The sequence below is a fragment of the Aquarana catesbeiana genome, linkage group LG06, assembly GCF_042186555.1.
Source record: "Aquarana catesbeiana isolate 2022-GZ linkage group LG06, ASM4218655v1, whole genome shotgun sequence".
NCBI lineage: Eukaryota > Metazoa > Chordata > Amphibia > Anura > Ranidae > Aquarana > Aquarana catesbeiana.
Window position 1 is genome coordinate 384318673 of NC_133329.1, and position 72089 is coordinate 384390761.

General features: G+C 46.2%; 2 protein-coding genes across 4 annotated transcripts in view; one reads left to right on the plus strand and one right to left on the minus strand.

The window, feature by feature from the left end:
- Positions 1-1467: 1467 nt before the first annotated feature.
- LOC141147143 (peroxisomal N(1)-acetyl-spermine/spermidine oxidase-like) lies at positions 1468-44134 on the minus strand. Of its 3 annotated transcripts, XM_073634273.1 has the most exons (5): positions 43986-44110; positions 26484-26604; positions 15827-17039; positions 6033-6216; positions 1468-1729 (listed from the first exon to the last, which is right to left on the minus strand). In XM_073634273.1, the coding sequence occupies exons 2-5, from the start codon at positions 26560-26562 to the stop codon at positions 1592-1594; spliced, it is 1614 nt and encodes a 537-aa protein (XP_073490374.1). In that variant the 5' UTR covers positions 26563-26604; positions 43986-44110; the 3' UTR covers positions 1468-1591. The 3 variants fall into 3 exon arrangements, with proteins under 3 accessions (XP_073490374.1, XP_073490375.1, XP_073490376.1); XM_073634274.1 differs by lacking the exon at positions 26484-26604 and having other exon boundaries at positions 43986-44134; XM_073634275.1 differs by lacking the exons at positions 26484-26604; positions 43986-44110 and adding an exon at positions 26309-26456.
- Positions 44135-56743: 12609 nt separating this feature from the next.
- CHPF (chondroitin polymerizing factor) overlaps positions 56744-72089 on the plus strand; it is a 57228-nt gene continuing 41882 nt past the window's right edge. Inside the window, exon 1 of the mRNA XM_073634276.1 lies at positions 56744-58763. Within this exon, the coding sequence (XP_073490377.1) occupies positions 58471-58763 (293 nt within the window). The 5' untranslated portion in view covers positions 56744-58470. The remainder of the gene's footprint in view (positions 58764-72089) is intronic.

Below are 72089 nucleotides of genomic sequence, written 5' to 3' on the forward strand. Positions count from 1 at the left end.
ATAGCAACAGCTGTGCTAGCCCCTCTGCTGTATATTCACAGAAGCCTTTGTATTCTGTGTACGAGTTCAAATAATACAAAGAGCTCTGTGATTGGGCAGGGGGGAGGGGAGGGGCGAGCACAGTGGCTGCATGTGGCTCTCTAGCTGAGATTAGAAGGTCTAGCATCAGAGTACCGGAAGGATAGCGATAGCTATCCTCCTGATACTCAGTAAAAATAAATTGTAAATTAATTAGATAAGTCCGCAAGGTGGTGTGCACCTCATATGACTTAAACACTACTAATCTAGCACATTGCACAAAGTGGCTGAATTTCTAGAGCTTAGCTTAAAGTGTAAACCCTCTCCTATACCCGGTGAAGTGAATAGCCTCAGATGATATACAGGGGTGAAACAAATCTCCCTACTTAAGTTTTACATGTATATCTGCAGTCTTTCCCTTTCTACATTCTTTAGAAAGTGCACATCATGCTACAAATCTTTGTTAGGGTACTTTCACACTGACGTGGGTGGGCACTGGCGGTAAAGCGGCGCTATATTTAGCGCCGATTTACCAGCGCTATTCGACAGCTAGCAGGGCGGTTTTAACCCCCGCTAGCGGGTGAAAAAGGGTTAAAACCGCCTACAAAGCACCGCTGCAGCAGCGGCGCTGCAGCAGCGCTTTGCCGGCAGGTTTCCAGCACTGCCCCATTGTTTTCAATGGGAAGGGGCACTTTAGGAGCGGTAAATACACCGCTCCTACAGCTCTCCAAAGATGCGGATTGCAGGACTTTTTTGACTGCCCTGCAAGCGCACCGCTCCAGTGTGTAAGCCCTCGGGGCTTTCACATTGAAGTTAATTGAGCGGCTGCAAAGTGCCTCAATGTGAAAGCAGCCTTACTGTTTCAGCAGTGGGTGTGGAGTCTGAGCATACACTGTGTGAGAGCTGATTGGAAGAAAGGAACCCCCCACCCCCTTCCTCCACATAGGCAGAGGAACGAAGAAACATGCAGAGCTGTACTGTAAAGAGTTCCCTCCCCAACACAAATTTTCAGCTACTTTTATCACCTGTGTCGGAGAGCGTGTCAGAAGTTATCACGCTGATAACAGAGGAATGGAGCAGCAGAAAGACACGGGACTTAGAGCTTTGGAGAGAGATAAGTAAACACTACAGATATATGTGCCCAGGTCAGATTTCATGAATGGGGTTTACAACCACTTTATTACAGCTTAGCTTGGGTGCTGACGACATCATTCATATCTATTGATACCAGTTTTACAGTCCTTCAACTCCACCTTTTATATATTAAATAAAATAAAATAGTTTAAATTCGCTTAGTAACTCAAGGGTCTATTCACAGAGTCCCCAAAAGACCAAGAAACGGTCAGACCATTTAACTCTCCATCACCCACCAAAACTTGAAATATCCAGTCTGGGTGGACAGACCTGACTAGCAACCTGTAAAGGAAATTAATATACAGAGGATAAAAATAGTTAAAATTGCATTTTTAATACAAATCAATGAAAGAATATGTTGAAGTCACAGGTTCCCTTTGAAGCACATCTGGAGGAACATGGTGTGGTCTTCTTGGGAATATCTTGGTTGCAGGGTTAATTACAGACGGGGGCTGGCCTTGAATTCATACAGCTGTAAAAGCCGATTGGCTTCCCGCACCCCGGTCATGTAGGCACCATGGGTAGTTGTGTAGAAGTTTGGGTGCGTGGCCTCTCCTGCAAAGAGTACCTGTAGAGGCTGCATGAAGGGACACAAAAAGAGCAGTCAGGAGCAAGCTTTGTGAAAGACTAACATTGGCCCAGACTAAAAATAGGAGGTGGACCCGTCTGACGCAATGATTTTTTTTTCTTTCAACCAGTTACACACAATTTGCACTGACAATATTAGCGCTTATTCACATCTAGTCCATTAAGCTGCATTGATCTGTATTGATTAGCACACGCAAATGAAAAACACAGAAAATACTATTGCTATTCACGTGGCCAGCTCACACCAAAGCATTGCGTTTGTGTGCGATGAGAAAAAAAAATTACTTATTGCATCAATGCATTGCAACACACTGCTTCGCAAAGAATTACATGGAAGTTTGAAAAAAAAAGCAAAAAATAAAAAAGTAAAAGCTGCAATATTTTACCAAATTGCTCTGTAGCACATGACAGTACGCGTTCGCGCGCACATGTGTTATAAGCACAATCCTGATCCTGTGAATACAATTCCTTTCCCAGGGCGGTTGCGCTCATTCCTCCAATGTATCTATGGAGGGAGCCATGGTTGTCACCCAGAGTGGGCTACAACTATGCCTGCCATCGATCATCTGCATTGCATGGGGATGGGGAGATTAGTCGTTTACAGAAGGAAGAGAACACTTCAGCTCACAGGAAGTGAGGACACTGCATTTTTGGTAGGATCAATGGGTATTTTCTGTATTTGCTGAAATTTTTTTTTAGCCTAAAAACAGAATATGAATGCAGCCACGGCATCTAAAGACTAATAAGCTGCAATAAGTTACATTTTTGTTCTTGTGTTTAGTTCTTCTGAGGCATAATGGACCTCGGCTGCCTATGGTGTCACCTAATGGCCATTCAAAATATTCATTATACTGTATGTAATGCTGCAGAAGACTGTTATAGACACTGATGACTTATTTGGGGAAATTGTCACAGTCACTAGATGTGCTGCAGGCGAGGGTGGAAAGAGACTGGGGACATGTTACAGGAGACTTATAGTGATCACTGCTATTAAAGCCCGAAAACAAACCAGCGTTCCCACTGCTGATTGCACAGGCTGCAAACATCAAAGGGTTGCATTTGGGCATTGAGCCACTTTTGGGCACCAGTACTTTAACGATTCTCCCTCTGGAAGTTTTACCCCCTCCCCCCTCCCCCTTTCCTGACCAGGCCACTTTTTGCGATACAGCACTGCTTTATTTTAACTGATATTTGTGTGATCGTGCAACGCTGTACCCAGATTAGTTGTATGTCCTTTTTTTTTCCCACAAATAGAGCTTTCTTTTGGTGGTAATTTGATCACATCCGGTATTGCGCTTTTAAAAAAAAATGACAGATAATTTTGAAAAAAAAACAAAAACAAAAAAAACAATATTTTTTACTTTCTGCTGTAAAAACATATCCAATAAAAAAAAGAAAAAAATTAAAATGTCTTCATAAATTTAAGCCACTATGTATGTATATATATATATATATATATATATATATATATATATATATATACATATATACATATATACATATGTATATTTGGTATAAAAAAATTTCAATAAGCATATATTGATTGGTTTGCGCAAAAGTTATAGCGTCTACAAATTATGCGATATATGCTTTTTTTTTATTTGCTTATACTAGTAATGGCGGTGATCAGCAAATCATAAAGGGACTGCGATATTGCAGCAGACAGTCTGACACTAACTGACACTTTTAGGGAACCAGAGACACTAATACAGTGATCAGTGCTAAAAATATACACTGTCACTGTACTAATGACATTGGCTGGGAAGGGGTTAAACATATAGGGCGATCAAAGGGTTAACTGTGTGCCTAGCCAGTGCAGAATATTGCCTCGTTTCCACTGAGTGGAGCGGTTCGGCTCGGTACAGTTTGGAAGGGTTAGAATGGTACGGCCTATTCAGGTGAGCGTTTCCACTGCAAGTCGGACTGCCAGGGGCCATACGGGGTTTAGAAAAAATGCCTTTTTTCTGTCCACCAATCAGTGGAATGTATCGTGTGATGCCAGCAGCCTCCAGTTAGTACCTTACCATTTTCTATGGCCTCACATCTGAAGCAGGACCATGAATGGTGCGGTATGGTTCGGTTGTATGGGCCGCTTTCATAATGGAAACACTCAAAATAGCGTACTGTACCGAACCAACCCGAACCGATCCGCTCAGTGGAAACAAGGCATATGTGTTCTGTTTTTACTAAAGCCGGGTACAAATTACACTACTGCAGGTTGCATGAAAAAAAAAACTAACAGCTCCTGTCAGAGCCGTGCGAGGTTAGTACAGCGATCTCCCCAGCTGAGCTGTTGTGTCCTGACAGGGGGACAGCTCCCCGCAAGAACACTTTGATCAGCGCTCTCTGCCACTGGCTGTGAGCGCTGATCAGGAGTCAGTCGGATGCTGGTTTTCCAGCATACACTGCAGACCAACTGACAGAACGACATACACAAGAGCCGAATGTCGTTTTTTTTTTTTTTCATAACCGGACAAGGTCTCCCAACATTCGGCTCGTGTGTACAGGGCTTTAGGGATCTGATGGATTTTATTTTCTGCATTGCAGGGAAAGAAAATCCATCAGATCCCCGCTGACAGAACAGAGCTCTGCCTTGTTTACATAGGCAGAGCTCTGTTCTGGGTCTCTCCTCGTCGATCAGTGGATGCAGGAGAAGCGCCATGCCAAGTGATGCGATTGGCAAGTGGTTAAAGTATATCTAAAGTCCACATTTTTTTTTTTGTTTTGATGGTGTAGGGAAGAGTTAGAACCCCTGTCATATCTGTCCCCATAAGGGAAATTCAGCCTCTATATTTGTCCTGTTGACTGCTGTCACCAGGACCTAAGGTGAAATCCCAAATTTAGAGCGGACACCAGAACTGGAATACAGGCATACCCCCCTTTAAGTACACTCCCTTTACATACACTCGCGTGTAAGGACATAACCATGAGTGTATGTAAAGTGGCTCTCAAGCTAAAGCTGCAGCTGAGTAATCCGTGCACGGATAGTTCAGATTCCCTGCTACTTGGGAACACACTCCCTGACCCCTTCACTATAGTCCCTGACCCCCCTCTACAGCCCCTGACACCCCCACTACAGACCCTGACACCCCCACTACAGCCCCTGACCCCCTCTACAGCCCCTGACACCCCCACTACAGACCCTGACACCCCCACTACAGACCCTGACCCCCTCTACAGCCCCTGACACCCCCTCTACAGCCCCTGACACCCCCACTACAGCCCCTGACCCCCTCTACAGCCCCTGACACCCCCTCTACAGCCCCTGACACCCCACTACAGACCCTGACACCCCACTACAGACCCTGACACCCCCTCTACAGCCCCTGTCACCCCCACTACAGCCCCTGACACCCCCACTACAGTCCCTGACCCCCCACTACAGCCCCTGACACCCCCACTACAGTCCCTGACCCCCCTTTACAGCCCCTGACACCCCCACTACAGCCCCTGACCCCCTCTACAGCCCCTGACACCCCCTCTACAGCCCCTGACACCCCACTACAGACCCTGACACCCCCTCTACAGCCCCTGTCACCCCCACTACAGCCCCTGACACCCCCACTACAGTCCCTGACCCCCCTTTACAGCCCCTGACGCCCCCACTACAGACCCTGACACCCCCACTACAGACCCTGACACCCCCACTACAGTCCCTGACCCCCCTCTACAGCCTCTGTCACCCCCACTACATCCCCTGACACCCCCACTACAGTCCATGACCCCCCACTACAGCCCCTGACACCCCCACTACAGCCCCTGACACCCCCACTACAGTCCCTGACCCCCCCTCTACAGCACCTGACCCCCCACTACAGACCCTGACACCCCCACTACAGACCCTGACACCCCCACTACAGTCCCTGACCCCCCCACTACAGTCCCTGACCCCCCCGCTACAGCACCTGACCCCCCACTACAAACCCTGACACCCCCACTACAGACCCTGACACCCCCACTACAGACCCTGACCCCCCTTTACAGCCCCTGACACCCTCACTACAGACCCTGACCCCCCCACTACAGCCCCTGACCCCCCTTTACAGCCCCTGACCTCCCCCACTACAACCCCTGACACCCCAGAAGTGAAAAAAGGTATTGCTTCACGTTAAGTACATTTTCGTTTTACATACATGCTCTGGTCCCATTGCGTACTTAAAAGTGAGGTATGCCTGTAGAGTAGAAATCTTCCAATGCAGACACTTGTCCTGTCTAAGGAGGGGGCTTTGGAGAGATTTCAAACTTTAAAAGCACAAAGCGGAGTGGTGAAAATAACCCCGGCCGATACCTACCCGCAGCCCCTTTCTGTGGTAGGTGGACGGAAGCGGCTCTGCCAGTGCTGTCTGCTCCTTCACGGCATCCACTCCAATGGGCACATTGGTATAGGAGCCCCGGACATACGGATTACTGTGCCAGGTGGACCTCAGCACCCCTCGCAGCTCTGGCACTGGCCAGCCAGTAAATTGCTTCAATAGCCTAAAGTGAGAAAAGGGGAGAGAGGGAGAGAGAGAGGGAGAGGGAGAGAGGGAGAGGGAGAGAGGGAGAGGGAGAGGGAGAGGGAGAGGGAGAGGGAGAGAGGGAGAGGGAGAGGGAGAGGGAGAGGGAGAGGGAGAGAGGGAGAGGGAGAGGGAGAGGGAGAGGGAGAGGGAGAGGGAGAGGGAGAGGGAGAGGGAGAGAGAGAGAGAAAACAGATCACACACATTAAATACTTCTGGGAAACAATTTCCATGAATACAAAGAGAGCATTAATGATTCAGTTAGTGCTAAGATGGAAACTCTTGTGAATCACTTACTGCAGTTAAATGAGAGGGTGGGGGGGAGAAGATACTATAATGGGGGCTATATATAGCCCAATCGCTGGTGATTCCCCAGATCAGCATTCCCAAGATAACAGCTGAAAAAAAAAAACAATATAGCCACAAACAGTAGGAAGCAATGGACGTGTGACATAACTTGTGGCTTATAATAGCTCTCTAGCTAAGTGGCGCGGAGACAGGCGAAATAGAACGCAATGGATGCAGGATGCATTTCCGATACATCCCACGCAATACTAGAGGACAGGCAGTTCTCTGCCAGAGCTGCCCAAGAATGCATTAAAGCGGAACTAAAGTCTGCACTAAATGTAAGCTAATTTCCAGCATCCCGCTGTCCTATGACATCTAATGCATAAAGCTGCCAATTCCTTACCCAACAGAGCTCTAGGGTGCCTTCAGTCTCCAGCACCCATGCAAAGCCAATCTGGGTGGCAGGCGGAAATCTGTCAAAGGGGAATCAATTTTAAGGTAGAGATACTGATTGGCTGGAGGTGTCTGAATTTAAAGGAGAAGTTCACCTTTTGGAGCATGTTACATTTTCCACCTGTTTTTAGGGTGGAACATGTAACATGTTCCCAATGCATGTTCCCAAAGGTAAGAATAGGGGGGGGGTGGGGGATATTGCAGCAGTTATCATAACGGATAGAATGCATTAAGATAAAAAACCTTGAGGCTTTAGAACCACTTTAAACTATTTGCATATTTCTGACAAGTAAAAGGCCTCCTTCACAGGGGCGATTACCTGCATGCACTGGATTCTTACGGCTGGGATGACAGGTGCATGCTAACAGCCGCTCAGTCTGTACAATGTAATGACAGGTTGAAGGGAGCTGTAGCTGTTTGCATGCAGCTGTGCACTAAGGCCCCTTTCACACTGAGGCGGTGGGGGCGTCAGCGGTAAAACGGCGCTATTTTTAGTGCCGCTTTACTGTCGTTTTAAGAGGCGGTATTCGGCCGCTAGCGGAGCATTTTTAACCCCCGCTGGCGGCTGAAAAAGGGTTAAAACCGCCCGCAAAGCGTCGCTACAGCGGCGCTATGCCGGCAGTTTAGCCGCGCTGCCCCACTGATTTCAATGGGCAGGAGCGGTGAAGGAGCAGTGAATAAACCGCTCCTTCACCGCTCCAAAGATGCTGTTTGCAGGAGTTTTTTTTTCTCTCCTGCCAGCGCACCGCTTCAGTGTGAAAGCCCTCGGGCTTTCACACTGGAGACACAGCAGCGGCAGTTTTAGGTCGGTTTGCAGGCACTATTTTTAGCGCAATATCGCCTGCAAACCGCCCCAGTGTGAAAGGGGCCTTTAGTAGTTACATGAAGTTGGGAACAGATGAGCAACCCTGGATGCAGAAAGATGGTTCCATACTCAGAGATCCACCGCTGGTACATGCAAACAGTGACGGCTCCTCTCAGCCTGTCATTACTTTGTACCAGCTGACTGGCTGCCGCTGTTAGCATACACCTGTCATCCCAGCTGCAAGTATCCGCTGACTCTTGCAGCTGGAATCCGGTGTATGCAGGAAATCGCCCGTGTGAAGGAGGCCAAAGAAGTTGCAGACAAGTCACCCCTGACCTCTCTAGCTTTTTTTAAATCTCCTCTTACCTTTTAGGCTAAGTTGTCTTTCATAAACATACATGCCTACTATTTTGCTGCTGGTCACTTAGTCCCACACTGACAATTTCCTTTCTTATGCGGGTAGCACCCTCTGGTGTGCTAGAATAGATTAGATGTTAGTGTAGGAAAATTTGGCCTGGCTTAGAGCCAGGCTTGTTTGAATCTGGGTCAGCGTTGAGTGACTCAGGGAGGCTGGATGACTCAGCAGGCAGCATCTTTGATAACTTCCCCTGCACTCTAGAACCTTGGAGAAGCTTCCAGAAGTAAAGAGTGGAGTTTAGGAGGAGCTGCCTGGAGTATTGATGAGGGCCCCAGCCAAACCCCAGTAAGTGGGTTGGCAGGGGGCGGGTACCTCATAAATACTCATGGGTCAGGCCAGCAAAAAGCAGTTGGGTGGGAGAAGGAGTGGTGAGAACGCTGTCGGTGGCCCTTGAGGATGCCCCCTGGTTTGGGGTGGTGACCTCGGGCCTGGGGCTTAAGTACTGGAAGGGATCCTCTACAACACACAGATGATATCCTTCCTGGAGGCACAGGAGCAAGGAGAGGACAGCAGGAGCAGGTTAGTACTTTCAGGAGTTCTCTAGAGAAGTCAGCTGGGTGGGCTGGTGAGTGAGCAGTCTGGGAGGACTGAGGAGAAGTAGCTGGGGGGCTTTTTAAAGGGGTCGCTGCAGCCAGGCGGGCTGGCAGAGCCTGAAGAGGTGGTGCTGGGATCGGTAGTCACAAGAATGTAATGTTGGAAACTGACTTTTGTGGCTGCACACTTTAAGGGGGCCTCAGTTTCCTGCCTGCAAAGGGCTATTGCTTAAAAATCTGTGCTTTTTTCAGATTAACCATCAGTGTGCCAGCTGAGGTTCTGCAAGCAAGCTACTACTGGAGGAAGAGAGGGAGTGTATATCGACTGTATACAGGAAGGTTGTCCCTGAAGTTGTCTGAAGTCAAGTGGGCATCCAATAATACCCCTACTCCCCATCCAAGTTTTATCCCCTCAATAAAATACAAAAAAATAAAGTGCTGGACTGTTTTCTGACACTGGGAGACTGTGGAAATTCTGTGTGCCTGGCTATGCAGGGTGGGGGATCCCAGTTCACTTGCAGCTCCTACGTGGGGTACACTACATGTGATCTGGGAGCTGGATGTCCCTCCCTGGCTCTTGCAGCCGGCCTCTGATGATACGCCTGTGCCACAGGCGTGTCATCAGGGGTGGAGCTGGAAAAACAAGAAGAGAACAGCCATTAAAAAAATAATAATTCAGCCGATCAGGAAAGAAAAGCTAATGTCAATTTATCAAAGGAGGCAAACTCCAAACTGTCACACACTGCAGTTGTACACATCCAGCTTCTGAAGGAAAAGTTGATATTTTTCACAGAGTTTCACAGCTGCTATCTAGGGATTGCTAGAGAGCTGTGGTGAATTAAAGTCTCTATACACAGCTGTTGTTAGATGGGATAGCAAAAGGAACAAGAAGGCAGAATGCTGATCATCTTTATACCTAAACACATAGTTAAAGTGTATGTAAAACCCAACAATGATCATATCTTTATTTGTTTTTTTTTTTTTTTTTTTTGTTAAATAAACCATTGAAAGCTTTATAAAAAAAAAAAAAAACTGCATTTAAGTACCAGCTACAGTGGATATAAAAAGTCTACACACCCCTGTTAAAATGTCAGGTTTCTGTGATGTAAAAAAATGAGACAAAGATAAATAATTTCAGAATTTTTTCCACCTTTAATGTAACCTATAAACTGTACAACTCAATTGAAAAACTGAAATCTTTTAGGGAGGGGAAGTAAAAATAAAAAACTAAAATAATGTGGTTGCATAAGTGTGCACACCCTCTTATAACTGGGGTCGTAGCTGTGTTCAGAATTAAGCAATCACATTCAAACTGATGTTAAATAGGAGTCAGTACACACCTGCCATCATTTAGAGTGATTAACCCCTAATAAAGTTCAGCTGTTCTAGTAGATCTTTCCTGACTTTTTCTTAGTCGCATCCTATAGCAAAAGCCAAGGCCCACATAGAGCTTCCAAAGCATCAGAGGGATCTCATTGTTAAAAGGTATCAGTCATGGAGAAGGATACAAAAGAATTTCCAAGGCATTAGATATACCATGGAACACGGTGAAGACTGTCATCGTCAAGTGGAGAAAATATGGCACAACAGTGACATTACCAAGAACTGGACGTCCCTCCAAACCTGATGAAAAAGACAAGAAGAAAACTGGTCAGGGAGGCTGCCAAGAGGCCTACAGCAACATTAAAGGAGCTGCAGGAATATATGGCAAGTACTGGCTGTGTGGTACATGTAACAACCATCTCCCATATTCTTCATATGCCTGGGCTATGGGGTAGAGTGGCAAGACGGAAGCCTTTTCTTATCAAGAAAAACACCCAAGCCCGGCTAAATTTAGCAAAAACACATCCAAAGTCTCCCAAAACCATGTGGGAAAAATATGTTATGGTCTGATGAAACCAAGGTTGAACTTTTTTGGCTATAATTCCAAAAGATAGGTTTGGAGCAAAAACAACACTGCACATCACCAAAAGAACACCATACCCACCGTGAAGCATGGTGGTGGCAGCATGCTTTGGGGCTTTTTTTCTTCAGCTGGAACAGGGGCCTTAGTCAAGGTAGAGGGAATTATGAACCTTTCCAAATAACAGTCAATATTGGCACAAAGCCTTCAGGATTCTGCAAGAAAGCTGAACATGAAGGGGGAACTTCATATTTCAGCATTAGAATGACCCAAAACATACATCCAAATCAACAAAGGAATGGCTTCACCAGAAGAAGATTCAAGTTTTGGAATGGCCCAGCCAGAGCCCAGACCTAAATCCGATTGAAAATCTGTGGGGTGATCTGAAGAGGTCTGAGCACAGGAGATGCCCTCGCAATCTGAAAGATTTGGAATGTTTTTGCAAAGAAGAGTGGGCAAATATTGACAAGACAAGATGTGCCATGCTGATAGACTCATACCCCAAAAGACTGAGTGCTGTAATAAAATCAAAGGTGCTTCAACAGAGTATTAGTGTAAGGGTGTGCACACTTATTCAACCATATTATTTTAGTTTTTAATTTTTACTTCCCTCCAACTAAAAGATTTCAGTTTGTTATTCAACTGAGTTGTACAGTTTATAGGTCACATTAAAGGTGGAATAAAATCTGAAATGATTTATTTTTGTCTCATTTTTTTTTTTACATCACAGAAACCTGACATTTTAACAGGGGTGTGTAGACTTTTCATATCCACTGTATATAATTATACTCTTGGCAGAAAAGGTGTTAAAAACTCACAATTGAATATAAATAATGTACAGCGCACTATATCAATAAAAACACAACCTGAAGACTTTGCTTAAAAATTTGTGAATCAGTACTGCTTGGACCTTGAAGAAGGGGACATACCCCGAAAGCTTGTCCTGAAAAATTGTATGTTAGTGCAAATAAAAAAAGTATCACGGACAGTACTCAATTTTCTCTGTCACTTTGTTGACAAAATAGGCTGGGAGGGACTTCCAGGTGACGTCACAACGGTCACATCCTGTACCGGGCAGAACTTCCGGGTGATGTCATATCCTGGGTTCGGAGCACACACAGGATTTAAGCAGAGCAGCACTTCCTCATTGTTAAAGCGATCTCACTATTATGTACATGTAGGTGCAGTGATTTCAATTATTTATTAACACTGAGAGTGTTCCTATCATTTCCTTTATGAGTACCATCGGGCCAACCCAGACAAGAGGTCACAGCTGGATAAAGATCAATAAGGAATACCAAGTGGAGCAGTCCAGACCCATATCTAGGGTGTCACAGGCACATTTAGACCCATTTGTTATACAAAGCATCATTGGTTTCTGGTGAGTGCGGTGTGGAGGTGTTCAGCACGAAGTGGCAGTGGGAGAGTACTTTTGTGAAAACAGTAATTGTATGGACTTTGGATGTCCCATCCACTATTAGTTTTATAATGAAGTGGCACCGAGCATGAGCACCAATACTGGACTTTGCATATGATTTATTGGACTTATTATTCATTCACTATTTGTATTATTACTTATTGGTTGTGTGTTCATGATATAGTGTGCTGTACATTATTTAATAACCATTGAAAGAACTTACATACAGTATATCTGCTCAATAAGTATAAAAAAAAATGTGAGTTCTCAAGAAGTCTATTTTGTCCTCCTAGTTGTTATCTTGTGACTACAAAATGATTCATCTCTATGCTGAGAAGAGGATATGGGATGGGTTTGAGTAGTCTAGCAAAAGAAAACCGGGCAGGGCTGACACCACTTATGCCGCGTACACACGATCGGAATTTTCGTCGGAAAAACCTTGGATGGTTTTTCCAACGGAATTCCGCTCAAGCTTGGCTTGCATACACAGGGTCACACAAAAGTTCTCTGAACTTTCGACCGTCAAGAACGTGGTGAGTACAACACTACGACGGCACTAGAAAATGTACAATGTACACATAGGCTTTTACAAGAGCTTAGAAGCTGCTGCGGTTAAGGGAGGTTCAACCTCAACGTGGAAGAATCACGTTTAGGATAGGAACGTTCTGCTGCATTTTGCTGCATTTTGCTGCATTTTGCTGCATTTTTCAGTTTCCTGCAGCCGGAGGTCAACCTAGTCTGTGTGCACAGAGCCCTTAGACCAGGGGTCAGCAACCCTTTTCCACTTAAAGTGGAGTTCCGCGTAAAAAAAAAAAAAAAAAAATTGAAAAGTCAGCAGCTACAAATACTGCAGCTGCTGACTTTTAATAATCAGGACACTTACCTGTCCCAGGGTCCAGAGATGTGGGGGATCGAAGCCCTGCTTGTTTCCCCCTCTGCTCGGCGGCGCCGGCATGGTAACTGTGGGCACCCACTGCGCATGCACGCGCCGTGACTGGCCGCGCAATCATCTGGGACCTGTGACGTGTCCCAGATGATTGCCTAGAGGGAGGGGGGAGAGGTGATCTTCCTTCCGGCGCCGAGGGTGAGCCAGAAGGAAGTGGGGGCTGGAACCTTCTTAAAAGAGGGTATCCGCTCCCCCCAAAAAAAATTACATGCCAAATGTGGCATGTCAGGGGGTCATCTTCTCTTAAAGCAGAAGTTCCATTTTTGGGTGGAAGTCTGCTTTAAGTGCCGGATTCAATGTATTTGAATACACGGAGGGCTGCATTCACCTACTAATAAACGCAGATAATAAAAATCCTAACACAGTAATATTAACAGTACAGGTTTTAAGGTGCTTAACTAATACAAAGCCAGTTCACTCTGAGGGAGTATGTGGCTGGGGATTTCGATTTTACTGCCCCCCTCCCCATCCTGGCACCCAAGGGTGGCTGACGACAGCCCTGCTAGCCAGAATGGTCTGGAGATGGGGTTCCTGTCCCTAGGGAAACTGAGGTTCCTGCCCTTAGGGGAGATGAGGGCCCGTCCCCAGGGGAGATGGGGTCCCTGTCCCAAGGGGAGAAGGAGTCCCTGTCCCCAGGAGTGATGGGGTCCCTGTCCCCAGGGGAGATGGGGTTTCTGTCCCCAGGGGTGATGGGGTCCATGTCCCCAGGGGTGATGGGGTCCATGTCCCCAGGGGTGATGGGGTCCATGTCACCAAGTGAGAAGGGGTCCCTGTCCCCAAGTGAGACGGGGTCCCTGTCCCCAGGGGTGATGGGGTTCCTGTCCCCAGGAGAGAAGGGGTCCCTGTCCCTAGGGGTGATGGGTTCCCCAATAGGGTCCCCTCCTATTGCAGCGTCCACTGTACCCCCATAGGAGTATCCTCTGTCCCGTGCACCCCCCACTGTAGTGTCATCTGTCCCCTGCACCCCCCTACTGTAGCATCCTCTGTCCCCTGCACCCCCCCACTGTAAGGTCCTTTTCCCCTGCCCCCCCCCGTAGCGTTCTCTGTCCCCTGCACCCCCCCAACCCCACTGTAGGGTCCTCTGTCCCCTGCACCCCCCCCAACTGTAGGGTCCTCTGTCCCCTGCACACCCCCTCCCCCACACTGCAGTGTTCTCTGTCCCCTGCACCCCCCACTGTAGTGTCCCCCCTGCCCCACCCCACCCTGCTGAACAGCATTAAATAGGGGTGGCCAAGTGGGAGGATCCTAAAGGACAATAAATACCGGAAGTGTGTTATATATGGAGTTCAGGGATGCTCAATGTACAGAGTTCAGAGCTAAGGGGCACAATTTGTACAGAGTGCAGGATTTAGGAGTGTGTGTGCAGGGTTCCAGCTGAAAAAGAAAGTCCTGGGTGTGAGGGCCACATGAAATTGCTTGGCAGCCGCATTTGGCTTACAGGCCGGAGGTTTGACATGTGCTATGTAGGATTAAAAGCCTGTTAGCTTTTTTTCACTATTTTTTTGCAGTCTGTGCCCTATTTTTGAGATTCAGCTTCACTTCCTGTCCCAGAAACAGAACAGGACATCAGAGGAAATGTCTATTCGGTGATGAAAAGTTTGGGATTTCCCATCTCTTTCTGTCTTAGTGACAAGGTTCATCAGGACAAAAAGAGAGGATGCAGGGACACAGACTGCAATAAAAAAAAATGCTTGCTTATCCAATCCCAACCATATACTTTAAAGTATAACAATCCTGAATACAACTTGACAGCAATCCCACCAGAAGTAATGTGTGAAGCCTTCTGAATATGATTGTATTGGATTTTATAACACTAAGATTAAAGGTTGAGGGTGAAGACTGAAAGGGTGCAGAGCAGGGGTCTCCAAACTTCATAAAGAAGAGCCAGTTCATTGTTCTTTGGACTTTAGGGGGGCTGGACTGTGACCAGTGGTAGTCGAAAATGCCCCAGCATCAGTGATAGTAACAATTACTTAGCCTTGGGAGTAAAAAATTTACATAGCAACTGTGGAGGAATAGTACCCCATCGCTGATGTTAAAGCGGGGGTCCACCTATCTATCGTTTTTTTTTTTTTGGAGTTCATTCACAAACTTTTGTTCTCATGATTATCTACTCACATGTTCTGTGTAATAAGTCCGCCTGTGTCCGATTTCGTTGTAAAGAATAACTTATAAAATTCACTGAAGGCGGTTTCCATCTTCATTGTGGGCATTTGAAGCCCACAAGCATGTATTTCCTGGATGCAGTGAATGCTGTGCTCCCAGCATTCACCAAGATGTTGTGCAATGCATGCTGGGAAGCCTGAGACTAGCTCCCAGGGGACTGTGGGAGGTCTGGGAGAGGCTAGAAACACGCCTACTCCCATGGCAGGAAAACCAGGAAGTGCTAAGAAGATTAGAAAAAAAAGGTAATTACGGCGATTTAAATTTTTTTACACAGCATGTCAGCATCTAGGCAAGGAAGAGAATGCATAGAGATAATGTTCAAAATTTGGGTGGAACCCTGAAGGAAAAGCACCCTATCATTGGTGACTGTGGGAGGTACAGTGCCCCATCACTGGTATCAGTGGGAGGAATAGTACCCCTTCATTGGTGTCAAAGGAGAAATGATGTCCCATTGTTGGAGTCAATGGAAGTGGGAGGAATTTTATGCCACTGTTGGTATCAGTGGAAGGAGTAGTGCCTCATTGTTTGTGTCAGTAGGAGAAATAATGTCTTGTATCAGTGGGAGGAATGGTGCCCCAAGGGCTGGATAAAGGCTAGCAAAGGGCTGCATCTGGCCCGCAGGCCGCTGTTTTGAGACCACTGGTGTAGAGTGTCTACTCACCTGGTACATACATCCCCCACCTCCTTTTCAGGTAAGCTCTCCATGTGCTCCGCAGCTAGTCCAGTGATCCAGCCGCACAGTGTGCTCCTGTGCATAGGGACACAGTCAAACCCCACAATCTTTTCGTACCACTGTGAACGCCAGGAATGTTTTTGAAGTGATTCAGAATATCCCTCTGAGCTTTCAGGACCCTGCTTCCAAACGAACTGTATTCCTGCACAGTCTTCTGGCCAAAAAGGTTCAGAGAACTCTAGGAAAATCTTGGCTACGGTGCCAAATCCCATACGCTCAATGGCTTCTAGTTTGCCTTTTGGTAATGGTGGGTCAAAAAAGGTGGATGCCCTTTCCTTCAAGCAGCCGAGGGACACTGTGACAATCACATGATCTGCTGGAAACTCCTCACCATCTTCACAAAGAACCTTGACAGGATACTTAGCTGTTCTGGTGGCTGGGGTTGGAGATCCTTCCCATTGAATGCATCGAACTGGTTTATGGCAGCGTAGGCTATTAGGTGGTAATTTGTCTATCAAAATATCCAGCAAGGCTTGGTAGCCTTTGCTGTTCAAAGAATTGAAAAAAGGTCCTTCTAATGCAGTGTAGAAGCCAAGCTGGCTCAAAGAGAATTCATACATGGAGTTACAAGCCTCATCAATACATTCGGCCCTCTTACACCATTCATAAACTCCATCTGAGCTCTCGGCTCTGGAAACACTGGATAAGGCATATTCATGATCTAGATACTTCCCAACCGACCACGACTCACATTCAGGTTTAAAGTCCTGCTGGATAATCTTGGACATCAGGTCACCAAAAAAACAAGTGACTTTCTCAACCTGGGGTGATGGCAGCAGCTTTCCTTCTTCTGTGAAAAAGTAATCCTGAGGGGTAACCGATGTTGGCTGGCAGGTCACCATGTTGAAGCCATCATCTGCCAGCAACCGATTCTCCTTGGCCATTTGATAAAGTGGATTTTCCTTCTGACCATGGATCCACGTGGCCCCTAGCTCCAGTGCTGCTGCCCCGAAAGGTTTATGGGTCAAAGCTCTCCCGCCTGCGCGGTCTAAAGCTTCCAGAACAACCAAGTTGTTTATGCCATGCTTGACCAAGATGCTGGCAGCACCGAGTCCTGCAAATCCAGCACCAACTATAACCACTTGGGGGGAGTGGTTGCCTTGACTTTCTGAGTCCATGAAAGTAAGAGACTCCAGGGGGCCTAGGAAAAACACATTTGTTATATCACAAGATGTTTAAAATTCTGTTGTTAGTTTTTAAACAATAAGGTGTGTGACTATTCCAGTTGAAGGATACCTGTATGTCAAAGGTTGTCACTGCTGACCTCTGCTTTTAGAAATAATTCCCGGGTTGAAATGCTGTTTCAAGGGATTTGGGACTTTCAAAGTCACGGATTCAGAAAAAGTATGCAGATTAGTTCTGACTTTCTTGATCTGTAAGCTTGTATGAGGTTGTGTCTTAAAATATTGAAGCCAGAGACAGCCAAGCAACTAGCCATTTCAGGTCAGCAATGGCACCCACCATTTTTTAAAGCTGAACTCTGGGCAATTTTTTTCCCCAGGCAGTGGCGCTGTGCCTGCTCTGCATGGGTTAACTACTCATTTTGTCAAGGGGCGACCAGAAAGCTGCATACTCACCCGATCCTCCGCTCCAGCGGCAAATATCACTCCTCCATGATCCAGCGGTGGCCTGTTCCTGACGTCTGCACGATATATGGGTGTGATGACATAAGGAACAGTTCACCGCACAAAACTGTAGTGGGGGCAGAAGCCACAGGGACCGGACTTGTGCGGGGAGGATCAAATGTTAAATAGGAAGTAAACCCTGATGGGTTTACTTCCTCTTTGTTTCCCTGCAAAGATAAAGCATAATGGGCTACTATGCATTGCATAGTAGCCCATTATGTGTCACTTACCTGACACAGGAGCCTGCGACGTCACCGCTGTCCCCTCTGCTAAGGAGCGTCCGTCTTCTTTCCGGGTATCGTGGCTCTGGCGCTGTGATTGGCCGGAGCCGCGATAACGTCACTCACACACATGCACAAGGGAGCATATCGCCGTTAGCAGTGGCATGCTCAGTGCGTCGTAGACAGCCGTGCCTGTCTTTTTGCAAATATCTCCTAAACCGTGTAGGTCAAAGTGGTCTGTTAGGGTTTACAACCACTTTAAGCAAGTATATCTCCGCTTTCCAATCCCCCGTGGTCTCCAAACTATGGCCCTCCAGTTGTTCAGGAATTACAAATCCCATCATGCCTAGTCTTGTCTGTGAATGTCAGAGTTGTACAATGCCTCATGGGCAGTGGCGTAGCGTGGGTTGTCAGCACCCGGGGCAAGGCAAGTAATTTGCGCCCCCCCCAACCTGCGGACTTTTAGCGATCCCTGAGTCCCTTCAAATACAATAGTACTGACCTACCTGATTCCTATACTGACCACTACACTGAGAACTACACTGTCCACTACACTACATTGTCCACTACACTGACCACTATACTATACTCGCCACCATACTACACTGACCACTATACTAAACTGTCCACTATACTGACCACTATACTACACTACACTGTCCACTATACTACACTGTCCACTATACTACACTACACTTGACCACCATACTACACTGTCCACTATACTACACTATACTGACCACCATACTACACTGACCACCATACTACACTGACCACCATACTACACTGTCCACCATACTACACTGTCCACCATACTACACTGTCCACCATACTACACTGTCCACCATACTACACTGTCCACCATACTAGGTGGGCACTGCACAGCAATTTATATGATGGGCACTGCACATGACATGGTGGGCACTGTATGACACAGCACATTACATGGTGGGTACAGCGCATTACATGGCACAGCACATGACGTGGTGGGCACAGCACATTACATGGTGGGCACTGAATGGCACATAACATTACATGGTGGGCACAACACATTACATGGTGGGCACTGCATGGCATAGCACGTTTCATGGTGGGAAATGCAACTGCACATTACATGTTAGGAACTGCACATGACATGGTGGGCACTGTTGAACAGCACAGCACATTACACAGTGGGCACAACACACTACATGCTGGGCACAGCACATGGCAGGGTGGGCACAGCATAGCACATGACATGGTGGGAAGTGCACATGACATGGTGGGCGCTGCACATTACATGGTGGGATCACTGTTTGGCACAGCACATGACATGGTGGACACTGCAAATTACATAGCGGGCATTGCAAGGCACAGCCATGACATGGTGGGCATTGCACATGACATGGTTGGCACTGGATGGCACATCACATGGCATGGTGGGCACTGCACATTACATGGTGGACAATGCAAGGCACAGCACATGACATGGTGGGCACTGCACATTACATGGTGGGCACTGCAAGGCACAGCATGACATAGTGGGCACTGCACATCACATGAAGGGCAATGTAATGCACAGCACATGACATGGTCAGCACAGCGCATTACATGGTGGGCACTGCAATGTACAGCAAATGACATACTGGACACAGCACATTACATGGTGGGCACTGCAATGTACAGCAAATGACATACTGGACACAGCACATTACATGGGGGGCACTGCAAGGCACATGACATGGTGGGCACAGCGCATTACATGGTGGGCACTGAATGGCACATAACATTACATGGTGGGCACAACACATTACATGGTGGGCACTGCATGGCATAGCACGTTTCATGGTGGGAAATGCAACTGCACATTACATGTTAGGAACTGCACATGACATGGTGGGCACTGCAAGGCACAGCATGACATAGTGGGCACTGCACATCACATGAAGGGCAATGCACTGCACAGCACATGACATTGTTCAGCACAGCGCATTACATGGTGGGCACTGCAACGTACAGCAAATGACATACTGTACACAGCACATTACATGGGGGGCACTGCAAGGCACATGACATGGTGGGCACAGCACATTACATGGGGGGCACTGCAAGGCACATGACATGACATGGTGGGCACAGCACATTACATGGGGGCACTGCAAGGCACATGACATGACATGACATTGTGGGCACAGCACATTACATGGGGACACTGCAAGGCACATGACATGGTGGGCACGGCACATTACATGGGGGGGCACTGCAAGGCACATGACATGACATAGTGGGCACAGCACATTACATGGGGGGGCACTGCAAGGTACATGACATGCGGGGCACAGCACTTTACATAGTGGGCACTGCAATGCACATGACATGGTGGGCACAGAACATTACATGGGGGCACTGCAATGCACATGACAGGACATGGTGGGCACAGCACATTACATGGGGGGCACTGCAAGGCACATGACATGGTGGGCACTGGGCACAAGAGAGCACATTACATGGGGGAAGCAGCAGTCTGTCCCCTAGCACAATAATTACACAACATCCCCCTAACAAATGTACTGACCTTATCATAACAGCATGGGAGATGTCCTTCCTCCCGGGCTCCTGCTGGTTAGGAGAACATCAGCGCCCCTCCCCCAGACACTGAGGATCTGTGTGTGTGTAACAGATCCTGTGATAGGGGAGACAGGACTTGGCTGCACTGACTTGTCTCCTCCAATACTGTCCACTACACTGACCTCCATAGTGACACTACACTGACCTCCATAGTGACACTACACTGACCTCCATAGTGACACTACACTGACCTCCATAGTGACACTACACTGACCTCCATAGTGACACTACACTGCCCCCCATAGTGACACTACACTGACCTCCATAGTGACACTACACTGACCTCCATACTATACTAAACTACATTGTCCTGCCTACAGTCTCTCTCTCTTGCCCCCGCCCCCCTCCCAGTAACAAGACTCTCACTCACCTTCTTCTCCTGGCTGCATCGATCCGGATGAGGAGGAGAACACAGCGGCGGCTCACTTTCTTCTCTCCCCTGCGCTCTGCTTGCTGCCATGTTCAGTATCCAGCGCCCTGTGATTGGGTGTATGGGGGTCATGTGCGGAGGCGGGGCGCCTCACATGACCCCCATACACCCAATCACAGGGCGCCGGACACTTAACATGGCGGCCGGAGCCCGGGGACACAAAATTAGAAATTAGGAGGAGGCAGCCAGTGACACATACTGGCGCCCCCCTAAATATCGCGTCCGGGGCCACGGCACCCCCTGCACCCCCCACGCTACGCCACTGCTCATGGGACGTGTAGTTCTGCAACAGCTGGAGGGCCATAGTTTGGAGATCCCTGCAACAAAAGCAAGAAGTTAACACGCGCAGTGCAAGCACAGCCCCACTGCATGGGGGGGGGGGGGGGGGACAGTTTTAAGAATAGATTTTAGGAATAGATTCCTTTAAACTTTTTGTGAACACAGATCATTAATGCTAAGGTGTCCAGATAGGGTTGCCACCTCATCCCTTTAAACCCGAACACATATGAATTACACAGGTTCTGAGGTTAATTTATTGCAGATAAGACACCAAGTGAGTTTAATTACCACTTCAATCAGCCACAGAACCCGTGTAATTAATATGTGTTCGGGTTTAAAGGGATGAGGTGGCAACTCTATGTCCAGACCAAATATAGCAGTCCATCAGTCAGTCATGGCTGTTTACAAACAAAGCCATGTGATCACCATGTCATAGCTGACATAACACACACTTCACAAAGCTTTAACACAGGAATAAGGATCTTTATTTAGCCACATGCAAGGCAATTTGCAAATCTTACTGAACTCAACTGGAAAAACTATAATTTTTTTTTTTTTTAAATAATGATTCTCATGGTGTGTTAGCTTTGTGAATAGAGCCTATAGTGATGACAAGATCAGGATCCATGCTGGCTGGTTCCAGATTGTTAGCAGCGTGTGTGAGCGTGTGCTGCTAATTTCAAAATGGATCGTAGATTAACATTCCCTCTACACAGGGGGTCGTGCACAAAGGAACATTAAACTACATATTGCAGACATAAATGTGTTAAGGCAGCATATAGTTTCTAAAAAGTGTTTGGGGGTTGCAGGGGGTAGTACTGTATAGATCCGGGGGTAGTCGGAACTTGTTGTCAGGAGCATAATATAAATCCAAGGCATAGCAAGAGTGGGTATAGAGCAGGTAGAGAATGTGATGCAAAAGAAATAAGAATGACGGTTAATGGATCTATTAGGAAGCAGGGACCAGCGCTTTTAAAGGTACAGATGGACCAGTAGGACAGCTCCCAATATGCAACTCATGGGATTCCCAGATAGACAACTGCCGGCTGAGAACAACAGAATGCCAGCACATGGACAGACAGACAGAAATTTTTTTTCCGACGGATGTTGGCTCAAACTTGTCTTGCATACACACGGTCACACAAAGTTGTCGGAAAATCCGATCGTTCTGAACGCAGTGACGTAAAACACGTACGTCGGGACTATAAACGGGGCAGTAGCCAATAGCTTTCATCTCTTTATTTATTCTGAGTTGCGTGGCACTTTGTGCGTCGGATTTGTGTACGCACGGTCGGAATTTCCGACAACGGATTTTGTTGTCGGAAAATTTTATATCCTGCTCTCAAACTTTGCGTGTCGGAAATTCCGATGGAAAATGTGTGATGGAGCCCACACACGGTCGGAATTTCCGACAACAAGGTCCTATCACACATTTTCTGTCGGAAAATCCGACCGTGTGTACGGGGCATTAGAGGCCAATACAGCTTTGATAACAGGACCAGATCTGAATATTTAGGACAGAGGGGCCGATGCAGAAAAAGACAGAGGCTGAAGTGCAGGAGTCAGTACAGACTAGGGCTGGTCATACATTATACAACTTTCTTGCAAAAAAAAAAAATTCCTTTAGTTTTACCAAAACCATATATTATGAGGTCAGACCTAAACACTTTTAATTTGTATGCAATCAGGCAGGCCCTTGCACGCTTTCCTCTATGGGGGGAGTTGGATGCAAAAGAACTGCCTGTCTATTCACATCCAAATGTCATCTGATCCAATCCACCAGGTGGACAGGGAATAGATCTCCCATCCGTCTGTTTATTAGCAGATAGGATCAGATGTCGGAGGGTGTAAACAGACACATGTCCATTTACATCCGTCGCTCCATAGAGAGCAATAGATGGTCTGATCGGGTCCGACTAAAAGACTGACAGGTGGACCGGATCGGTCCGTCCATGTGACTGGGGCCTTACACCCTGAATATGGGTGTAACATGTTATGAAAGGTGAACTTATCCTTTAAATAACTCTACCTTATAATTTTCAGTTAATTATTGATAGAAGAAGTGGAAAGGTGAAAGCCCAACTCCAGGAAAACTAACAGCCCCACTGCAAGGGTTAAATGCTCATTTGGCCTAAGGGATGGTAAAAGTATTTTTACTTACCTCAGCCTTGGCTCCCCTGGCAGATGGCGCCATCTATGCCCCAGCAGTGGACTGTCCCACGGCATCCTGGTGTCCAATTCATAGCTATGGTTCCTGCATTGGACTTGATGGCATCAGAGAAATCCAACCACTGGAGTACAGAAGAGGCCCCAGAAATGGGTCTAGCAGTGTGGAGGAGCCTGCAGGAGGGCTGACACTGCAGCAGAGAAAGGATTGGGGCTTTGTGTCCTCAATCATTTTCTCTGTCTAAAAAGTAGTGAAAGAGAAGGGGTCTAAACAGAGTCCTGATTTTAATAACCTCCCCCCCCCCTCCAGGGCTATTAATAATGTATTCACAAAGGTACACGTAGCTCTGACTTGAGTGGCCAAGTTCCACCAGTCAACTCGACATCCAGCATTAAATTTGCCACATGTGAACAGCCCCCTCCAGCTGTAGTTTACACTTGAGGTGGGCAAAAAACAAACAAAAAAAAAACGCAGCTCAGCTGCCTGTTTTTACCGCTCCACCAGCCACCAAAAGGCTGGTGGAGTGGTAAAAGGAAAAGGCCCTTACTCTCAGATCGCTCCCAGCAGAGAGTCCTCTTTACGCACGTACAGATGTTGTCTCTCCTACGGAATAATGTGTTCTCTGCACCGCTGCTAACTGAAATTTCCTGCTGGATAATAAATCGGAGCCGCCGCTCGCTCACTGCAGGCGTGCACGGCGGAATCCGAGATCTGTACATCCACACGCTGTCACTGCCGCCACAATCCCAGCAGCACATCCGCTCTCAGCCTTCTTTTCTGCTCACGGACTGTAAATCCGCACTGCAAGCAAAATCAGAAGCACAAATACTGCAGACCCGAGGGCACAGAAAATAAAAAAAGTTTTCATGTGCTCCACATCTGCATGAAAACTGAAAACGTCACATCTATATGTCATGCAAATATGAAGTATAAATCATGTTTGCAGCTGAAAATGTAAAAAAATCATGGCCGCATCACCGTTTAGTTATATTGTCAGCTTCCAATGCCTCTGTGCTTTATATGGCATGTACTTCAAGTGAAAGAGAAGGGTAAAGCGGACCATACATGGATTGAAATTCATAATTCATCCGGGTTATATCGCTGCCATTGTGCCGATGTACGTCGGCACAATGGCAGCGGTGGGCAAATGGGCGTACGTCCCCTTTAAGAGGCGGGGCTAGCAGGCGCGCACGCCCGCCGCGTACAGCGTGACGATCGTGTCACGGAGCCGCAGAACGGGGAAGTGTAAACAAGGCATTTCCCTGTTCTACCTTGTGTTGGCTTTTTTGTATTAAAATGTTTGTAATTAAAATGAATTGAAATTTTTATCTATGGTTTACTATCTATTTGGGTACCGAAATAGTCCAATATTTTCCTCTGGGGAGGTAGGGCTCTGTTGGAGTAGCCCTCGCCACACTCTCCCCACCCCCCTTAGTATATCATTACAGGATGATTGTACCGGTTATGATTCCCAATGCTTAACCTTCTATCTACCTTGTGTCATGACAGAGATCCCTGCTCTCTGTGATCGGGAGCAGTGATCGCTGTCATGTGACTAGTAGCCCATCCCCCCCACAGTTAGACTCACTCCCTAGGACACACTTAACCCCTTCATCCCCCCCCTAGTGGTTAACCCCTTCCCTGCCAGTGTCATTTACACAGTAATCAGTGCATTTTTATAGCACCGATCGCTGTATAAATGACCATGGTCCCAAAATAGTGTCAAAAGTATCCGATGTGTCCGCCATAATGTTGCAGTCCTGATAAAAATCGCAGATCACCGCCATTACTAGTAAAAAAAAATAATAATAATAATAATAAAAATGCCATAAAACTATCCCCTATTTTGTAGACACTATGGGGTTGATTTACTAAAGGGAAAAGGACTGTGCACTTTGCAAAAGTGTAGTTGCCCTCTGCAACAGCAGTTGCTCCAGAGCTTAGTAAATGAGCAGAAGCTCTGCAGACTTCCATCATCCAATTATGGGCAAGCAAAAATGTTTTTTTTATTTTCCTTACACAGGATTGGTTACTCTTTGCAAAATCAAACCTTACCTCATTTACAGGTATACCCCACTTTTAAGTACACAATGGGGTTTATTTACTAAAGCTGGAAAGTGCAAAATCAGGCTCACTTCTGCATAGAAACCAATGAGCTTCCAGGTTGTATTACCAAAGCTTAATTGAACAAGCTGGGGTTAGAAGCTCATTGGTTTCTATGCAGAAGTGATCCTGATTTTGCACTTTCCAGCTTTAGTAAATAAGCCCCATTGTGTACTTAAAAGTGGGGTATGCCTGTACTAAGCTCTGGAGCAATTGCACTTGCAGAGGGCAACTGCACTCTGCAAAGTGCACAGTCTATTTGCCTTTAGTAAATCAACCCCTATAACTTTTGCGCAAACCAGTCAATATACGCTTATTGCGATTTTTTTTCTACCAAAAAAATATGTAGAAGAAGAATACGTATCGGAATAAACTGAGGAAAAAAAATTATATATTTTTGGGGGATATTTATTATAGCAAAAAATATTGTGTTTTTTTTCAAAATTGGCGATTTTTTTTTTTTTTAGAGCAAAAAATAAAAACCGCAGAGGCGATCAAATACCACCAAAAGAAATCTCTATTTGTGGGGGAAAAAAAATTTGTTTGGGTGCAACGTCGCACGACCACGCAATAGTCAGTTAAAGCGACGCAGTGCCGAATCGCAAAAAGTGCAAAAAGTGCTCTGGTCAGGAAGGGAGTAAAATCTTCCAGGGCTGAAGCGGTTAAAGTTCATGTGCGTGTAAAGACAGGCGTCCAGATATTTTTGACAATATATTGTGTGTATATATACACACACACATATATATATATATATATATATATATATATATATATAAATACACAGATAGATAGATAGATAGATAGATAGATAGATAGATAGATAGATAGATAGATAGATAGATAGATAGATAGATAGATAGATAGATAGATAGATAGATAGATAGATAGAGCACCCCGTCACTCCTTTGCACACCCGATTGCAAACATAGGCCATGTGTATGTGTGTTGAAGTTCAAAAAGATTTACAAATCCACTCACCACAGCCACCCAAGTGCCAGGAGATCGGGAAGAATACGTCTGTCTGTCTGTTGCTGGATTTAAGACGGACGCCGAGGTCCTCCAGGCACACAGCTCAGCACCAATAATCAGAAGGCCGCCCTGCAAATCAGAGCTGTACACTACAATGTTATCTCTCTGGACTTTATTCACTTACCTTTGTCCTGTTCATGGAGAGCACAGGGGTCCATATATCCCGCGTCTCCATAGCAGAAAGAAGAACTATTCATAGTCATACTCTATACCATCTTCCTGTGTTATCTGCAGACTTTTGATCTCTGTTACAGGAGGACAATAAACAGAAAGACGTAATACACCTAAATAACACATACACTGCACAAATGTCAGCTATAATGATAAGCACAAATAGCACCTATGTTATATATATTGTGATAAGCAGGATTCAGTGTTGTAATTACCCCGGAGCCCGGGCTCATGCTGTTGTGCAGCTTTATCGCACACATGCTACGCACTAACATACCTTCAGTCAAAGTAGTATTCAAATTTCAATGTTTTTAGCTTAACACATTGAGCACAATAAACTAACTACCCCCCCCCCCCCCCAGTAATATATTTGGTAAAATTCATAGGCTATGGGGCTGTGTGTTTATATTGGTGCACACAGTGTAGGACGACACAACTCTAGTCCCTGCATGCAAGGGTGGCTCCATAGAGAAAGGAGCAACCTTGTAACAGGAAACCTGGGGCAGAAGTCATGGCACCAGCTTTAACAGGATAATAGAGAAAGGATTAGCGCGTTTCTGTTCTTTATGATACCAATAACCTGGACAGGAAGTGAGGCAAAATCTCCTTCAGGGACACATAAAATAATAAAATCTTCACAGAGTTTCTAAATTTTCCTCCACAAGGGTAGGCAATTTTCGGCCCTCCAGCTCTTGTGGAATTACAAGTCCACCCACTAACACTAATGATGTGGCACTTTGCTTCCCACTGACATCAATGGTGGGACACTATACCTCTCACTAACACAAACCATGGGGCACTATGCCTTCCAATGATGGGGCATAATTCCTCCCACTGACATCAATGATGGGGTACTATTCCTACCACCAACACCAGTGATGAGGCACTATTCCTCCCACTAAATACCAATGATGGAAAGTTATTCCTCCCACTGACACCAATGACGGGCACTATTCCTCCTATGAACACCAACAATAGGGCACTATTCCCCCTATTAACATCAAAGATGCAGCTCCATTCTTCCTACTAATACCAATGATGGAGCACTATTCCTCCCATTGATTCCAACAATGAGGCACTTTGCCTTTCAATGGCCCCAGCGACGGGGCATAATTCCCCCTGCTGACACCAGTTATGGGATACTATTCCTACCACAGACACCAGTGATGGGGCACTATGCCTTCCAATGATATTAATCATGGCGCACTCTTCCTCCCACTGACACCAATGTTGGGGCACTCTTCCTCCCACTGACACCAGTGATGGGGCACTCTTCCTCCCACTGACACCAGTGATGGGGCACTCTTCCTCCCACTGACACCAGTGATGGGGCACTCTTCCTCCCACTGACACCAGTGATGGGGCACTCTTCCTCCCACTGACACCAGTGATGGGGCACTCTTCCTCCCACTGACACCAGTGATGGGGCACTCTTCCTCCCACTGACACCAGTGATGGGGCACTCTTCCTCCCACTGACACCAGTGATGGGGCACTCTTCCTGCCACTGACACCAGTGATGGAGCACTATTCCTCCCACTGACACCAGTGATGGGGCACTATTCCTGCCACTGACACCAGTGATGGGATACTATTGCTCCCACTGACACCAATGATGGGGCACTATTCCTACCACTGACACCAATGATGGGGCACTATTCCTCCACCTACTGACCACGGGTGCCATGTACATTTTTTACTCCCACTGACCACCAGGCCTGAGGCACTGTTTACTAACGACGGGGCATTTCTACTGCCACTGGTCACAATCTGAAGTCTAAACTGCCCTTTGTTTAGAAAGTCTGGACAGCCCTGCTTTATAGAAATATATAATACTATCATGTTTTATTTTATCCTTTTTCCTAGAAAATAAAATGTAGAAATGCAAATTTGTACGGATAGGTAAAGGGCAAGAGATAATTAGCAGCTCGTTTCTCGTCTTGTATTCGTACGAAGTCTCCCCTTTCTCTATCAGATTTCATCTTCCGGGAACAAAATGCCAATGAGATGCAAAAAACTGCCAACGCAAACCTGCGCCCCAGACCCTGAAATGGAATCCTGAAGGAACAGATTCTCCTACACGGCACAGCAATCTGCTCCCTCTCAGTTATTTTCAGATGCTTCTGTCATATCAACTGTTTCAGCAAACAAAAATACATCGGGAACAGAATGCAAATCCACGACGATAACAGATAAAGCGATACTAGAAATGTGGTTTCATTTATTCCATTCTAATATCCCTGAAGCTGCAGTACCGACAGGTGACCTCTTGTAAACAGACAGATCCCCGTTCTGTCAGGGAAGTAGCGAGAGATCTGCTGTTCCTAGTTGTAACGACACCCCGAGTATGAAAGGGGTTAAAGTCGTTTAGAACATTCCATACTCAAACCCAAAGGCAGCTACCGAACACTTCAATCAGCCGAACAAGGAACCCATACAAATAATTCTCCCCAAGTACGAGACAAGGCTCTGTCTTGAGGTTCAAGCAGGAATGACTATTCAAAAACATGTTATACAGATCCCACTTCAAAACACTTCCCCCCACAGGGCGGGTTAAACTGTCCAATGGCAATGGACACACAGGTCAGGTGTAGTTAAAGTCTCATCAGTACACAGTCTTATCAGCAGGGAGAGCTTTTGGAGGAATCCCGCCTCCCTCTATAGAGATACACATCCTGTGATCCAAGGCAGACACACAATAGAACATTGGAATACAGCCCCACCCCAAACTAGCACAGCAAATAGTACACAACAGCATGAGACAACACACAATATATATACACAACATTGTGAAGCAGTCACTATCTATAATATGGCACATACAGGGTTCCCAGAGTTTTGTGTTTTGGGGGTACATGGACTTGAATCCAAAGTAACATTACTTCCAGGGTCCCCAGGCATACAACTCACAACGAGCACCATTCCCCCAAACGCCATAATCGGTCGGCAAGGGGCTGGCATTCAGTCCCCTCCAAAAGCCTGTCCTGGCTAGGTCTGTCACACTAGTAATCAGGAACAGCGATCTCTGTACTCCCAGGCAGTCCCCTCCCCCCACAGTTAGAAACACCTCCCAGGGAACACTTAACCCCTTAATCGCCCCCTAGTGTTAACCCCTTCCCTACCAGTGACATCTATACAGTAATCAGTGGCTATTTTTAGCTCTGATCGCTGTATAAATGTCAATGGTCACAACAAAAGTGTCAAAAGTGTCCGATCTGTCCGCCGCAAAATCGCAGTAAACTAGTAAAGTAAAAAAAAAAAGTAATAATAAAAATGCCATAAATCTATCCCCTATTTTGTAGACGCTATAATTTTTTGCGCAAAGCAGTCAATATATGCTTATAATCGCTCTGTAATATTCTAAAAATGCAATGCAATATGGCTACCAGGAGGTGTTCTGTAATTTCCCGCCTGTGTGATTGCTAGAGATGGGCTCGGGCGTGTTCGGGTTCCTAGTCCTTACTAATGTAGCGAGTGCCGACCCAAGCCACGCCCCCCCCATCCCCGGACATACCACCAGCCGACCGCTGTCACAGGATCCACAAGGCAGCGGTGCTGACACTGACAGGCTCAGTAGTGATTGGCTCACTGATTTTCGCAGAAGTCTGCACTAAGATACAAGTCCCAACAAAAATTTCATTGTTGCTGAGACACTCCCAACAGGAACACGTCTAAAGGGATGCAGGCCCAGTAGCTTTCCTCATTAGTGCCCTGCAGCCGATTGATAATTATGAAACCACTCCTATTAGATTCACTTTCCCACAGGGACACAGAGAAACACACAGGGATTTCTTCAGAATAACAAAAAGGTAGGAACCTGCAACAAAGTTTGTTAAAATCCTTGTAATGTACATAGATCACTCAGAGGAGAATCAGATGAAGTCCCCAGATGAAGACACGTGGTGTCGTAACGCGTAGGGATTGGCTGGAGCGGTACACACTATCCTGAAGCACAAGTGAGAGGGCGCTGAGAACGCCAGTTCGTTTTTGACATTTACTCTACCTGTTTTTATCATTTTAAATGTAAGAGCACACCTAAATAAATACACCCCCCTTTGATTTTAAAACTATATTACACTAGTGGAGCCTCTTTTCTCTCTCCCCTCTCCCTCCTTATTTATCTCCCCTTTGCTGAGTATACCAGAGCGGAGCCACCTAGAGGAAATGATGGAGAAAAAATAATAAAGAAAGAGAGGTTCCCAGAGACTACTCCCACATCTTAAAGCTACAGCATTGAATGCCTGAATACCATAAACTGAAGGTGAGGGTTCTGTGAGACCACATTAGGAGACACCAGCAGCAGAAGAAAACATATTCATTATATCACATAGATCAAGATTAAAATAGAAGAAATAATTACAGACTGTTCATAAGCTACTATCCATCTACCTCCTTCAAATATTTTGTATCACTATTTAACCACTAGCACTTTACTTTAGCACTGAAGTGGACTATTACCATACACTTTTATGGTCACTATTTTTGTATATGCTCATTGCTTTATGATTATATTTATGAATGATTGCACATTTAAGTAATAATTCAGCAGAATTCACTGTTTCTTATTCACGTAGATTTATTCACTAAAATATCTTTTATACAGGTTATTTTATTCACGTTAATTTTTGAGTGGAACTTTAATAGCATTGCAGTTGTGTATGTATATTTTTAACACCCCACTAGTAAATAGCAGCGACCATTACTATATGCAATTAGAGATCATTGATCCTAATACTAATAGCTGCAGTCACCATTATTTTATATTTCCACATTTTTAGTACAAATTTTGTACACCTAGTCACATGATATTTTAATATTGCGCGAAATTTATTTAATATCTATTCTACTAAGTGTTGGTGTGAACACCCCCATTTTGCTGCAATATTATCACTTACCTGTTTATTACATATTGTTTAGCTACCCCACTATTTATATCCACCAGCGCGAAGGACATTTTCTAGTTTTACTCAGAGGAGAATGTTTTTTTTCGTCAACAAAAGTGGAGTTGCGCTTTAAAGCGGAGTTCCAGTCTTTTTTCAGTTTATTAAAAGTCAGCAGCTACAAAAAAAAGTGTAGCTGCTGACTTTTAATAAACAGACTCTCACCTGTCCCGAGATGCGGGCGACTGAAGCCTCGCTCCCCTCCCCCTCGCTCCCCACCCCCTCCTCTCCGCGGCGCCATCATTGACGGAGCATCACTTGTAAACAAACCGGCGTTCCTCCCTCCCCTCTCTGCACCGATCGGTACAGTGTGAGAGGAGAGAGGGAGAGATCGTTTGCAGCGCTGTGGGCACTATGGATCCAGCCCACAGCGCTGCTCAGTGCCCACACTCTGCCAGTACATGCAATACTCTGCAATACTATGTAATACTATGCAATACTCGCCAATACTCGCCAATACTCTGCAATAAATTTTAACAGAAACAAAGAATTTTTTTTTTTTACCGAATTTTCAGTCTTTTTTGATTTATAGTGCAAAAAGTAACAAAACCCAGCAGTGATTAAATACCACCAAAAGAAAGCTCTATTTGTGTGAAAAAATGGACAAACATTTCAAATGGGTACAGTGTTGCATGACTGAGTAATTGTCATTCAAAGTCTGAGAGCACCGAAAGCTGAAAATTGGTCTGTTAGGAAGGGGGTTCAAGTTGCACTTTTGGGTGGAACTCTGCCTTTAAAGTCAATAACAATGATCCCCTATGCACAGCAGGGGGCGCTGTGTGTCCTGGGCCAACTGCTGGCCGTGACTTTGCATCAACAGACACTTCTACTGCAGACATATGCTGCAAGCCATGATAAGGTAAAGTGATAAGTGAAAATCAATCTTATCAGCGACATGCCCTGGAGAATACAAGAGATCAACCACACAACATAACCAGCCACATTATGGTGAGCCAATATAATACAGGAAACAGCAGGAATCCAGCGGTATCTTGAGCTCATTCACACCGGCCCTGTTGGGTTGTGACGGTCTCAACACATAGACAAGAAATCCGTCTTTATTGCTTTAGTAGAACGAGTCGCACTTTTGCGCAGCACGTTTGCGACGTTCTATAACGCATTGCTGCACACGCAATGTGTTGCGTGTTGCTGCACACGCAAGAGTTAAATGAACTTTGGAGTGTAATATAAATTTAAAAAGAAAATCCAAGCACTGTGCATGTGCACAACGCACACCAGGGGGCACATGTTACATACGGCTTAAAGCTGAAACCGCGTAAGATTTTCGTTACATTGATCCAGCTTGGCATGTACAGTAAATATGCGTATCTTTTTTCTTTTTTTCCAAACAATGCGTATCTAATACCGGAGGCTAACAATCACTGTAAAAGTTGGTGCTACTACACAGAAATCCGCAATCTTCCAGGTCCTGTGTCTGAACACACGGGTTCTCCCCGCTCAGCATCACTGCAATTCACAGAACACCTTGTATTTCTCACAATAAATACAAGGCATTTTCTGGTTGGATGAAGTGGAGATCGTGACCCCCCCCCCCCTCCCCCTCCACTACATCCAATCAGACAAAGCGTTTGCCTGGCTTCTGATGGACGAGCATGCTGGAAAACAAGAAGGAGACAGACTCCCGATCAGCGCTTTCAGCCAATGGCGGAGAGCGCTGATTGGATTGTTCTGGCGGGGGGGAGTGTCCTCCTGTCAGAACACAACAGCTCAGCGGGGAGATCGCTGTACTAACTTTGCATAGTTAGTACAGCGGCTCCGACCGAAGCCTACTGTGTACCAGGCTTTAGTGTGCAGAGGGCAGCTGCTTGGCACAGGACCTGGAGGATCATGGGCTATCTCCGTCTTGGTGCTGACTACTAGTGATTGTTAGCTTTCTCAGTGGCCCCTGTGGCATAGGATGCGAATCCTTACATTGTGCCAAGGTAGACCAATGCCAAACCATGCCAAGCTGGATCAATGTCACTATGCAATAAAAGTGGTAGTAAACGCAAAACCAAAAATGTAATATATTGTAGCTTACCAATCATTAGATGTGGTGGCTGCATTTGTTTTGTTTTTTTTTTTCTTTGGATTTTTTTCCCCCTCTGTTTTCACCTGGTGATCTGGCCACTAACACACCTCCTGTATTAGTGAGACAAAACTCTGGAGGAATGAGAACAGGAGCCACAGCAGCCTTGTCAATCTGGGGGGAGGGTAGTTTTAAAGCGGTGGTAAACACTACACTTAAAAAAAAGAAAAAAAATCCGGTTAAAGGGGTTGTAAAGGTATTTTTTTTTTTTTTTAAATAACAAACATTTACCTCCACTGTGCAGCTCCGAACCTGCTCTTCTGGGGTCCCTCGGCGGCTCTCTCAGTTCCTCCCTGCAAGAACTAAACACCTTCATGCAAGCTCCCTCGCATGGTGGTTAGTTGCTGCGGGCGCGTTTCCGTGATACAGCTGGTGGCTATAGCCGCTCACTGTATCACTCGGCCCCGCCCCCCAGTGCGCCGCTTCATTGGATGTGATTGACAGCAGCGCGAGCCAATGGCTGCGCTGCTTTCAATCCATCCACTCTAGCCAATCAACAGCCAGGCTGAGCGACGAAGAGGATGTCGGGAGCGAGCGCGGGACTTTCGAGGGGTCAGGTAAATAAAACGGTGGGGGGGCTGGGGGGGGCCGGCATTGTTGGATGTTTTTTCACCTTAATGCATAGGATGCATTAAGGTGAAAAAACGTGAACCTTTACAACCCCTTTAATATCATAATGTGCTAGTATGCATCTGCTTTAGTGCTAGTTTACTACTGCTTTAACCACCTAAGGACTGGTAGGATGTGCCCCCCTAATGACCAGGCCTTTTTTTTTGCAATCCGGCACTGCGTCGCTTTAACTGACAATTGCGTGGTCGTGCGACGTTGTACCCAAAGAAAAATTGACATCCTTTATGTTCCGCAGCCAACGGACCTTACTTTGTACAGTAAACGTTTCTTTGGAACTGTGTCAAATGCTTTTGCAAAATCTGACGTATTCTGTTGTACGAAAATTTTCGTATTGTGAGTAACCTCTTCACTTTCGACATGAAACTAGCATGCCACAAAAAAACGGACGTTCGATCATCCGAAAATCTAAGCGTGTGTACGAGGCTTTAGTCGTGCTCTCCACAAATCTGTCCTTTATGGAAGAGTGGCAAGGAGAAAACCATCGTTGAAAGAAAGCCATAAGAAGTCCTGTTTGCAGTTTGCGAGAAGCCATGTGGGGGACACAGAAAACATGTGGAAGAAGGTGCTCTGGTCAGACGAGACCAAAATATAACTTTTTGTCCTAAAAGGAAAACGCTATGTGTGCGGAAAACTAACACTACCATCGCCGTGAAACGTGGTGGGGATGATTTTCTTCAGCAGGGACTGGGAAGCTGGTCAGAGTTGATGGGAAGATGGATGGAGCCAAATACAGGGCATTCTTAGAAGAAAACCTGTTATGCCGCGTACACACAGTCGGACTTTTCGACCGGACTGGTCCGACGGACCAAATCCGGCGTACAATCCGATCGTGTGTGGGCTTCACCGGACCTTCAGCGGACTTTTCCAGTTGCAAATCTGACGGACTTTAGATTTGGAACTTGCTTCAAATCTTTACGTCGTAACTCCGCCGGACCCAGAAATCCGCTCGTCTGTATGCTGGTCCGATGGACAAAAACCGACGCTAGGGCAGCTATTGGCTACTGGCTATCAACTTCCTTATTTTAGTCCAGTGTACGTCATCACGTACGAATCCGTCGGACTTTTGTGTGATCGTTTGTAGGCAAGTCCGTTCGTTAGAAAGTCCGTCGAAAGTCTGTCGGACAGGCTGTCGGACTTTTGTTGCTGAAAAGTCCAACCGTGTGTACGCGGCATAATGCCGCGTACACGCGGTCGGATTTTCCGACGGAAAATGTGTGATAGGACCTTGTTGTCGGAAATTCCGACCGTGTGTGGGCTCCATCACACATTTTCCATCGGATTTTCCGACACACAAAGTTTGAGAGCAGGCTATAAACTTTTCCGACAACAAAATCCGTTGTCGGAATTTCCAATCGTGTGTACACAAATCCGACGGACAAAGTGCCACGCATGCTCAGAATAAATAAAGAGATAAAAGCTATTGGCCACTGCCCCGTTTAGAGTCCCGACATACGTGTTTTACGTCACCGCGTTCAGAACGATCTGATTTTTCCGACAACTTTGTGTGACCGTGTGTAGGAAAAAATCCTAGGATTTTGTTGTCGGAATGTCCGATCAATGTCCGACCGTGTGTACGGGGCATTAGAGTCTGCAAAAGACTTGAGACTGGGGCGGAGGTTCATCTTCCAGCAGGACAACGACCCAGGGGGGCTGAATATAAATGCCCCCCACACTTTTCACATATTTATTTGGAAAAAAAAAATTGAAAACCATTTATCATTTTCCTTCCACTTCACAATTATGTGCCACTTTGTGTTGGTCTATCACATAAAATCCCAATAAAATACATTTAAGTTTTTGGTTGTAACATGACAAAATGTGGAAAATTTCAAGGGGTATGAATACTTTTTCAAGGCACTGTGTGTATCCAGTAAAGTGTGAACTGTTGTAAAATTATTTTTAAAAATGTGCTGACTTCTTCCTGTTCATATACAATCTCATACAAAGGTTGTACTTTGTTATGTATTACACAACCGTATCATTAACCTTCTTCACTGGCATTTATGGGTATGATGACAGAAGTTCGATCGATTCTCTCTTTCTGCAGTAAACAGGATTAGTGCTGGCATTGTGTAATCAAAAAAAAGCAACTTGATTGCACCGAAACAAAAACTGTTCAACCAAAGCCGATGTTGCCCGTGGTTGGCAGTGTGGAGCGCTGAGCGGGTACAGCAGAAAGAGCCCTGACACCAGTTAGTAGTAGAAGACTGGGAAGAACTGCTTACTGAGATCCAGAAAAGCCAGATTCTCCTCAATCAGCAGAACGGTCACTGACCCTTCAATGTACAAAAGTCAGAGCTCAAGAATGCAGTGGTAAGATTAAAAGGTTCTCTTTAAACCGGAACTAAACTGCAACGCAGGTCGCAAGGACTTTGGCATTTTGTGTATGCATCATGCACAGCATATTTACACACAACAGAATACAGTGGAACCTTGGTTAACGAGTAACGCGGTTAACGAGCGTTTTGAAAGACGAGCAACTTTTTTTTTTAAATCCTGACTCGGTTTGCGAGTGTTGTCTCGCAAAACGAGCAGGATTCAAGCCAATGGGGTGTGCAGTACTGCATTTGGCCAGAGGGGCGGGGGCTCCGGTGACACTGGGAACAGTTCGGGGCCAATCGGAAATACTCCGTTCCTGAGTGTTTCTGAGCCTTTCCGAGTTCAGCCGAGCTGTCCCCAAGTATGTCTGAGGCTCTCTGGTGCCCCCCCCCACCTCTGGCCACATGCGGTATTGCATGCAATAGACGTCAATGCGGAACGAATTATCTTCATTTACATTGACTTCTATGGGGAAACTCGATTTGATCTGCGAGTGCTTTGGATTACAAGCATTCTCCTGGAACGGATTATGCTCATAATCCAAGGTTCTACTGTAAGCCTTTTTAAAACCCCAGGGAACTGGTGTGGGCACCAGGGCCCTGGGGTTTTAGAAAGGAATATTCTGCGCCCCTTTGGTGTGTGATATGCGGCCCTTGAACCTCAGCAGTCTGTAGTAGGAACACTGATTAGGGTAATAGTATTGATCCTCTCTACTATCCTCATGTAATATGTTCCCAGTTTTCTATTGTCTTCTGCAGAATCTCCCCAACCAACAACATATCCTGTCCACTCTCTCTGACCCTCATTTCCTCCATTAGGTCTGCAGGTTCTGACAGTCCTCTCAAGCATCACATATATTGAACATTATTTGTGGCCCTTTGGTGATGTCAGGGGCCAAATTTGAGGGACCCTTTAGCTCATAAGTTGACAACCACTGCTCTAGGGCCATAAAGGTAGCAAGGACCGCCTTAAAAATGTAAGATCTCCAAGGTCCTACTGCATGTAGAAATGAAGCCGGCCCCTCTTGCCCGCTCTCCTGATGGATGATGGGATTTGTAGTGTGAGCATAGAGCACATGACCGCAACCAATGTGCTTGTTATAAACAATGGAAATGTGACCATGTGTACCTAAGTAATTAGTCGGTGTAGAACAATATCTCTGATATTCATTACTTTTTGGTTATTCGTTATTTTTAATTTCCATTCCCAACATTATTTCCATACTCATAGTTTATACTGTAAGAAGCATAGTTAAAGTGGTGACCTTCCAGTCCTACAGCTTGAACCCAACCGGGGTAGGCTGGACTAGACCATCAAGGTTTATATCAGTACTATACTTTATGCCTTCTCAGTTTTTGTATTACAAATGTTGTATAATATATGCAGCAACTTCAATTGATTTGTATTTGTTTGATAAAATTAATAAAAATTATAGTTGAAAAAAATAAACAAATGGAAATGCGTGTGTGGGGATGGAGAGGTTCAGGAGCTCACAGATGTAAAAGGGTGTTGGTGCCACTTCCTGTTTTTGGCACTAGGTGGTGCCGTTCCTATAGAGAAATAGGGAGTTATAGGGAGGAATTCAGGCAGGAAGTCGACAGAATGGAGGTGGGACTTCAAAGCACCCCCCCCCCCCCCCTCCGGTACTTGTTGGGGTCTATTCTACAGAAATGTAGTGTCCCCAATTGTTGGTTGTCCCCAGCTGGAGAGGCTCCGGTGCCCTGGATAGGAAGAAGCTGGGGGGACAGGACCTTGGCAGCCCGACCTTGGAAAGTGCCGACAACTGCTGCCATATTGGTGAGAAGCTGCTGGCCTAGAAGTTGTCCACTGTAAATTTATGCTAGAAAAACACTGAAAATTGATTGGATCTTCTTACTGCTAATGACCTATCCTAGGAACCTGTAACTGGTTCCACTGGGAAGAATGCAGGGTGAAGCGTCGGGCATGGTAATGTACATGTGCTGGTAAAGTGAGCTATTTGGCTCCCTCTGGGTGCCGGTGTCTTGCCAAGAAAGTTCCCCTGGCGGATAAGGACCCACTTGTACTGTGCTTGCGCAGTACCAACGTCTACTGAGCCGCCGAAAACAGACGAAGATGAACAGCTGATCGTCAGCTGTACGCGGCACCTACGCACTACATTCTACCCTATGTCCACGTTAAAGCCCCACCATCCAAGTGGACATAGAGTTAGAATAATAACATGCAGCGCGTAGCGAGGCCGTGCCCGAAGCGTGGCGAGGGGCCTGTTACAAACTCTTTTTCATTAAAATAGTGTTGGCACGCAGGCGCCGTGTACAGCTGACTCAGGTCTTCGGCTCTTTTCGGCGGCTCCCTTGTTGTTCCTACTGCACAATCGCTGCGCCTGCGCAGTAGAGGGGGGTCCTTATCCGCCGAGGGGAACTTTCTCAGCAGAACACCGGGACTCACACCGATGAAGAACAGGGACAAGAAGAAATGTCCGCCTCCCATTTCTTTCAATGGAGCTGCCACCTGCAGCTGAACATCGAGAACCCCTGATGGGTCTCCCGCATGTAATCACTAGTCGCATTCGCAAGTGTGAATGGGGACTAAAATAGCTGTATGGGGTTTGGAATAAATGGATACATAATATAAGAGTGTAGCGGTGCGGAAATCCAGCAGTTGTGGATGTGCAGTTGGGTGCCGGGGTATAAAGTTATAATTTGCACCCTCCACCCATTACCATAAAATGATGCATAAACGTCATACACTATATTGTCAAAAGTATTGGGACTCCTGCCTTTACACACACATGAACTTTAATGGCATCCCAGTCTTAGTCTGTAGAGTTCAATATTGAGTTGGCCCACCCTTTGCAGCTATAACAGCTTCAACTCTTCTGGGAAGGCTGTCCACAAGGTTTAGGAGTGTGTCTATGGGAATGTTTGACCATTCTTCCAGAAGAGCATTTGTGAGGTCAGGCACTGATGTGGATGAGAAGGCCTGGCTCACAGTCTCCGCTCTAATTAATCCCAAAGGTGTTCTATCAGGTTGAGGACAGGACTCTGTGCAGGCCAGTCAAGTTCCTCCACCCCAAACTCGCTCATCCATGTCCATCCCAATACTTTTGACAATATAGTGTATTTCTTTCATAGTCGCTTTTTTGCTCTCAGAGAAAAAAGGGTATTTCTTTCATCTGAACAGAGCAGCAGGGGGGTGAAGAAAAGGCAAATATACACAGAACACTCCTTTCCTTCTCAATGGTTCACTGGCTGAGCTGAGCATACATGTCTGTCTATGATGCACTGATTAAAGTGGAACTATATTCATCTGATCACTACAAACCAAAAACACTATTTAATTCATTTTTAATATTCAAAAGCAAACTCCCCCATCCATCCATGTCACCATGCTTTATTTTGTTGAGAAATCACTTTGAAAAACACCTCCTGGCATTTTTGCCTTTGGCCAATCTTGAGAAAAGGCAGATGATTCATGTCGCATTTACTTACTGGAATCCCTCCACCCTTAGCTCAGGCATGCAAGCAGGATGTTGTGTACTTAACTGAGAAAGCCACGTCTCCCCTCCTGAAGACTTCTGGGATGTATGACATAATTTGCCTAGAGGCATGGAAACCAGGAAGTAACTAAAGAAATGTAAAAAAAAAAAGTTTCCTACCTATTTATTAATGCTAGTGGCATAAAGATTAAAAATAGTCATTGTTTATCGAGAAAGTGAAGTTCTAGGCGGTTGCATAAACTCTCATGTCTTTGGTCTGTTTTTTAGGACTTTAGAGTGGAGTTGTGCAACTCAAATTCCTAGCATGCAAAACCAGGTTCAGCCCAGGTTCACACTGACAGCGGGGATGAAATCGTTCGAGTTCAGCTGAACGCACATAATTTCATTCCCACATGTCAGTCCCGACTTCAGGGGCGATTCCAGAGATATCTGTGCTGGTTGCTGCACAGATATCAATGGAAATCGCACGCCGAAGTCGCCATAAGTAGTATGGGAATCGGTGCCATGTTAAATCGCATGCCAGATCGCTACAAAGTGAACCTAGGATTAATGTTGGACACTTCCAGGCACAAAATCCTTCATTTAAATAGATTTCTCAATAGCCACAAAGGACATAAATCCACTTTGTGTTAGAGCTGCACGATTCTGGCCAAAATGAGAATCACGATTTTTTTTCTTGGAATAAAAAGGTTATGATTCTCTCATGATTCTCGCGACATAAAATCTGTCACATTATACAAAAAAAAAAAAAAAAAAGTGGGCTAACTTTACTGGTTAGATTTTTTTTTTTTTAATTCATTAAAGCGGGGTTCCACCCAAATTTTGAACAATATCTGTATGTATTCTTTTCCTTGCCTAGATGCTGACATGCCGTTTAAAAAAATTTAAATCGCCGTAATTACCTTTTATTTTTCTATTCTTCTTTGCACTTCCTGGTTCTCCTCCCGTGGGAGTAGGCGTGTTTCTAGCCTCTCCCAGACTCCTGGGAGCTAGTCTCAGGCTTCCCAGGATGCCACTGAGCATGTGCGGGAATGAGAGGTGAATGCTGGGAGCACAGCATTCACCACATCCAGGAAATAAATGCTTGTGGGCTTCAAATGCCCACAATGAAGATGGAAACCGCCTGCAGTGAATAATATAAGTTATTCTTTCCGACGACATCTGACACAGGCGGACATATTACACACAATATGTGAGTATGTAATGCTGAGAAGAAAAGTTTGTGAATGAACTAAAAAAAAAAAATGATAGATAAGTGGACCCCCGCTTTAAAGTATTTTTTTCCCAAAAAATTGCATTTGAAAGACTGCTGCGCAAATACAGTGTGACATAAAATTTTGCAGCAACCACCATTTTATTCTCTAGGGGAGCTACTAAAAAATTTATATGTTTGGGGGTTCTAAGTAATTTTCTAGCAAAAAAAAAAAATGATTTTAACTTGAAACCAATAAATATCAGAAAAAGATTTAGTGTTTAAGCGGTTAAACTTTTTTCACTTACACAGGAAGTCTATTCCATTGACAAATTGTTACAATGTTTATACTTAAGTTCAACTGATAAAGAATGTTTTGTTTCTTGGCAGACTGCCCAGTTTTTCTCTTCCTTTCTTTTGAGGGCTGTGGCTTCAGAAGAGCAGAGAGAATTCTTTCTATAGAAAGAATTGTGAAACACTTTAGTCAAAATCACGATAACGATTCTTGACGCTTAATTGTGCAGCTCTACTTTGTGTGCACCAAATACCTTTGCAAACCTGGATATTACCTTGTAAAAGTAGCAGGGACATCATCGCTGGACACAGCCTGTGTAGTGAGCAGAGCTTTGGGAGGGGCCCTGCAGGCTCCACCCACTACAGCCTGCCTGTGTTTTGTCAGATTAGGCGACCCGTCAGAATGTGTAACAGAAGTGACGTTTCGTCGCCGCCATCTTGCTACACCCCGCACTCCTCCACAGTAAGGCTACAATGAGAAGGGGGCAAGCGGACATCTTGTTACACCCACCGGAGTTTTGCATTTTACACTTTTTTTTTTAACAGTAAACTGAGTTTGTATATTGAAATACAGTACTTAGAACTCCATGTAAATGTTTAGCTGTTGAGTTTTAAAAGCAGCGAACTTCTGTCCAGATCAGTGAGATCAGCAGGCTTGCCGCAGCTTTTAAAATTCAACATCTAAACAGTCAGACGGAGTTCTAAGTACTGTGTTTCACTATATAAACTCAGTTAAACTCAATCTGACAAAACGTCCCTTCCGTTACACATTCTGACAGGTCGCCGAATCTGATGAAACACCTGCAGAAAAACTACAGGAGGGGGCGGAGACAAGACCAGCAACCCTGCACAAGGAGAGAGAGCAGCAGTCAGCGGCCTTTATTACAGGGAAAGTCTCACACTGGATCAGTGTTGCCAACTGTCAGTATTTTTACTGGCAGCCAGAAAAAAACGGGCACTTTTCTCCTGCCAGTAAGAGGAAAAGGTTGCCAGTAAAAAAAAAAAAAGAAGAAAAAAAATGGATGTGACGCTTGGCTCGGAACTGCGCATGCGCAACTTGGGTCTGGAGCCGGGCCAAACCATCCGAGTGCCTGCTACAGTGTGTTCGGGCGGTACCAGCGGGGGGCGCATCTGGTGGAGGTGGTGCCTGTGAGGTCATGATGCAAGAGAGCGGAGCGGCCAGAGCCTCATTTGCAGGTCTGCGAGACGGGAGCGAGGCAAGCCGGGAGTGGGACTGTTAGTGCGTTTGCGTATTTTTTTTCAAAATAGCCAAAATGAAAAACGCCTGTAAACAAAACACGGCTAAACGCAAGTTGCCGCATTTAGCCGCGCTTGGCACCTGAAATGTCGGAAACTTCGGCGTCTGAACTCATTTTTTTGCCTTCAAAGAAAAGCCTATAAATGAACCTGCGTACATGTACACTTAAAGAGCAAATCGCTTTTTGAGTCAAACTCCAGTTACCAGTAAAGCAAGTTTATTTATACAACTCTCTATCAAAAAGCCAGTGGCGTGCAAAACACACCTCAAAAACTTCCACCCGGTGCCAAAAAAAGTGCCCACACATAGAGAGTGAAACACAAAAACGTGCAACGGGTGTACAGAGTCCTCCACTAGGGAAGGACCTTACCCTGATCCCCTGGGGCGTTAGGCTCCAGACAGGGACTGAGGTACTCAGACAAAGGGTCCATCCGGCCGAAACCAGGCGGACCCCCACAACTGGAAGGACTGCCGAAGCAGACCAACCCAAGTACAGTGGGGCTCTCCCGAAGAGAGACCCCTCAAAGGAGAGGCCGAACCAAGCCAAAAGGCCTATGTCCACCCCCTCCCAAGACTTTCAGAGTAGGCCCGAGGACCCACACCCTACTCGCCACACAGTGACAAAACGTGTATACAAAGACAACCAAAAAAAAGACAAAAAGGTGACAAACAGGGGTAAAAGAAAGAGTGGGGAAGATAGTGAGATGGGAGAGTGAAAGTGGCCATTGTGCTATACAATGGCCGGCCCTCCGGCCAGGCATAAAAATTTCCCCTGGTCCTGGCCAAAAGGCCCGGCCCAAGAGGCAGGTGCGAAAAACGTGTGTTGTGGTGAAAGTGACCATGGTGCCATAAAATCAAGTGCTTTCACACCGTGACTATACGGCACCCCTGAACTGCCACTTCAGGGGCACATTCACCACTGGCTTTTCGAAAAAGCCCTGACCCTCCAGCCCAGACCACAGCAGACCCCACCACAGACAGGAAGGATATGGAGATCAGGAAGCCGGAAAGAGCCCTTTACCATCAAGCTCTGCCGTCGCTCCCATCACTCCTCCTAATTACATTCATTATTTATACAACTGCCCTGCACTTCTGTGTCCGCAGCCTATTACTATCCCTACAATATATTGATTATTGTCCTCCAGCATACCCTGCGAATTGCACACACATACTGTATGAGAAGTCAGCATCTTCTACACAACCTAAATATTAGCCAACAGATTTGCAAAACGTGTTCAGATTCCGTGTTTTCTTACCTTCCCAGCAGCTTCCTCGGTTCGCCCCCTGCAGAGGAGTCTGGGAAATGTAGTCAATGCAACGCATGCTAATGTCAGATCTTTTGCAAGGGCTGATGGGAGATGTGGGCTGAGTGCAGGTGTGAGGCTCAGAAGCAGTGAGAGATTGTGATGTTGATTTACTAAAGGCAATTAGACTGTGCACTCTACAAGGGCAATTGCCCCAGAGCTTAATAAAAGAGCAGAAGCTCTGCTGACTTCCATCATCCAATCATGTGCAAGCAAAAACTGCTTTTTTTTTTTTTCCTTGCACATGATTGGTTATTCTTTGCAAAGCGAAGCCTTACCTCATTTAATAAAGTAGAACTAAAGGGATTTTTTTATTTTGAATAGAATAAGACCGCTCTCACATGGGGGGAATCCTCCAAGTGGGATCCACCTGTACAGCGGGGGGGGGGGGGGGGGATCTCTCTGCTAATCCCCTGAGCAGGCAGATGACAGGCTAGGGTGACCACATTTCCAAACTGCCATTCAGGGACACCCCCCCCCCCCCGTGCCGCCCAAAAAGGATGGTTTTTGATACTTTTTTTTTGCCAATTTTTGGGAAAAGAATGGAGGGGGACAGCAGCAGAACGGAGGGGGACATGGAGGAAGAATGGAGGGGGACACGAAGGAAGAACGGAGGGGGACAGCAGGACGGAGTGGGACACGGAGGAAGAACGGAGGGGGACAGCAGGACGGAGGGGGGCACGGAGGAACAATGGAGGGGGACAACAGCAGGACGGAGGGGGACACGGAGGAAGAACGGAGGGGGACACGGAAGAAGAACGGAGGGGGACAGCAGGACGGAGGGGGGCACGGAGGAAGAATGGAGGGGGACAACAGCAGAACGGAGGGGGACACGGAGGAAGAATGGAGGGGGACACGGAGGAAGAACAGAGGGGGACACGGAGGAAGAACAGAGGGGGACACGGAGGAAGAACAGAGGGGGACAGCAGCTGAATGGAGGGGGACACGGAAGAAGAACGGAGGGGGACAGCAGCTGAACGGAGGGGGACACGGAGGAAGAACGGAGGGGGACAGCAGCTGAACGGAGGGGGACATGGAGGAAAGATGGAGGGGGAGAGCAGCAGAACTGAGAGGGAGTGGGGGGACAGCAGCAGAACTGAGAGGGAGTGGGGGACAGCAGCAGATTTGAGGGGGATTGGGGGGGACAGCAGCAGAACTGAGGGGGAGTGTGGGAGACAGCAGCAGATCTGAGGGAGAGTGTGGCTGTGTGGGGGACAGCAGCAGAACTGAGGGGGGTGGGGGTCTGGGGACAGCAGCAGATTTGAGAGGGAGTGTGCATTGCTCACTGCTGTAACTAGGTAGTGTGGAAGTTACACTAACCTGAAGTACTCTGGCGGGCGGACCTCATGGGCGGGAGGGAGCCGGAGGGAGGACTCGGACGAGGCGGCTCAGTCAGGAGGACGACTCACTCTCAGGACGGGCAGCTCGGAGTCGGCCCGGGTTGCGCTTGCTGGCTGGCAATGTGCGGCTGCTGGAGTAGCTGTAGTCGGCTCGGCGGCTCCAGGTCCGGGACTGGTCACTGGCAGGCACCACCACTGACTGGGCTGGGCACAGGGCAGGCTAGTAAGTGTGGACTCACTGGCAGGCTGGCGGCTGCTCTCTCTCTCAGAGGAGCGCTGCTCAACCGTAGCGTGTAGAGTGAGTCTAGACTAGAGTGCGCCGTGCCGTGCGGGTGCCCACTGCACTGACTCCCACGTGACTGACGGTGCCAGTTGACGTCACTGGTTGCTAGACGCGGGGCGGGCGGCCCTAGCCTAGCAACCAGTTAGGCACTTAAGCTGCGCATCTGTGTGTGTTACTTGTGTGTACTGTGATAAGGGTGGCAGACTCGGAGACGGAGTCGGACTGGTGCCAGCCGGCGGTGTGTTTTTTTTTTCATTCCAGGACACTGTATTGTCCCGGAATGAAGGTACCCGGGACACGGAACAAAAATCTCAAATAAGGGACAATCCCGGGCAATCCGGGACACGTGGCCACCCTATGACAGGCCTGTGTCTGTTACGCTATGCAGAGCAGACACGGATACAGCCCGCTCTCCTCTATGGGGCAATCGGATGGAAAAGGACTGCATGTCCGTTTCCATCCGACCAGCTGGACAGATGGCGAATGTATCACCTTACGTCTGTTTTCAGCACATTTTGTTGGATCGGATGCCCGGCGGGTGTCAGCGGACACATGTTCGCTGACATCCGCCACCCCGTAGAGGACAATGGGTGGTCCGATTGGGTCCACCTGAAAAACTGACAGGCGGACCCAATCGGTCCATTGGTGTGAAAGGGGCCTTAGGCTCGGTTCACATATGAGCCGCATGCGGCTCACAGCAGGGGTCCGGTGCGTGCTGGTTCACACTTTTAGGTCCGGTTTCAGCCCCGAATGGACCAAAAGAAGCACAAAACGCACCGGACCCATCGCAGAGATATGTGAACCGGCTCCATAGAGAGCCGGTCAAAATCTCCTGCTATTGTGAATTGTAATCCACATCCAATTCGCAATGGTGTGTACCCAGTCTTAGGGAGCATTATAACCCGTCAGATTTATTTTCGCCATCTGTGTCCCATTGCAGAGTATTCCCTTTACTTCCTGTCCCATAGCCAAACAGGAAGTGAGAGGGGATCCCTGCAAATTTGGGCAATTCTTTGGGGACCCCCAGGTCACCAGAACTAGTGTCCCCATTGGAACATTTCCCCTCTATTACTTTTGTGGGGATAACCCAAAATTCTGGGTTTTTCTTTAACTTTCACCTTCAATGGTAGTGGTGAACAGGACAAATAGAGAAGGAGAATCACCTTAACGGGGAATAAAAACTGGCAGGTGTTCTAATCCCTCTCTGCTCTATCCAAAACTATAAAAAAAAAAGTTTTGCCTTTAGTTATACTTTAAGCTCTGGAGTAACTGAGCTTCCAAGTACACAATCTATTTGCCTTTAGTAAATCAACCCGTGTCCTTATATTCTGTAATCTCTGAGAAATACAGACAAAACTTTCATTAAGCCCACATTCACATTGGGCCGATTGGACATATCAAATCGCATGCCAAACCTGAGCCTATTGCCGGCAACGGCACCGTCCAAATCGGTGCAATGCCAACTTTGCAGCACCGCACCGATTCCCAAAAGAAGTTCCTGCACTACTTTTGGCAACTTCGGGGCCAATTTCAATAGACATCTGTGCATGAAACCCCCCCCCCCCCCCCCCCGAAATCAGACTGAAATGCCGGTTTGAAATCATGCGAGTTCAGCTGAACGATTTCAAACCCACATTCAGTGTGAACTTGGGCTAAAATATATGCAACATACTTGCAGAGTTTATATCGGCATCTGGAATGCAGTATGCAAATGGCAGTAAACGACATTTATAAATAAAAGCTTTTTTTGGGGTGGGGGGGGAATAAATACTATTAGCATTTCAAATAGAAAAGGAGTTTTGTTCCCTTTTGTAGTGATAACAAGACTATGGAAAGACACCGCAGGGGGGATTCGGATCTGAATTTGCTGATAACGAAGAACAATTAAGAGCTGAGAGCCAGATAAAAGGCTCCTGAAGAACACAGCCTGCCATAGACACCTCCAAATTCAGACCATTTCTGCTACAAGGGCTGAAATCAGAGTTGTGGTTGGTCTGTGCCTGTGCTTGTATCTGATAAGAAGAAGCTGCTGTTTGGGTATCTTGTAAGTAAAGCTGGCTGTAGATGGGTAGAATTTTGAATGGAAATTATTGGAAAAGGAAGTTTCTAAGAAAGTTTGTTCTTTTTTCTAATTGTTGGTGGGCCAAATACACATTTGTTTTCAACCGCAGTGATGTGAAAATTAGAAGGAGCAGGATGAACCAACACGTTTCTAAGACCCCTTTCACACTGAAGTGCTGCTTAAACAGCCGCTAAAAGCACTGGTCGTTTTTGTGGGGCTTTAGCGGCACTTTTCGGGTGCCAGGGGGCGCTTTTTTTAAGGTCACGTAAAAACGTGACCTAAAAAAAAAGAAAAAAAAAGGACCCACTTTGCGGCCCTTTCAAATTGCTTTTAAGGCGCTTTGGGCCTTTTTGGAGTGCTTTTTACAACTCTCCAAACACGCACCAAAGATGCTGTTTGCAGGACTTTTTCTACCGCCCCGCAAGCGCACCCCCCCAGTGTGAAAGCACTCATTCAAATTAATGGGAGGCAGTTTTCTGGCGCTATTTTTAAAACGGTTGTTAAAAGGGAAACTTTTTTTTTTTTTTTTTTTTGCACGACAAACAAATATCCAGAGAATTTTTTAATGAATTTTCCTTTGAAATTCCATCCATCTGTAGCCAGCATTAAGTAGCCCATAGAGGAGGTTTTTTTTTTTACTGCAACTGATAGGTTCAACAAAAAAAAAAACTTGAAATGGATGTGGGAATCCTCCCCGCTGAACCCTTGTATTCCGACAGCGGGGAGACCTCCCTGCCCTCAGAACACACTGATCAGCACCGCCAGCTATAGTCTGCAATGCTGATGGAACGGGGGAAAATCCGACAGCCCGTTATATTGACTTCTGTACAACCAGCCAGCCCAACGTGGATTGAAATTGGGCCTGACCCTGCAGAACCAGCCGAATTTTGATCCATGTAAGGCCGGCTTTAGGAATGTCGGCTGTCCGCATACCATAGCCAGTGGGCGGATTCATCCTTCCGCATGTTTAGTGTGAAGGGAGGAATTTGCTAGATCAGGGGTTCTCCAAACGTTTCAGTATGGTCAGGATCCCTATAAGTGTCCTCCCTTATATCAGAGTCTCCATCAGAATCCCCTTTACATCAAAGTCCCCATCATACTCCCCCTTACTTCAGGGTCCCCATCATACTCCCTCTCTACATCAGGGTCCTCATAATACTCCCTCCTTACATCAGGGTCCCCATCATACTCCCCCCTTACATCAGGGTCCCCATCATACTCCCCCTTACTTCAGGGTCCCCATCATACTCCCTCTCTACATCAGGGTCCTCATAATACTCCCTCCTTACATCAGGGTCCCCATCATACTCCCCCCTTACATCAGGGTCCCCATCATACTCCCCCCTTACATCAGGGTCCCCATCATACTCCCCCCTTACATCAGGGTCCCCATCATACTCCCCCTTACTTCAGGGTCCCCATCATACTCCCTCTTTACATCAGAGTGCCCATCATACTCCCCCTTACATCAGGGTCCCCATCATACTCCCCCCTTACATCAGGGTCCCCATCATACTCCCCCCTTACTTCAGGGTCCCCATCATACTCCCTCTTTACATCAGGGTGCCCATCATACTCCCCCTTACATCAGGGTCCCCATCATACTCCCCCTTACATCAGGGTCCCCATCATACTCCCCCTTACATCAGGGTCCCCATCATACTCCCCCTTACATCAGGGTCCCCATCATACTCCCCCTTACATCAGGGTCCCCATCATACTCCCCCTTACATCAGGGTCCCCATCATAGTCACCCTTACATCAGGGTCCCCCTTAGATTCCCCTTTACATTAGAAACCCCATCAGAGCCTTCGTCTTTCCAGGCCCTAGTTTCCTGTCTGCTCTGACAGCTAGACTTTGTTGGAGAAGATGGGGACCTCAGTGTGGCAGGAGTGTGCTGACCGGCACTCCCGCCAGCTCCTGGAGTGGGGGTCCGCCTGGTCAGCTCTGGCTTGCCTGACAGTCCCAGCAAAGTGATGTATATCAGGCTCTAGCTTTCCTACTAGTAGAGAGGAGCAGTCATACTGGCTGGAGAGAGCCTTGCAGCTTTGCACCGTAAAGTGCCCTTAAGGCATGCTAAAAAGGAATCCCAATTAGTATGTGATTTTAGCATGCCTTAAGTGCTATTTTTAGCACATCTTAAGTGCCTCTGAAGCTTGATAAATCAGGATCAGAGACAGCTTAATCAGTGCTACTACCTCACACAGAACCCACCAGCGGGCCACTCCAGGAAAGACATAGGGGGAGATTTACTAAAATTGGTACAGCTGTGCATACTAACCAATCAGCTTCTAACTTGTTCAATTAACCTCATTCACACTGAATGCTGGTTTGAAATTGTTTTATTTCAGTGCGATTTGAAAGATCTGTGTGGGTTCATGCACAGGAGTCTATTGAAATCGCCCCCGAAGTCGCCAAAAGTAGTGCAGAAACTACTTTTGGAAATTGGTGTGGCGCCACAAAGTCGGCCTCGCACCGAATGGGACAGTGCCGTTGCCGGCAATAGGCTGCGATTTGCTCAAATCGACATGAACGGGGCTAAAACCTAGAAGCGGATTGGCTACCATGCACAGCTGCACCAGATTCTGTGTGCACCAGTTTTAGTAAATCTCTTCCATAGTTTGAACCACTTGTTTTTAAGGCTGGCCATGCACTAGATGGTCGAACATTTGTATGAAAATTTGTACAAAAATTCTCAGTGCATTCAACAGCTTGACAAGTGACATTCCAATGTACTTCAAAACTGTCATTTTGCCTTTAACATTCGATTTTGGAGTGAAATGGACTTTACAGAACGAAAACCACATACAGCCCAGGTTCACACTGACAGCGGGAATAAAATTGTGCGAGTTCAGCTGAAGTCACACGATTTCATTCCCATATGTCAGTCCCGAATTCCGGGGTCGATTTCAGACACATCTGTGCGGTTTGCTGCACAGATGTCTATGGAAACCGCACCCCGAAGTCGCCAAAAGTAGTACAGAAACTGCTTTTGGGAATCGGTGTGGTGCCGCAAATGCGGCATCGCACCGATACAGGCCGTGCCATTGCCAGCAATTTCCTCTGATTTGGCTTGCGATTTGACATGTGAACCTAGGGACAATGTTAGAAGTTCATTCGGTCGAGAATTTTTTTTTAATCCTCCTCCTTCAAACTTTCTCATCACTGCGGTCAAAACTGAAGGTCGGTTTGACCCCACAAAGGATTTGAAAACTAAACAAATATTCTTTAACATCTTTAGAGCCAAGAAATGGTACGGCGCAGCTCTTTCATTCCGGAAGGGCGTCCATGGACATCCTTCTAGAACCACGCCCCCTGGGGCGCCATCAGTCTTGCCTATCAGTGCAGCATAATCTGTGTAGCCTCATCAGCGCACATCAGTGAAGGAGAAAATTACTTTTTTTTTTTCTTACAGAAATCAAGAAAGATGTTTTTGTCAAAACGTTCGGTCTTTTTTAATTTGTTTATTATTAATGATTAAATACTACCAAAAAACAGCTCTATCTGTCTCAATAACATTGTACAAATTTCATATGGGTACAGTGTAGCATGACCGCGCAATTGTCATTCAAAATGTGACAGAGCTGAAAGCTGAAATTTGGCCTGGGCAGGAAGGGGGTGAAAGTGCCCGTTATGCTTAATAGAAAATGTTCGAACAAAATTGTGTATGGACAGCTTAACAGCCAGGGAAGCCAACCGATTTTTGACCCACTTTAGATGAACAGATTTTCTTTTTTTAAATTTTGGGAAAAGAAGGGATTGGTGATGATCGGTAAGTTCCTTTTTCTATCTATAGCACATTGGGGACATTTGCTTTCACTTCCTATCCAGCAGAGACAACAGGAAGTTATATGAAATTATTATTATAAGTATTTATACGGCATCGAAAATTTACATAGCACTTTCCATAATATTCATTAACATCAGTCTCTGCCATACCTCCCAACTTTTCAAGATGGGAATGAGGGACACCTATCAGCAAAAGTATGCAGGCATAGGACACACCCCTTGCCACGCCCCTTAAAGGAGAATTGTACAAAAAAACAAGATTGGTTAAACCCACAAGTGCTTTTTTTTTTACCACTACTATTCCTTTATATTGGCTTTTGGGAATTACAAATGCAGCAATTTAGAAATTGGATGAAAGGTTTAGCACTGGAAAACACTTTTTGATAGATAAAAAGTGCATTTTATATACAACTATATAGATCAGACCAAAATGAGGGACAAATGAGGAGGAATGAGGGACAGAGGGACATTGCTCCAAATCAGGGACAGTCCCTCGAAATCAGGGACAGTTGGGAGCTATGGTCTCTGCCCCCAAGGAGTATGTATTTGGAGTGCGCTGGAGTACCCGGAGGAAACCCACGCAAGCACATAGAGACCATGCAAACTCCATGCAGATATTGCCCTGGCCACATTTGGAAACTAGGACCCTGGTGCTGCAAGACAGAAGGGCTAACCACCAAAGCTGACAATAGATGGTTCAAATCTCGGCCAGTTCAGCAGGGACCGCCCGAGATTCTAACTATCTATGGGCAGGCTGATTTTACCAAAGTCGATCCATCGATCGACTTGGGTAAAACCAGCATGTTGCATTATTGGCATGTGATAGAACACAATGGGGTTATTTAGGCCCTTCGGTCTGGTATGATATGGTATGGATTTTAAGGGGAACCCCTAAGCCGAAAAACGTCACAGTCCCGGGGCATGATGGGACTGTGACAACATAAGGGGCGAGTCACATCACCCGGTGGCCATGTCCCCATGCCTATATAAGTCGTTGCAGACCTCGCTCACGGCATTACAGCAAGAGGGAGCGTCGTGTCAACATCTCAGGAAGAGAAGAGGGAAGAAGACGATGGAGAAGACCGGGCTCCTCCACTAGCAAAAGAGCGGCAAAAGAGCAGAAGATAGCGGAGGAGCCCAGCAGAAGGAAGAAGGCACCGGAGAAGAACCAGAGAGCGCGGAGACGACACCGGAGAGAGGGAGAAGAGCCTGAGAGACCCCCGAAGTCGGAAGAAGACCACCAAAGTCAGGAGAAGAAGACCCCGGAGCTGCCTTATCAATCACTTTAAAAACCTGTCTACTGTGTTTTTTTTTATTGACACTTTTTTCCCCTTGAATGGGTAGGGGTACGATGTACCCCATACTCATTTACATAGGGTGGGGGGCCGGGATCTGGGGGCCCCCTTATTAAAGGGGGCTCCAGGATTCCAATAAGCCCCCTGCTCGCAGACCCCGACAAACAACGGCCAGGGTTGTCGGGAAGAGGCCCTTGTCCTCATCAACATGGGGACGAAGTGCTTTGGGGTTTGAGGGCCCGCAGGGTGCCCCCCTTGCCCCCAAAGCACCAACCCCCCCATGTTGAGGGCATGCGGCCTGGTACGGTTCAGGAAGGGGGGGGTGCTCGCTCGTCCCCACCCCCTTTCCTGACCGACCTGCGTGCTCGGATAAGGGTCTGGCATGGATTTTGAAGGGGACCCCCATGCCATTTTTCGGCTTAGGGGTTCCCCTTAAAATCCATACCAGACCGAAGGGCCAATTTTTTATTTAAAATTTGCCGTGGAGTTCCCCCTCAAGATTCATACCAAACAGTTCCTGGCATTGGTGGGGATCCAAGTCGGATCCCTGTTCAATACGAGTCGGTACCCTGTCGGGTTGCTATGGAAATGGCAAACCACAGCTAAACGCAACCGCAGCTAATCGCACTGTACAAATGCAGCTGATCGCAGTGCCTGGAGTCTTGAATTTCACAGAAAAAAAAAACATGCTTTTAACTGCGGCAGAATAGCCGTCCGTGTGAAAGGCGCCTTAGTTGTCACTGGAACAAGTGTCCCCATTGGAAGATTAACAATGACCATACCACTCTTCGATAAATGATTGATTTCTTTTCCGATCAATCCCTTCCAATTATAAAATCAATCTACAGTCAGCAACCCCTTCCACTAATAAGCAACACACCAGCAAGTGGATTTCGATCTATAGGATACGATACATAAATTAATCGATCATATCTCTGTTTCCACCATGTCATCTCATAATCTGATTGCATTCATGTGCGATGTGATCAGCATCTGAGTGCTGCCAATTAATGCAAAAAAAAAAAAAAAAAAAGACAATATTTTGTCCTGCTGATTAAATTAAGTTGAAATTGAGTCTAAATTGATCAGAAGGGATGTAATCTGTTTGTTTGTTTGCATTGGCGGCTCCAAGTCTCCCATTATCTTGTACATTTAGAGTGTCTGATTTCCAGGTATGTAAAGCCTTATTGTCCTCTCATCAAACCCCAGACTGCCGAGTCATGTGCTCAATCGTTCTCTTCACATGCAAAGTCTGTCCTGTCAATGGGGTTTGCTCTGATTGCCCAGCAGATAAAAGGGGGGGGGGGGGGGGTTGAGATAGGGTAAACTTGACCTGTGATGAGGTTCCTCGTAGACTCCATTCTGAATTAGCATGGCCATTGTTACTAGGCCCGGGGAATGGAATGAGGGGGATTATTATGCATCAGAGGTTATAATGAACACTGGGCAGCAGCCTGATTTTCATCAAAATAACTCAATTATATCAGAGCTTTTGTTTCTGCCAGATAGTAAACAAAGGAACCCCCCCCCAAACTGGAGACTGTCCAGGGTGAGCAAAGCAGGAGCTAACGGGACTCACCTGAACACCCTGGAGGTCACCTGAGTTCTGATATACCTGAGTGCAGACCTACCTGGGTTCCATCATACCTGAGTGCACACCTACCCGAGTTCAGTCCTACCTGAGTGCACACCTACCCGAGTTCAGTCCTACCTGAGTGCACACCTACCCGAGTTCAGTCATACCTGAGTGCACACCTACCCGGGTTCAGTCATACCTGAGTGCAGACCTACCCGAGTTCAGTCCTACCTGAGTGCACACCTACCCGAGTTCAGTCATACCTGAGTGCACACCTACCCGGGTTCAGTCATACCTGAGTGCACACCTACCCGGGTTCAGTCCTACCTGAGTGCAGACCTACCCGAGTTCAGTCATACCTGAGTGCAGACCTACCCGGGTTCAGTCATACCTGAGTGCAGACCTACCCGGGTTCAGTCCTACCTGAGTGCACACCTACCCGGGTTTAGTCCTACCTGAGTGCAGACCTACCCGAGTTCAGTCCTACCTGAGTGCACACCTACCCGAGTTCAGTCATACCTGAGTGCACACCTACCCGAGTTCAGTCATACCTGAGTGCAGACCTACCCGGGTTCAGTCCTACTTGAGTGCAGACCTACCCGAGTTCCGTCATACCTGAGTGCAGACCTACCCGGGTTCAGTCCTACCTGAGTGCACACCTACCCGAGTTCAGTCATACCTGAGGGCAGACCTACCCGGGTTCCCTCATACCTGAGTGCAGACCTACCCGAGTTCAGTCATACCTGAGTGCAGACCTACCCGAGTTCAGTCATACCTGAGTGCAGACCTACCCGAGTTCCTTCACACCTGAGTGCAAACCTACCCGGGTTCAGTCTTACCTGAGTGCAGACCTACCCGAGTTCAGTCATACCTGAGTGCAGACCTACCCAAGTTCAGTCATACCTGAGTGCAGACCTACCCGAGTTCCTTCACACCTGAGTGCAAACCTACCCGGGTTCAGTCTTACCTGAGTGCAGACCTACCTGGGTTCAGTCATACCTGAGTGCAGACCTACCCGAGTTCAGTCATACCTGAGTGCAGACCTACCTGGGTTCAGTCCTACCTGAGTGCAGACCTACCCGAGTTCAGTCATACCTGAGTGCAGACCTACCCGAGTTCCTTCACACCTGAGTGCAGACCTACCCGAGTTCAGTCATACCTGAGTGCTGACCTACCCGAGTTCCTTCACACCTGAGTGCAAACCTACCCGGGTTCAGTCATACCTGAGTGCAGACCTACCCGGGTTCAGTCATACCTGAGTGCTGACCTACCCAGGTTCAGTCACATCTGAGTGCAGACCTACCCGGGTTCAGTCCTACCTGAGTGCTGACCTACCCAGGTTCAGTCACATCTGAGTGCAGACCTACCCGGGTTCAGTCATACCTGAGTGCAGACCTACCCGGTTTCAGTCATACCTGAGTGCAGACCTACCCGGGTTCAGTCACACCTGAGTGCAGTCCTACCTGAGTGCAGCCCTACCCGGGTTCAGTCACACCTGAGTGCAGACCTACCTGAGTGCAGACCTACCCGGGTTCAGTCACACCTGAGTGCAGACCTACCTGAGTGCAGCCCTACCCGGGTTCAGTCATACCTGAGTGCAGACCCAACCAGGTTCATAATGTTGCAGTCCCGATAAAAATCGCAGATCGCCGCCATTACTAGTAATAAAAAAAAATAATAATAAAAATGCCATAAAACTATCCCCTATTTTGTAAACGCTATAACTTTTGCGCAAACCAATCAATATACGCTTATTGCAATTTTTTTTACCAAAAATATGTAGAAGAATACATATCGGCCTAAACTGAGGAAAAAAATAGTTTTTTTTAAATATTTTTGGGGATATTTATTATAGCAAAAAGTAAAAAATATTGAGTTTTTTAAAATTGTCGGTCTTTTTTTGTTTATAGCGCAAAAGATAAAAACCGCAGAGGTGATCAAATACCACCAAAAGAAAGCTCTATGTGTGGGAAAAAAAAGGACGTCAATTTTGTTTGGGAGCAACGTCACACGACCACGCAATTGTCAGTTAAAGCGACGCAGTGCCGAATCGCAAAAAGTGCTCTGGTCAGGAAGGGGGTACAATCTTCCGGGGCTGAAGTGGTTAAATCATCTTGCTCTGTGTGGGCCCCCCCCCCGCATTGTATCTATAGGCAGACTGATCTCATTATATATAAAAACTTTATTTACATTTCTCATCTCCATTCATTCCCTTCCTACCCACACCACGCCCTCCCCGCGCTCTCACCCAATCACAGCGCACGGACCGCCTCGGCCCCACGCTGCCCGGCTTTTGCGTTCCAGGCCTCCCTATGATGCCCGGGGTGGGCGGGGAAAAAGGGCGATGACGCAGGGCAGGGTGCTCGGGAAGGGGCGGGGCGGAAAGGTGACACGTCAGGCGGGTTGCTGGGAGCTGCGATTAGAGGAGGAGGAAGAGGAGTGAATGGGACTCGGGCTCCGGGACGTGCGAGGGGACGGAGACATTGGGACTGGCCGGCTGAGGAGACACCCCGACACATGGACTGCTCCTTTTAGAGGCCATTCACAGAGCTGACTACCCCACCTGACCTCTTCCTGGGCTGTTGTCACCTTGTGGCTGCCACATGCCCTAGACCCAGTCTGATGCTTCTGTGTCTGTACAACGCTACTGCTGCTGTGTGCGCCACCCCTGCCCTCTCATCTATATCCTCCTCCTTAGTCATCCCCTCTGCTACCACATCCCTGTCCTCCTCTCATTGTACAACTCCTACAGTTGTCATCTTCATCCTCTCCTAACAGCAACTCTGATCTTTAACCTTCATCCTCCGTTTCATCCCTCTGGTGTCCCCGAAACTCCGACAACCGTTGTCTTCTTCATCCTCGTCGTCATCCTCCGTCTTCTCCTACTACGTCTCTGACCTACACTTTCCACCCTCAGCTTTGTCCTTCTGTTATCTGCTGTCCCCCTAAACTCCGACCACTGTTGTCTTCACCCCGTCTTCATCTCCAACACCGTCCTCTTCATCCTTGTCCTCTCTTACTACATCTCCGATCTTCACCTTCCATCCTCCACTTCGCCCCTTTGCTATCCGCTGTTCCCTAAACTCCGCCAACTGTCCTCTTCATCCCCGTCCTCGTCTACTTCATCCTTGTCCACTTCATCCTCGTCTACTCTACCCTCCATCTCTCGGGGCTTCATCTTTGTTCTACTATAAAGTCTTTTCATCTAGATCCACCATCCTCTGCCTCTTCTCTCTTTTCTTCCCTGGTCGTTATACCGCTCGGTCATCCCCGTCCTCTTTTACGCTATTCCCCCAGGCCTGGTCTTTGTTCCATTAGGAGGTCCTTGGTTTTGTGATAGACTCCAACCATCCTCTGCTGTGTCTCTCCTTTCAATACTCTTATCTTTCCTCGTTGTTGGTCAACTTTGTCTCTTTAGTTTACTCTTCTCATCTCTGGCCGTTTTTCAACCCTATCCTCCTTTTCATCCACACCCTCTTCTAGCCAACACTCCATCACCAGTGTGTCATCTTTGGTTTCTGTCTCCATCCTAGGTCTCCACTCCCTGATGATATACTTTTGCCTCCGTCTTTCTTTTGTTATCCTTCCTATCCCCTGAAACTTACGGCTAAGTCAACCCTATCATCTACTACATCCCACCCTACACCTGGGCTTGGTCTCTTTTTCTGATATACTCCTTCCATCCTTGGCTTCATCTCTCTTTTTATACTCTATTGGTCGCTGTACAGCTCCTATACCTGTCCTCTTCTCTGTTTCTCCCATCCCTCTACACACACCTTCCAGATCCTTCACCTACCTACAGTAACCCCCCCCTTTGGGTCTTCTCCCGTCACTCACCTGTCCTACCTATACTACATCTCTACCTATCACCTACCTAGAGTAACTCCTCATTTGGGTCTTCACTTGTCCTACCTATACTACATCTCTACCTATCACCTAGTCTTCTCTCACCTGTCCCACCTGTACAACATCTCTTTGAGTTCCTCCCAGTTTGGGATGAGTTAGGCGCAGTGACTGGTGAACACAGAGCCTACAGAACACAAGTCTTGAGGCCCGCTCCTTGGTTTGAAGCCTCCTGGTCTTTCGGTGGAGATGAGACTGTCGATGGTGCTGTCCCTGCTGCGGCCTGTGGGCCCCGTGGTGGTGGGCATCTCCCTGGGCTTCACGCTCAGCTTGCTAAGCGTCACCTGGGTGGAGGAGCCCTGCGGAAGTGGCCCTCGGGTCCCCGGCAGCCCCGGGGTGTCCTCTGACACAAGGGGCGATGTTAGCGTCGTCAGGAAGCCCAATTCTGTTCCGGCTGGCATGGACAACAACGAGAGCTTCGAGCCAAAGATCATCCCGTACATTCCGCCAGACCCTTCTAAGGTTCAGAAGAAACCCGTCCGGTGAGTATGACTCTCGTTTTTCCTGTGCTGGTCTGCCCCCCCCAGGCATTCCTTCTGTACTTTGCGGTGAAGAGAGGACAGTTTAAATTCTTCTGTCTGAAAGTCTTTATTATTTTCTGTGTTGGGAAAGTTAAATTGCTTGTAATAACACTGTAAGTGATGGCTGGGGATGACTAACTCTGTCCTTTTTGTTATTACCGCTTTTCAAACAGACGTGAGCTACAGCAAATGCAGATCAATCAGTGTGGGTGCTCAGTGCAGCGTCTTTGTCACACTTGGACTTCAGAGATGGTGATGTTGATTTACTGAAGGGACAGAGGCCATTCACTTTGTATATGTTCACTTCACCCAACCAATGTCCCAAACAATCATCCTTTAGGCCTCATTCAAAACAATTTTAGTAGGTTGCCTCAATCTGTTTGGTTATATTTTGTCAACATTTTTGACCTTCAGTATTCTTGATTAGTTTTGGTCCTAGTTTCTCCTGAAATTTTGTGCTGGGTTGCCTTGCTCAGTTTGGTCAGTTTTCTAATGCCATGCCATCAATTTCAACAGAAACTAAGACCAAACTGATGAACTTAACCCAAGGCCAACCATTTTTTTAATAGAAACCATGGCCAGACAGATCCTAGGCATTCTACTGCCAACAATTTTAAAGGTTGCCTTGATCAGTTTTTTTAGTTTCTATTGAAATTTTTGGCCTTGGTGAGTTTTGGTCCTAGTTTCTCCTGAAATTGTTGGCATTCGGTTGCCTCAATCAGTCTGACCATAGTTTCTATCAAAATGTCAACATTAGAAACCTGACTAAACTAGGCAAGGCAACCCAACACCAACAATTTTCAGGAGAAATTAGGACCAAAACTGGCCAAGGCAACTCAAGGTCATCAATTTCAGCAGAAACTATAACCAAATTGATCACGGCAACCTATTGAAATTTTTGGAAGTAGATTGTTTAGATCAGCCTGGCCATGGTTTCTATCAAAGTGGTTGGCATTGGGTTACCTTGATTAGTTTGGTTTCTTTCGAAATTGTTTGCATTAGAAACGCTGACCAAACTGATCAAGGTAACCCAGAACCAACAATTTCAGGAGAAACTAGGACCAAAATTCACCAAGGCAACTCAATACCAACAATTTTAAATAGAAACTATACCCAAACTAATCAAGGCAATTTAAGTTGTTGGTAGCAGGATGCCTAGATCTGTCTGGCCATGGTTTCTATCGAAATGGTTGGCCTTGGGTTCAGTTTGGTCTTAGTTTCTGTTGAAATTGTTGCCATTAGAAATAGCTGACCAAACTGAGCAAGGCAACCCAACACCATTGCAGAAGAAACTAGGACCAAAACTGATCAAGGATACTCAAGGCCAACAATTTTGACAGAAACTATAACCAAGCAGATCAAGGTAGCCTACTGAAATTGTTGGCAGTAGGTTGCCTAGATCAGTCTGGCCATGGTGTCTTTCAAAATGGTTGGCCTTGAGTTACCTTGATCAGTTTGGCCGTAGTGTCTATCTTTGTCTTGATCAGTTTTGCTAAAGCCATCAATTCAGGCAAAACTTTGACCAAACTGTTCAATGAAGCCCAAACATCAACAGTTTCAATAGAAACACTTAGAGCTGTTGGAGGATCTTTCAGTATGGAAGCATGGTGGTTATTTGTGTGTTTTTAGGCAGTATTAGGAAGTCATTTTCATCTCCACTTGGGAGGAGCAAGTTTGTGTGTGAAAACAACAATTCAGTAATGAGCCATGATTGTCTTCATAGTCACCATACGTTCTGAAGTTTACTCCTCTTCCAAGGTTTTGTGTATATTTGAAGGATGGAGTTTGAAGCTGGCTTCTAATGCAGTTGTCCTATTAACAAATCTAAAAATCTAAATATATCTAAAATAGCAAAATATTCTAAGCAGCAATTTGAGAAACTGCTTTGCTGTGTGGCTGTTTGCTGTATATTTGCCCTGCATTTGGGTTTCCTATATTTATTTTTTTATTAAAGGAAAAATAAGGTTTGGGCTATGCTAAGCTGGCCAATCATGGATTGAAAATCAACAGACTTTCCGTGCTCGATCAGCGCTGCAAGCTATAGTCCACAACGTTCATCAGTGTATTCTCGGGGCAGGGAGGTCTCCCTGTTTTCAGGATAAATTTGGCTTAGCAGGGAAGATTTCCTCTATCCACACCGAGTGTATGGATAGGGAAATTGGGTGACTTGTCTTTGAGCTTCTTTAAGCCGGCCATAGATGTTTTGAATATCGAGCGGTTCAGCAGGGACTGTCCAAGATTCAGTCCATCTATGGGCAGGCTGATTGTACCCATCCATCAATCGACTTGGGTACAACCAGCATGTCTGATTTGTAGCATGTGATTGACAGCGGCTATAGCCACTAGCAAGAATTGTGTTCTCCCGACAGGGATGGCTATCCACACCCCCCATCCCCCGCAGGGAGAGCACAACACCTCTGCGGGAGGGATTCCTCCATCAACACTGACTGTTGATTGGGGGTGGGGTGTGTGGGGTTTATCAAGCAATTTTTTTTTTTTTTTTTTTTTTTTTTTTTTTTTATAATCTGTCCTGCCTAAAGTGCCATACACACGAGCCAAGTATTGGACAGCATCAGCCGGTTCAATAGAAACAGCCCAACGTTCGGCCTGTGTGTACTGCAGCCGATCCGACAGAAATTCGGTCGGCTTCTGTCGAAGGAGCGTGACCGAAGAAAGGTCTGCCAATCGGCTCCTGATAAGCACTCAGCGGGGAGATTGATGCACTAACATTGGATAGTTAGTACAGCGGTTCCTCCCGTGTTCTTCAGTGTTTGTTTTTTTTGGGTTTTTTTTTCGTTCGGCCCGCTGGGTTGAATGAAAAAAACCTGTCTGGGTTCACGTTTTTAACTGCCAACCAATTCGCATAACATGTGAGTGTAACCGGCTTTCAGTGGAGCCGGTTCACACATATCCAGGGCGGCTGTGGTGCGGGTTTGAAAAGGGCCCTGTGCGTTTTTTTTCGGTCTGGTTCAAATGCGAATTCAGGGAACAATTTGCACCTGAACAGAAACGCGCCGGACACTGGACTACAAACCGCAGCCGCATATATGTGAACCCAGCCTCAGCATGTACCAGGCTTTAGGCAGGTCATACACGGCGAAAATTTATTTTCTGCAACCACAGACCATGTTGACAGGAGAATCCCTCCTGCTGAGCCATTGTATTCTGCTAAGGGGGGTAGGGGTGGGGGGGCAGGCGTGGGCAAGGTAAGATGCCCACTCCGGGAGAAGACCGTGACTATCACTAGCAGACGTTTCTGATATTGGCAAGCGAATCCGGCAGGCTGGTTGTACCCAAGCTGATCAATCAACTTGGTACATTCAGCCTGCCCATTAATGTTTCTAGTCTGGGTGGGTTCCTGCTGTACCAGCCGAGCTTCGATCCGTGTATGGCTGGGCCTTGGGCTCCTGTAGATTGGTGGAGTTCTCAAATGCCTTTTCCATACAAATGCAGGGCTGCCCAAACTTAGCATTTGAATGCAAAGTGCAGCTTTTGACAAGATGAGGCTGCAATTCAAACGCACTTCAGTAGGACATGTTGCATGCAAAGTGCAAAGCAGATGAAATGCAGCTTCTGAGCGATCATCAACACAACTCCCTTGAAGTCAATGGGAATCTGACCTGATATGCATTTCAAACACAGACCATGTCCATCTACATGAGACAATATTATATGGCAAATGTTATGTCTGTTGCAGGGTGGATTTGATTTAAATCGCTAGTAAAAAGGCTTGATTCAAATCAACTCTATTTTAAATCATATTTTTTAAAGAGCAACTGTCATCTCTGTCCTGCAGCGGCTCCTCCTCTGACCTGCTGTTGACTCACCGACAGTCCCATTCACTTTAATGGGACGGCTGGTGATGTGGCAGTGACACAGCAAGGTGAGGGACGTGGCGGCAGAAGGTGAGTGGATGCCCGCTAACAGGCGCTGCCATGATGGATCTGAAATGACAGGTGCTCTTTAAATGTAAGGAGTTATTCTTGCTGGTAGTTAGAATCTTTAATATTTGCAAATAAAATTAAGTTTTCCTATTTAGAATAATAAGCTGTCAGGTTAGTAAATATTCCCAAACTGGGTCTCTTTACCGCCTGCTGCCATTTTGCTCCTCAAGGGAGGCAAAACGCACTTCAAGCTATTTGCAGAAAGATCACAAGGTTTGTAAACTGCTTAGAAGGTTTCACTTTCATTTTTACTGCTTGCCCTTCCTCCTCACACTTAGAGCCGGGTGCAGATGCATTTCTCTTCAATCGTACAGTTTGTAGTGTACATAGATTTGGAAAACAATGCGATAAAGGAATATTCCTGAACTTAGAAGGTTTCACTTTCATTTTTACTGCTTGCCCTTCCTCCTCACACTTAGAACCTGGTGCAGATGCATTTCTCTTCAATCGTACAGTTTGTAGTGTACATAGATTTGGAAAACAATGGTACAGTGCATGTTATCTCTGGATTCATTGAATAAGTTTACCAAAAATGTATTAATATATTAAATATTGCAGAATATACAGCCTCATGCTACATAACTGAGCTCCATTTCATGCTGAATAAACTCATTTTATTAATGTATTCTAAATAGAAAACTATCTTTAGATAGATTTTTACTCCAAGAGCATTTTTTTAAAAATTGATAATCATTTTTTTTTTTTTTTTTTTTTTTTTTTATTTGGTCTTTTGGTACTTTCATCGGAGTCCTGTGGAGTTCCTCCAGATGTGGGATTGAGACTCTGAATCCTTAAACCTTTCATATGTTTCTAAATTTCAGAAATTGCAATCTATAGATGGAAACTAGAAGAATCCATCTGGTGCCAAATTGCGAGCATATGTTTGTAAAAGTGTTAGACCGCATGTAGTCATTGCAGGCTTCTTTTTAGATTGGCCGGCTGATGTGTAATTCCATTTGGTGACAGAATTGGGATTGTTTGTGTTCTGTCTGTACTGGCTGCCGGTCTCATGGGAATTGTGGAGATATGAAAATACAGATAACTGCACACCGCTTCGCTTCGTGGAGGAAAAAACATTTGCATATTTCCTGTTGGGCTTTGGAACAAAACAGATACTTTTGGTTTTGAAGCTGAACCTTTAGGCAAATTTCTCAGTACACAGAATACATACGTGGGGGAGGGGGGTCATTTTTTACCTGTCAAAGTTGTATTTGTCCATCCAGCCCTGAGATTTACACTGCTCTCACATAGGACAGCCATGTCTGGTAGGGGACGAGAATTAAACTTCAACAGTGGAAGGAAAAGTGGGAAAACTGATAAGCTCATCTCTCTGTCGCTCTCTCCATCTACAAGCATTTTCCTTGTTGGTGAATGAGAACCGCAGCACAACTGATTGGCTCCTTCTGCTGCTTCTCCCTCTGTCTGAGCTCTGCTGTATGGGGACTGCAATAGTCTGATACCAAGTCAATTGCTTGCCTTTAAAAACAATGTTTTTAATATGTAGTAATTAGGGGTGCAACGGATCGTCACCGATCCGTGATCCGAACGGTTCAGCCTGTTCGGATCGGTACACATGCACTCCATTGAGCGCGCCGCTGCCTCGGCCTTAGGAAAGGCAGCAGCTTCGGCCTAGCTCCGGAGCGGCGGCCATCTTGGTACACCCGGCGGCCGTTTACCACGTGATCGCTCCGTCAAATGATGGAGCGATCACTTGTGAACAAGCTGGCGTCATGTCATGACGCCGGTTCCTCTCTCCCCTCTGTGTACTGATTTGTACAGTGGAGGGGAGAGATCGGATGGCAGCAGTGCCAATACTCTGCCAATACTCTGCCAATACTCTGCCAATACTCTGCCAATACTCTGCCAATATATTATTACAGTGGGGGAGATTTTTTTTTTTTTTTTTTTTTTTGATCCAAACTGTGACTCCTGATCCGAGGAACGATCTGAACTGTGAGGTTTTCTTGATCCGTTGCACCCCTAGTAGTAATGAATCCAAAGCTGTATTTATTTGTGTTTCCTATAAATTGGATGAATGTTTAGTTTGTAAACTGTACAGGTCACACGGATGAGGTACATATATTTATTTTATTTCAGGTACTTGTATAGCGCTGTCAGTTTATGCAGCACTTTTTTACGTATACATTGTACATTCACATCAGTCTCCACCCTGAAGGAGCTTACAATCTAAGGTCTCTAACTCGCATTCATGCATGCACATAGTAGGGGCAATTTAGACAGAAGCCAATTAACCTCCCAGCATGTCTTTGGAGTGTGGGAGGAAACCGGAGTACCCGGAGGAAACCCACGCAGGCACAAGGAGAACATGCAAACTCCAGGCAGGTGGTGTCGTGGTTGGGATTCAAATGCTAACCACTACACCACTGTGCTGCCATATAGTCATTATGGGGTTGGGGGTTCATGCACACAGGGCTTGCAGTGCTGTCCCATGCCCCGGAGTCAAAGGTGCAGCATACAGTCTGCCAAACAAACGCAAATGGCTGCATGCATCCGTACATTTGAAAAACACAAATGTTTTTTTTGCGCATGTGTCCAGCATATCCAATGTCCAAAACATTTGTGTTCAGAAAATACTTTGGACGCACATGTGTGGCTAAACAAGAGCATGGCTGCTTACAGCCATTCGCCTTATATGCCAAGCTGTATATGGCACGTAGTGGCTAAGTAGTTGGCACTCGTCGGTTCAAATCCCAACCACGGCACTACCTGCTTGGAGTTTGCATGTTCTGTGCATTCTGCGTTGTTCTCAGCCCGCTAAATGGCTTCAAGCACAAACCTTTATAATGCTGCCCAGATTGAATCTCCCGAGACGCTGGTCTGCCCACTTCTCCCTGGTAAAAGATCAGATCGCTTCTGACGACTTCTGCGAGAAAACTGCAAGTAATTTGTCACATGTGGTTGCATTAGAAACGGAAAAGACATTAAAAGCGCACTTCCCCCTTCAATGGCTTTGAAGTCAGATAAATACTGAGGATCATTTAGCCCGGGTTCACATCTATGCGAATTAGATGTGCGTTTCCGCACATCTAATTCGCATAGCAGGAGAATGTGACTGGCTCCCTATGGAGCCGGTTCACATATCTCCGGGGCGGCTGCGGTGCGCACTGCACAAAAACGCTGTGCGTCTTTGGCTGCGTTTCAGGGCCGAATTCAGGCATAGAATCGGCCCTGATTCATCCCCGAAATGGTGAACAGGGACGCACAGCGCTCCTGTGCGGTCCGCAGCGCATTATGGTGTGAACCCGGGCTTAGTGATCAACAGTTACCTTGGCTGTGAGTTGGATGTTGAAGTCTATGTATAGCTTGTGTCTGAGAATTCCCTAGGTCAGGAGTCTCAAACCGGCGGCCCTCCAGCTGTTGCGGAACTACAAGTCCCATCGCGCCTCTGCCTATGGGAGTCATGCTTGTAACTGTCAGCCTTGCAAAGCCTCATGGGAATTGTAGTTCTGCAACAGCTGGAGGGCCACCAGGTTGAGCCCCCTGCACTAGGTGCATGGCACAAGATCTGACGATTGGGTGGCCCATAATACCCCCTTTTTTTTTTTTTTTTTTTTTTTTTTTTTTAATAGCCACAGCAGATTAAATTAAAAAAATGATCAGATTTCCCCATCCGCACCATTCAAGGTGGATGAGGGAATCCCTCCCACTGCGCTAATGTGTTTAAACAGCGGGGAGACTTCCCTGCCATCACGATACAGTGATCAGTCCTGCTGGCTATAGCTGGTGGCACAGATTGATTGGGGAAAAACCCAACTGGTTGGTTGTGCTGAAGTTGATTGGCAGATCGACTTCTGTACAACCAGAGTGCACATACATTTTGACCAGTCACTGCTGAAACGGACACATTTTGATCCATGTGTGGCCGCCTTTTAATCACCGTTCCTACAGGCATCTCGGGGTGCTTTACTTTGGGGGTACCCTTAATCATTCTTCCATGTGTACTCTCTCTTTAACGTGGACCTTCTTTCAGAACATTTATTCTGGGTTTGGGTAGAGTGTAGAAGAGTGAGGACTTTTATCTTATTCCTGTCTGTATCTTCATATGGAAGGATCAGTTGCCAATGTGATTGGCTGTCAGTGGCCACATGATCAAGGTCCTGCCAGCTACCGATTGTTGGTGGGGACTGAGCGCTGTCCTTGACGCAGTGAATGCACTCTCAGAATAGGGACATCGGCCGCCCAGTGATGTGTGTGGGGGGATAAAACCCCAACCTCTTTGCCTCTGCACATTTGTTACACAGGTGTCAACAACAGGTTAAATTGGGCAACCCTTTATTAATACAAATAATCAAAGCTATAGAGTTTATTATTTTTATTTTTTTGTATTCTTGCTTCTACAAAGGTCCTCTTTACTTGCCTACCGGGCACTTTCACCCCTTTCCTGCCCAGGCCAATTTTCAGCTTTCAATGCTGTCGCACTTTGGCTGACAAATGCAACATTGTACCCAAACAAAATTTTTCTTAGTTTCTGTTAAAGTTTATTTATTTCTCTTTTTGCTGATGAGGTGGCACTGACTGGCATCACTGTTGGGCACTGTTGGGCCTGCACTGATAATCAGGGCACTAATTATCTGCGCAGATCTCCTGTGAGGAAATGCCACCGATCAGCTCTCCTCTCCTTTTGCATGCGGTCAGTGTGAGGAGAGGAATGCTGATCAGTGGCATTTCTTTGTTTACATTTGATCAGCTGTGATTGGACACAGCTGATCACATGGGTAAAGAGCCTCGTCACTGGCTCTTAACCGAGATCGGTTATGCGCCATGTCCCATGCCTCACCGATCGCCATGCTGTGCGCCCACGCAGGCGAGCGGACGCGGCGGGAGTGGGACGACGTCCCAGAACAGGAGAGCTGCTGTGCTCCCGTCAAGTCACAATACGGGGGGTGGGAGGTGGTTAAAGGGGAACTAAACTCCTTCAATTTAATGGTTTAAAAAAAAAACAGTTACATTCCCTTGCTTGAGTACGTGGCAAACTGTCACATTTTGTTTGTGCTCTCAGCCAAACTGTCACACCATCAAATGTCTGGAGTCATAATAACTGATCGTATTTGCAGCACCATGGCGGTTGCAGATCACGTAGAAGCTAGGATGGCAACTTCCATGGCTGAAAAGGATCGGAGGGTTTAGTTGTGCTTTAAACTTGGACTGACTGGCTCCTGAATTCTGCAGAAGATTCACAGCTCGCACGCCGGGCCGCAGAGCAGCTGTAGAAGAGCGAAGCGCGGGTTTCCTCCAGTGTACATTGTAGTTGTTACAAAGTGTAAACACATTTCCTTCTGCATAGTTTCCCATATGAGATGCTGGATAATTTATGAATGAGCGCCGTCGTCTCCAGACTAAGATCTGTGTGACAGATCGCTGGCAGCGGATCTGAAATCATTTCAACACGGCCTGAAATCACAGCCGCTATTAAAAGTGTCTTCCATTTGTCTTCCCCCTGCAAATAAAGATGTCATTAATATCGCTCTGGATACTTTTTTCCTTATGATGGAAAAAAGCTCTGCGGCTCTGCTTTGCACACATCTGTATGTGTTTTGTGATACTAATTGCTTGTCGGTTGTGTTGCGAATCTGTCACAAGTGACGCCGCACATCGTGTGTTGTAGGCAGATGGAGACGAGGCTCTTCTATGCTGGTCTATATCGTCACTCCCAGCATGTTCTCTCCCTTTACCTTTGTTTGCCTGATATCTACCTGGAATAATGACATACCTGGTACATGTGAGACTCTCTTCTTTTCTCCAACTTAGGCTGGCCATAGATGGATCGAATCTCGGTCATTTCAGCAGGAACCGGCCGAGATTCGATCCATTTATATGGGCAGGCTGGTTGTATTCACGTCGACTTTAGTACAACCAGCCTGTCAGATTTATGGCATGTGGTTACTGCCGGCCGCTATAGCTGCAAGCAGTCATTGTGTTCTGCCAGGAGAATTACAATAGTGCTGTGGGAGGGATTCTCCCATTAACACCGATTGTGTTGATTGTGGGGGGGAATCGAGCAATTTTCTTTCCTGCAACCCGTGTTTGCAGGAAAGAAAATCGCATCAGCTATGGCTTGCCTAAGGGTAAGCAACAGGCCAGCATTATAGTGAACATATAGCTTCCCCAAAGAACAGGGTCATTTGCAGGTAGGGTTGCACTGATACTAGTATTGATATCGGTGCCGATACCGAGTATTTGCACAAGTATCGGTACTCGTGCAAATTCATCGATAATTAAAACGGATACTTTCAGGCTCGGTTCTTTGAGCTGTCAGTGGGGTCTCTCCTGTTGACAGCTGACGTGTTAGACCCCTTTCACATCGAGCCGCCTATAGCGTCGGCAGTAAAACGCCACTATTTATAGCAGCGTTTTACCGTCAGATTTGCGGCGCATTTTGCCGGCGGTATCCCATCGCTGCCCCATTGATTTCACCGTTCCAAAGAAGCTGCTGACAGGACTTTTCCTGACGTCTTGCCAGCGCAGCGCTCCGGTGTGAAAGCCCTCGGGCTTTCACACTGGAGACAATGCTGCAGCTGTTTGAGGGCGGATTGCAGGCGCTATTTTTAACGCCTGCAAAACGCCCTCGGTGTGAAAGGGGTCTTAAAGAAGTCCGGTAATTAGAGCTGTCAAAAAAAAAAAGTGGCCGGCAATGTTTATTAACAACATTGCTCAGCCGCTAAAATTAAAAGAAACATTGTTTCTTTTTGTATCTTTCCGTTTCTTCACCTGAAGATCAAAGGGATGAACAAATGTTCCTCTGTGTAACCCCTTATTAACCCTTAATTTACTCTAATCAGCCTTAGTTAACTCCTACACTAATATATATTTAACTAATATTTCACATTGAAAAAGCGCAACATTTAAAAAAAATCTATTTCATTTGTAAATAACTTTTTTCAATGCTTTGTACCATTGCTGACAGCTGAAGTGAAAACAAAACCGTTGCAGTAGGTATCTGTAATTGGTATCGGCGAGTACTTAAAAAAAAAAAAAAAAAAGTATCGGTACTCATATAAAAAAAAAAAATGGGAACGGTGCATCCCTAGTTGCAGGTTTCCTAAGTTCCCCCTTGCTTCCTCGACAGCAGAACATCTTCACCCAGATTTCGTTTGGGATCAGTGGCCATCTTGAACGGCCGGCCCGTACCCACACATAGGAGTTCATTCATTCCGACACCTAGTTGTGCTGAGAATATGCAGAGAGCTGCACATTGAACTTCATTCTGCCATCAAAGAATGCAGAGATTTACAATGAACTGCACTTTGATTGGCCAGACCATAATGTAACTCGGAGGATTTCATTCATTCCAGCACCTGGGTGTGTCCAGAATGAATCTATACTGAGCCTGCAGCTCTGTGTACAATCCAGAGAATGTTGTAATGACGCAGGTAATATTGGCTGCCTGCTCACAATTCTTCTTCCCTTCTTCATTCACATACTTGTGCTACAGCACAGGTTTTCTTTTATTTCTATGTGTCTATTGCAATACTAACATATAACTCGTGTTACATGTGCAATAAAACCAGAGTTTTAGGGCCCATCTATTTAGCAGCCATGTATGCGTTTGTGTGTGTGGGTTTTTTTTTTTTTTTTTTTTTTACAACTTGATTGAAACGTCACATATGACTTTGCATTAAAGTGCTTGTAATTCTTTACATCTACCCAGTGAAGTGACTGGAGACATGCTTGGCCAGCCCATCACCTTTACCCTCAGCTTCTTTAGCAAGGCAGTGGTTGTCTTGGAGGTGTGTTTGGGGTCGTTATCATGTTGGAATACTGCCCTGCGGCCCAGTCTCTGAAGAGAGGGGATCATGCTCTGCTCTAGTATGTCACAGTACACGTTGGCTAGTTTTAGCGGCACTTTACCGCTGTTATAGCAATGCTTTTCGGCCGCTATGGGATGTTTTAAGCCCTTAAAAAGGGGTTAAAGCCTGTGGTGCGGTGCTTCCGAATTGCCTTTCAGGCTTTTGGAAGCACTGCCTATTCATTTCAATGGGCAGGGGCTGTGGAGGAGCGGTGTATAACACCGCACCTCCACCACCCCAAAGATGCTGCTTGCAGGAGGACTTTTTTTTTTTTTTTTTTTTTTTTTCCCCCTTCCTGCAAGCACACCACTCCAGTGTGAAATCACTCGGACTTTTACACTGGGGCTGCGGGGGGGGAGGGGGTAGTTTTCAGTCCCTTTACAGGCGCTAAAGCACCTGATTACCACCCCAGTGTGAAAGGGGTGTTACTGCGGCCTGGGTGTGGGGTGTACCAAGATGGCCATCGTGAAACATCCCTTCTGTTACAAAATCTGATGGAACACCGGCAGGAGGGTGTGCTTAGCTGAGAAAACCCCTCCTCCTCTCCTGAAGACTCCTGGGATGTATGACATCCTTTTTGTTAAGCGAGAAACCATGAAGCAACTGAAGAAATGTTAAAAAAAAATTAAAATAAGTTAGGGCTGCAACTAACGATTATTGTCATAATCGATTAGTTGGCCGATTATTGTTTCGATTAATCGATTAATCGGTTAATAACCTTAAAAAAAAGTGTGGTGCATAATTTAGTTAATATGTAAAGTTTTAAAAAAAGGCAATTTATTCTTAAATATCTCTATGCAGTGGTGAATATAAGTAACCAACTATATGGTTAGGGAGCAAAATATCTAATCCACTCTGAGAATAACAGACAGAAGAGATATTCTGTATATACTATTAGAGGAGAGATATATACTGTATATACTATTAGAGGAGAGATATACTGTATATACTATTAGAGGAGAGATATACTGTATATACTATTAAAGGGTGAATCTGGTAAATATCATCAGACTCAGAGATCTATTTTTTATTTAAAAAAACAAACAATGTCTTCCCCGACAAATGACAAAAAATGTCATTTTAAGAACGTTTGATCGATTTTCTAATTGTTAGTAGGGTCAAAATCGAATTGTCAAAGGATCTGCGGGAAAAGGTAGTTGAACTGTAAAAAAAACAGGAAAGGGATATAAAAAGATATCCAAGGAATGGAGAATGCCAATCAGCAGTGTTCAAACTCTAATCAAGAAGTGGAAAATGAGGGGTTCTGTTGAAACCAAACCACGGTCAGGTAGACCAACTAAATGTATTTATTTACAGTAGAGATTATTTGCTCTATTTGTACTATAAAGAGCTCATTTTAGTTCTTTTTTTAACCCCATTATGTTACTGGCCGATTAATCGATTATGAAAATAGTAATCGATTAATTTCATAATCGATTAGTTGTCGATTAATCGATTAGTTGTTTCAGCCCTAAAATAAGTACTTATTTTTGTATTCAAGAGTATCCTTCCTCTTCTTTTTTTTTTTTTTTTTT

Bases quoted from the DNA above. Each gene is read 5' to 3' on its own strand.
- LOC141147143 (XM_073634273.1), bottom strand. From the start codon at position 26,562: ATGACTATGAATAGTTCTTCTTTCTGCTATGGAGACGCGGGATATATG. The intron at 17,040-26,483 runs GTAAGTGAATAA...TGTTTTTCCTAG, and splicing joins TCTCCATGAACAGGACAAAG to GCCCCCTGGAGTCTCTTACT. The intron at 6,217-15,826 runs GTGAGTAGACAC...TTCTCACTTTAG, and splicing joins GTGGGGGATGTATGTACCAG to GCTATTGAAGCAATTTACTG.